The 72,089-nt window shown below is 37.6% G+C and overlaps 2 protein-coding genes across 4 annotated transcripts; both read left to right on the top strand.

The window, feature by feature from the left end:
* The first annotated feature begins 4,657 nt into the window (after positions 1-4,657).
* LOC145978647 (helix-loop-helix protein 1-like) lies at positions 4,658-14,360 on the top strand. The gene is made up of 4 exons (XM_083111406.1): positions 4,658-4,741; positions 7,892-7,938; positions 13,440-13,534; positions 14,108-14,360. The coding sequence occupies exons 2-4, from the start codon at positions 7,933-7,935 to the stop codon at positions 14,358-14,360; spliced, it is 354 nt and encodes a 117-aa protein (XP_082967532.1). The 5' UTR covers positions 4,658-4,741; positions 7,892-7,932.
* Positions 14,361-27,186: 12,826 nt separating this feature from the next.
* Nprl3 (GATOR complex protein Nprl3) lies at positions 27,187-66,398 on the top strand. 3 transcript variants are annotated; one of them, XM_083111187.1, is made up of 2 exons: positions 27,187-27,334; positions 59,501-66,398. In XM_083111187.1, the coding sequence occupies exon 2, from the start codon at positions 59,507-59,509 to the stop codon at positions 61,226-61,228; it is 1,722 nt and encodes a 573-aa protein (XP_082967313.1). In that variant the 5' UTR covers positions 27,187-27,334; positions 59,501-59,506; the 3' UTR covers positions 61,229-66,398. The 3 variants fall into 3 exon arrangements, with proteins under 3 accessions (XP_082967313.1, XP_082967314.1, XP_082967312.1); XM_083111188.1 differs by lacking the exon at positions 27,187-27,334 and adding an exon at positions 36,090-36,213; XM_083111186.1 differs by lacking the exon at positions 27,187-27,334 and adding an exon at positions 36,090-36,318.
* The last annotated feature ends 5,691 nt before the right edge of the window (positions 66,399-72,089 follow it).

Raw genomic sequence — 72,089 nt, 5'->3', positions numbered from 1 at the left:
CTAGACCTGCATTTGCCTCCATAGTAGGGTCATTGGATCATACATTGAGGTCGGCATTACAGTAATTTTCAGCTAAACACTGAAGATTATATATAACTAACTAACTAACTCTCTAGCCTTCTTAAACCCGAAGGTTCATGGCTGCAGCAACACAGGCCTTCCATCTGTCCCTATCTTGAGCAAGATCTATATACTCTTTTCCATCCCTACCGATTTCCTTTAGGTCCATCTCAACGTTGTCCCTCCATCTTCGTCTTGGCTCTCCTATAGGTCTCTTACCATCAGGTTTCCCAACAAGAATCCTGTGAACTCCTCTTTCCTCTCCCATTCGTGCCACATGGCCTGCCCATCTAAGTCTTCTTGATTTAATTATTCTAATAATTATAAGATTCTAAGATTATATATGATTTTCCTAATCCAAGGTTTTGCGTTTATTGATATTCTGAATTATTATTACTATTATTATTATTATTAGTAGTAGTAGTAGTAGTAGTAGTAGTAGTAGTATTAGCTACACGAAAACCTTAAAATATATTAAAAAACACTTGGGAGTCCTTAAAAGAACTGACAACATTATCGAAGGGATATGTGGTGGCCAGACGCTTCTTCACGCCATGAAGATAAGGTCCAACTTTCTTAAGATTGGAATGAATTGTTGTTTTAAGTTCACTTTATGCACAGATTGGCTAATCGGAATTGAACCTACAGTTTAAAGTGGGATCAGAACAACTTTGCATTGTGCCTCCACTGGGTATCGAACCCGGAACCCCTTGATTGGCTTTCTTAAGATTGTCCAGAGCTTTATAAGTACATAATGTGTAGGTATAAGTATACGTACTTTGTAAGTATATTTTTCGTGTACCTTCCACTGTTGGTAGTGTAACTTTTTCATTCTTTGTTATTGCATTTTGCAACAGGAAGGAAAGCAAGCAAGGCGAATCCAGTTTCAATTTAATGGACTTTGGAATTTGTCAAGAGTGCCAAGATATTTTTACTCAATTTTAATGTTATGATTTGTAAAATAATAATAATAGGTAAAATACAAGTTGTATGACTGAGGGGTAAGATATGAAATGTTACTCTGCCCACCTGAGAAAAATCTACTGGGCTCCCTTGGAGAACAATTTAAAAAATACGTTTTATAAAGTATTTCTCGGCAATCAACTGTGTAGCTATATACTGACAGTTAAACATTTTCCTTTAGTTCATATGTTATCAAGGATAACACTGATGATATCTGAAAACATGAAACTATCCATTTGCTTCATGAACAAGTTAACATTAAAGAATCTATTGGCAAGATCTAATTATTGTTGAGAGACGATGCAATAGTTGACTATAGAGCATTCACCGTCGTCACTCCTTACCCTGCATAGGCTGCAAGACAGCTTTTAAGGACCCAGTGCATTTTAACTTCGGGAGCAAGAATAGCACGCTACGCCACTTACGCCACTGCCACTCAAAGACTGCAGTTCGTGCGAAGCGAGGTGTCGAGGGCGCCCACCAAAGACCAAAGAAGAAAAGCGAAAGGACAGTAAAATCAGAGAACAGAATTCTTAAGAACATTGTATCTTGTTTTATTACGATCAAGAATCGGCCACCGTCAAATTTCCCACGTCGTAAGGATTAAATTTTCAGGTTTCCGCAAGAGGTCCTCTGTGTTCCCTTACCAAACTGTAAATCTTTTAGTTTCTTCTTTCTTCCTTTTACGCCCTTCATTGCGGTTTGCGAAACGGCTACCATTGGTTTCATGGGTCCTGCCGGTGTGTCGCTTACACAAGCACAGTTCACTTCCACACTCAATGGAGCATCAGACATGGTAGAAATATCTTTGAGGATGCATGACTTTATGCTTCCATCTTCGGTTGCAAATCCACATCTGTGGCTGCATACAAATCGTCCACAATGGAAAGCGAAAAGTAATCTTCATAAACCCTAATACCAGATTTAGTCATGAATTCTTCACGTTCGGAACTCTTGTAAATAATCCATGACGTTCTCCTGGCTAAAGTTTCATGAGTTTCGGCAGAGGGAGTGAAGCCGAAGCTCCTCGGAGGTTTTTTGGAGGTGCAGAGGAGTTCGGTGTAAAGATGATCGACCTTTATGTCATAGCAAGCCTTTGCAAATATATTTTCTTTCGGAAGACGCAATGGTTAATTTCTATAGAGCCTATGAAATATTATGGGTAAAAAAGTATTTTCACCAACACGTACCTGTAAGAAAAATCTTAGTATTTCATTGAAAGAATTATTTGAACTTGACTACATTAAACATTGAATATATTGGGACATGATTTAATGTATTTGTGAACACTGCAAGAACAAATCGTGTTTTCTTGGCATTCTCTATTGCCGTAGGCGCCGTGGAGAGAGGAAGCATTGAACAGAGTAACTTTTGACTACAGCGCCTTGAATAACTTGAGTGTGGAAAACGACCCAAGAAACTAGTTCCCCAGACGGATGACAAACATAGATGGCAGTGCGATCGAACCAGGTGCTAATTTTGTTATGAAAGTAATGCGGCTTAGTTAGTTTTTGGAATATATTGTGTAGATTTGTTTCTCTAGAAAGGCGGTAAGTGAATTGATGGAAACAGTTATATTTGTGGAGTGATTTGCAGTCACGAAATGACATTAATTTGGAAAGAAAAGTAAAATAAAATTAATAAATAAATAGCAAGCGTAACACAAGAAGAAACATCGCAAAGTGATTCCGGACGTCAGGTGTTGGATTGCGTACTAGAGTTTTATTTTTCTATGTTATTAGAATATAAATAGTATCCTGAGAGATATTTCATACCGAGGCGAAAAACCACAAGTGTCGCTTGGAAGCTAGCAGTCCGTAATCAATGCAGACTTTCGAACCGTAGGGACACAAGTTCTGACAGCACCGTTTCCTCAAGGAGATTTTACACCAAAGAGACTCGCGACAAATGATACGAGGATTTCACACCAAATCGACACGAGTCCTTCGGTCCAAGGCAACTTTCATACCGAAGCGACACATGTTACTTGGAAACGAGCCAATCAAGAGCAACATTTCACATCGTAGCGGCATGACGGGAAGCACAGGCCAGCGTTTGGTTGGTGAAATCCTCAAGCGATAAGTGTCGAGTGCCCCTTGTCGCTTTGGTGCGCAATCTCCCTAAAGCAAGACACTCATTGCATCGCGCATGCGCGAACAACAAACCACTGCAACATGTTGCAAGCTATTGAGGAAATGGCCCAGTTTGAGCGACGCACAAGCGACAAAGCGAAACGTGTGGCTTATCGTGTCGCCTAGATCTGTTGTTGTAATGTGCGGTTTATCGTGTCGCCTATCTGTTGTTCGCAAGCAACGCTTGCTAATAGACTGAAGGCACCATGTCGCTTGTCACTTAGTTGGGAACTCCCCCTGTAGCGCGTCGCTTCGGTCTCAGCACCCTTCCTTTAAGGAGCTTTCCGACCGAAGTAACAAGTAGCACGCGAATACGCCATATGAACGTGTCGTCTGCTGTTTGGACCCTCATGTGCAATGAATGCTATTTTACAGTCTGGAAGTGTGTGTTACTAGTGTGACAGTGTAAACATCCCGTGTCGCTTGTCCCATTGGTTTGAAAGTTTCCTTACACTCAGGTGGATGGCACTAAGAAAGTTTTGTGGGTTTCCCCTTGTCGTTTCATGCGATCATCATTATTATCATCGCCGCGATTAGTTTAAAGCGGAAGAAAAGAGGCAGTAAATATCCAAAATACAAATGCTTCAGTGTGTATATCTTTAAAAGAAATGATGATGATGATGATAATAATGAACCTAATTCATACACAAAAATTTAGTTGCCAAGAGCATTCCACGCGTATTTTTTCTCCCGTAGTATTAACGAAAGTATGACGATAACAGGACGTGGTCGACTGTCTAGAATGTTCGTTAACATCTTCGCGACTACTGTACCAAATATCATAGCAATTATCACATTCATAGAAATGCTTTATGTAAAAAAATCAGACGTTGCAGCGAAAACTCCATTTACTTCCATTATAAGCAGACGAATACCAAGCAGAACTGTGCCGTTTTCCACACTACGTTATTCAAGGCGCTGTACTTTTGACCCATCTCTATATCCACTCTCATACAAGAATTTTTATAGACAAGAATATATTGTCGAGAACGTTAGTAAACTTTCTATGTGCAGAACATCTATTCCTTTAGTAAATAACCTATGGCGCAGTGGTAGCGTCGTTGCCTTGAGATCAAGGTGTCCCGGGTTCGATACCCGGTGGAGGCACATAGTGGTTCGGAACCCACTTTAAACTGTAGGTCCAGTCCCGATTAGCCTTACTGTGCACAAAGTGGACTTAAAACACCAAATCAAACCAATCAAACCAAACCTTTAGTAAATAATCTCAATCTTAGTTGTAAGAGGTTGTTTAGAATAAACAACAACAGGAGGTTTTATATTCTGAACTACCCCTTTGCTATTTTTTTCCTTGCACCTTTCTTCTACTATTAAAATCATCCCATGCAATATTATACAATGACGAATTCTTGAAACCACGGTGATCCCGAATCATAGTACTAAAAGCCTTGGCAACGTAGTTGACGTGATACATAATAATTGGAGACAACATATTGCCTTTGTTGCACACTTATTATTGACAGAACCATAGTGAAGTGATGATCGTACTAACTCGTTTGGGTAAATCTACTCAATAAGACCAGCATTTTGAGGCAGGAAGACTGAAATAATTTTCCTCAAGAATGAAGGTTAGTAAAATGTTCGTGTGATGTAATACTTTAATGTTGTAACTTATTTCGTTGAACTCTATAGTATTCTGGGAGAGAATAGAACAACTATTGCACGATGGGTCACCTTTGTCTTTCCTGTTATAAGAACACATTATATTGTTTGGGAGATGAAACTACTCAGCAATCCAACACTTGTCAATATTATGTTGAAAATTTCTTCTCAATTTGTGTGCGAATCTCTGTGGGACAAGCATACAGGCTTGCAATTGATGACTACAGGATGAAGGAGGGTTCAAAATTAATCTCGCAGTTAAAGAATTAACAGCACATTGAAAAACTCAAAGTTGCATTAACTTACAGTTCTGTACTACAATGTTAGGAGTTACCGTAATGTGTATAATATTCTACCGTTAAAATTTAACAGCCTGCCTGTTAATTTACAAAAACCGGACGCAAACGTTTTTTTTTTCATTTAAATTTGAATATTTTGTCATGCATAAAGATAGATAATGATTATGAATTGCAGTTGCTTTCACGAGAAATACATTTTTACAAATTGAACCATTAAGATTACATTAGTTAGGTTAACTTTGTCATGACCGTTAATCCCTAAGTATCCAGTTGATTTTGACCATTTCTAAGGTCACCCTTCTCAGTACATTTCCATTGAACTCTTCCGACTATAGGGGCCTTGAATCAGCTGTAAGACTGTTAGTTCCGTTCACAGGGTTATAGAAACAATGCCCGGGTATATTTACCTAACGCGCGCTCACACGTTTCAGTTTTCAACAAGTTATTTTATTTATCAATTTATCAATTCTGTAATACAATAACAATGTTCAGTAGTAATAAAATTGGTTTATTCAACAGAGGTTTTGTTTTAAATCCTTTCAAACAATTATAATTTGAACTTAGGAAGTCTTGTTAGTAAAATTTTCCCAGTGCTCGTCCATGTGTCCTGCGAGCAAAATACTATAAAAACGGTTGTTTCTTTAGTAGTTGGATAGCATCGAAAATTGATGTTCTTAGGCCGTTATTTTTGCAGTCCACTTTTACAGTGGTGTACCTTGCACTTTAACTACACATTCAAAAACCGCAGACGAATTTCTGCAGCTCTTGACTGACAAAAAAGAATTAAAATGGTGACGAAGTCAATTGTGTAGAACAGATGGAAGGACTTCGAAGCCAAGCCTTGTGAAAATAATTAGCCGAAATAACGGAAGAAATAATTGAACAGTGATGAGTCCAAAGGAACACGTGTCGGCGCTCAGTTACCAAAGAACTTCAGCTGTGGGGGACCACGTGTGCTATTCCACAGGGGAGCTTTGAAAATTCAGTATGCAAATATTGAGAACATCTCTTGGGCTATGCGGCAGTAATTGTCACCATAACCTCCGCAGAGTTTGATGGATGGGAGGGAAAGATTAGAGTCGAACAGCTATTCGTTCCGCATCTGAGTGGAATGTGTCCCTCAGGAGAGCAGGGGAGAATTTGGAAGGGGCTGGGGGAGGATAACACTGACCTCCTGTTGCTCTTCTTTATCCCCTTCGATTCAGGATGAGACACGGGGGATGAAAACTGACAGGATTCAAGAATTCCCCGATCCAGACGATCGAACAGGAACAGCACAAAATACGAATTCCTATGTTCAATTCTTTTCACCTTGTTTGCATTTTTAGACCTTGTAGCTGGCAAAATGATGCATTTGCGAAGAACATACAAGGAGTAATGTGTAATTCAATGATAGCATTTTCCATCCGATAAGGGTTACCAGATTTAAATCTGGTGAGCGTGATGGCCAATGAATTAATCAACATATTCCAATGTATAAAGATTAAGGTACGGTGAATTTAAATGAATAACTTAGTTACTTATAATAACTTGAGATACCAATACCATCTTAAGAAATTCTGCAAATTGTTTCTATCTTCCGTTTACTGTCACATTCATTATACTAGAACAGAGGATGAAGAAATAAAGTTGAAGTTAATAGGAAAAGGTATTATTAATACTAACGAAGTTACATGTTTAAAAAATGAAATAAACAAATGCATACAGAGAAAGGTTTGATTTTGTCTCTTTTTTTCTTTACCGTCGCGCTTCTGCAACTTTTGGTTAATCGTAGCCATAAAGATGAATAATGAGATGATGAGATTGATGAAGAGATACTCACAAAGAACATCCATGGCGAGATTCGAACCCACGTTGTCCTAACCACTCCGCCACAGAGGTCGGCATACGTGTAGCGCCTATCTCCACTATTGACATCCAGTTTTAAAATTAAAAACAAGATTGATGAGATGCAATCTCTATTCATCTCTATTTGTCTCTTTCCATTTTGCACGTATTATATGTCGCAATAATACATAATTCGTATGTATAATTGCAGAAGTTTTATATGTAATGAACGAAGTACAGCTAACAAATTAATTCAAAATGAACCTGCAATGAATTTGTATAAGCCAGCTATTTAGATTCCTAATACAACATTTGTATGAACATCTGTCAACTTCTATTTAAAAATGGGGCTTTTAGCTTAATTTTTTAGCCAGAAGGCTTGGTTTTGAAGGAAAATCTCGGCAAATTTGAATTACATAACTACATATATGTACTGAAAGCATATTTGACAATAAACACTTAATCCAGTTATTTGAAAAGTATAACTCTAAGGTAATGAATCTCTACAACGCTTGCTTACAAATATTACAATCTAGGTAAAGTTATATTATTTGACCTTGCGGAATAAATATCATGTGAGATTCTCTTACTTACAACAAAGATGTTCACAAATATGAAACCAAAAATATTATTATATTTTATAAATATAAATAAATTATTATTAAGTGAAACCATCATTCAAGATTTTCTTCAAGTTTCACCGCGGAGAAACATACACAGTAGACATCTGGGCATAAAAAATTATATTCGGTCATTTTCCGTGCAATGAAACCAGATAGAAATGTGAAGTTGGGGAATCAAAAATATTTCAATTTTAAGTAGCACAATTTTCTTTAAATAATGAAAAAAGAAAAGCAATGGAAACCAATACTTCATGGGGTTCAATCTTATATTATGTCTTTTTTCTTTATTTTGTGATAAACAAAGGTAGACAATTGCCTCTTATTTTGTTGAAGGTAATAATGCCTTGAATTTTATTTCCTTTTCCAGGGTTGATTGCTACTAAGAGAGATATCAGCCGGTAAAAATTCATGAAAGTAAGTAATTATTGTACTCATTTCCTTACTCAATTTCTAAAAATTCGGTGCAGGTTAATTGTGGGAAATTGGATTTTAAAGAGAAAAAACTGTGAAAGGAGTTAAGATTAGAATTATGATAAGAAAGACGTTTGTGGGCATCTCTATGGAATCTTCATTAGATTAAATTCATCTCATGATCATGGGTTTCTATGACTTATTTGTTATATTACACCTGCCCGACATAGTAGTGATACCATAAGTGGGAAATGGTGCAGAAACGGGGCTAAAAGTTTGGCGGGAGGGTACAGTATTCCCTAAACTTTTCGATGCAAATTATATCTTAAATACCCGATTCAAATAATTTGACACGCAAGACACTGACGGTTGAAAGAAACTTGTTTTAAAGCCTTTTTTGTCTACGATATTGTTGAACAGCCGGTCTCCGTGGTGGAGTGGTTAGAACAGCGCGCTACGACGCCAGAGGTCCCGGGTTTGAGTCCCGGACATGGCTGCTGTTTGTGAGTGTCCCTTCCACAATTTCACTGTATCATCACTCATCCTCATCTTCTAGATTAGCCAAAAGTGGCAGAAAAGCGAAGTAAAATAAACAAAATCAATCAACCAATATTGTTGAACAAAAATTTCTCAGTGTGCCACTGAGATCCAAATGAAATCCCTTTATGCTTCGATAAGTCAACTTAATTTTTACATTAGGGTATTTGTGTGTTCCGATTTGTAAGGTGGTGACTAACGTCAAGCATTTCTTTAAGGTCTGTTCTGATCTAGCAGGTAAACTAAACTCTGGGTGTCAGGGTCTGCTAGCATATTTTCATCATTGGGCGTGGTCATTGCATCGAGTTCCATTGCCGCTGTTTTCTGTCTTTCGAGTCCTGGACCCGGGTAATTCTTATTTTCAAGCAACTCCTCAATTGTGCTTAAGAAATTTTTCGGTCTCCCACTGGGAATCGAACCCGGGAACGCTCGCACAAAGTGAAGAACTTGGGTAGACAGGAGTAACGATCTGACTACATTTTGAATTCTTCTTTTGCAGAGTGGGATGTGTTTGTTTTTTTAACGTGGTTGATTGAAATTAAAGTTTTTGGTGCATGAAAGCTTGTATTACTTAACTAATCACACCACTTGGGTACAAACCTTTGAACAGTAAAAAATAGGATAATTCTTGCGAAAAGCCGATCTCCGTGTCGTAGTGATTAGCACAGCGTGCTATAACTCCATGAATCCAGGAATCAAATCGCGCCCTGGGCATGGATGTTCTTTGTGAGTGTCACTTCATCAGCTTCATCACTCATCAACATGTTCGCGATTAGCCAAGTGGCAGAGAAAAGCGAAGTGAAAAAATCCAAATCAATCAATCAGCTTTCTCGAAAGCCTATCTTACGAATACATTTATTAACACTAAAGGCAAATATATGTATTCAATTACTAAAATTCAAATACATGTGATAAAAAACTGAGGACATAAAGTGCCACTCAGACACATAAGAATAAGGCATGAGACTAACAACACACAGTCCCACAATTGTTCTGGCTATGGGTTCTGGTTGAGGCAACAGCCGTTAACTTGCAAAATTGCAGTTTCCAGGATATACTTCTACAATACTTTACGAAATATAAGCCTTATATGAGAAATCAACAACATACACGCTGGTTACGTCTGAATAAATCGCATAGTAATATAAATATATTCTAAGTACATTCTTCAAATATGATACCAAAGTTTCGAACGAGATCGGGTGTCTCAGACATCAAGTATAGCCTCATTTTGAATTTACAAAGATTTATCTCTGTCTCGTCTCGAAGGGCCTGATCTCATTCTAGAATTTTAGAAGCCCCTAAAAAAAAGGTTGACATTTTTTTATAAATAGAGTGGACTGAAATTTATATGATAGAATTATATGACATTTTCAATACATTTATGTATGCATAAAATGGGAAAAAAAAATTCTGCTTTTAGTGATGGTATATGAAAAAGTTATAAAAGTTATATAATTTGCTAGGCAGTAATAATCTCCACAATTATTTCGATGACAATTGTGGAAGTATGCAGTTTCGGACAATTCCGTTTGAAAGATTTGAAAAGGAAGAAAGTCATTCGTATACTCTTCTGAAGTAGAGCAATACCTTACCTTCGAATCGACTACTACTTTACAAAAGTGTTAGTCCCTCTTGCACAAATGAGCATTAGCCCCTATTGTGGTTTCCTAAAACTAAACTTTATTTTATTCCATAGTTTCACAATTATTTTTAACAGTTTTCATCTCCTTAAAAATGATTCCAATAGCACATATCAAGTAAACTAACTAGAACCACGATGCAGTAAAATAGGTCTACTGTAGTTTAAATTCTTTTGGAAATGAACTTAATGTTTGTAAAAAAATATATAAACTTTTGGTGTTGAGCGATTAGAAAAATAGGTTCTTTTAACATCAGCACCTTGCATCTGTGAAATTAATTGAGGGAGTACAACAAGAGCTACAACTTGTATCCACGTATTTAGGGAGTACTGTTGTGTAGTGCAATCATTATTTCGCAATGGTTCAGTCAATAATAAATGCACAACAAACGTTCCTCGTACCGTCCCTCCTGTCGAGAAGAGGACATTTTTAACTCAGCTTCAAATTGGACAAAGCGTCTCACCCATGGTTATTTGCTGCAAGGGTTGGATCCTCCAATGTGTAATGTATATAATGTTGTTTTAAATATTAGGCATATTTTTATCGAATGTAATTACTGACTTCGTTTTGTTTTGATTTTGTTTTCCTCAAACAAACTTTTAACCTTCCATGTTGCGGGATGTTTTAACATGGGTTTTTACCTTTTGGAGAAGAGCCTGTTTCTGAGGAAGCTTTTCGCCTCACCTTTCCTTTTTAATGTGTTGTGTATGTCCTGTGCAGGTCCCTTTACAACCTTACGCCTTAAAACTTTCTCAAGGGGCTCTTTAAACATATTATTTATCTCTAAGCTAAGGGTTTTAGATAAGAGGATTTTCCTCGTACATTTTGAAGGGTGCTTAATGGACATATGGGCCGACGCACCCAAAAATGTTAATGCATTCAAGAAAATTAATCCCAAAGAATGTTTTTAGGCACCTGAATTGTCAAAAACTACAGGGTGTTCATAAAGTCCCGGTACCATTACAAAAAACATAGTTCGGAAACTACACGCAATAGAACAATGCTGTTGATTGCAAAATGAGCTACAACTTTCCACGTTTATATGTCATACGTCAATGTGCGGCCTCTAGTTGCTTTCAGAACATCAAGGCGGTAATCCACTTCTGCCCATACACGCCCCATCATATCACCAGTAACAGTTAGGATACTCTCCGTTATTCTTCTTCTAAGAGTAGCCACATCTGGAACAGGAATGCGGTAAACACAATCTTTGACATACCCCCAGAAGAAGAAATCCAAAGGTGTGATATCAGGAGAGCGCTGTGACTAGGGAATAGGTCCATCACGGCCTATCCACCTGCCAGGGAAATGCCTATCCAGTGCCCATCTTGTTGAAAAATTATGGTCATTTTTCAACCAACAGCGTTGTTTTATTGCATGTAGTTTCCGAGCTATGTTGTTTTTTGTAATGGTACCGGGACTTTATGAACACCCTGTATAACTATAGCAATAACAAGTGCTTTAGAATAAATGTTCTTACTTCATTGTTGCTTACCTTGCCTTTCATCCCTATCACACAGTTCAGAAACCGTGGAAATCTCAACTAACAATAGGTATTCCTCACCCCCTTGTTGGTTCATTATTTCCAGAGCAACGCATGGTTTTCATAGATTCAAATATTAGAATTGACTCAGATGTGGCCATTTCATCAACAAAATATTTTAGCGTACGTGAAGACAGATGAGAGGGAATCGTTTCCAGATAGAATGGTATAAAGGTTTAGTGATTTATTTGTTCTTATTGTATCAAATATTGCATTCATGTTGACTAGTATACAAATATACGTATAATGGAGATTGATCAGATGTTGTTAGCCTGTGTCAAGAATAACCTGTATAAGAAATTATATTTAGTTAAGTATAACTCAATTGAAGATTCTATTTAATGTAGATCAGATTGTTTGTGGTTGCTTAAGGAAAAATTGGGTCAGATTACGTACTTTAGGTTTGTGTTGATTGTATTACGCAGTCAGGTCAGCCACAGTAAAGTTGTATCAGAAAACTTACATCAGATTTGATTATGCGTCTTAGTTTGGTAGGTGCGGTAAAAGTAAATCGAGTGAATATTTTGCTTAAACTACGTTTTTTAGGTTTATTAAGGAAGTTAGCATGAGCTTGGTTAAGTGAGCTATCTAGATTGCATAGATAAGATCATCAACTTGTTAGTTGTTATAATATCAAGATTATTCAGGCAAGATAAAATTGAAGTTTACTTCTCACATTCATCCTACTTCATATGTGTTTAGCTTACCTATTTTGTATAAATTGTCTTCAGATATCTCGATAAGTGATAAGTATGAATTCAATTACTTGATTACAAAACAACTAATAAGAAAGATACTAATAAATATCTTCTCTTTTGTAATTTTGTTATTTTACATCACTTTTCTACCAATTTTCACTAAGAGCCAAGATGAAGATGAGTTATGATTGGATGAAATTGACGAAGGGAAACTTACAAAGAACACCTACGCCAAGGCTAACACTTGGACCCGGGAAGTTCAGTTGCAAGATCGAAAGTCAACCACAACATATTCATTGTATGTCTAGAAGACATTTATAACGCTCACCGAGTCGGATGTGAAAAGAATTGCCCGCTCTTTTATGTACCAAAAGGGCAGTCTATTCCTGCCTCAATCATTGATTGTGATCTAATAACACAAGTGAATTTTCTTGGTATTTTATTTATCAAATGTTAAAGTCCTAAATTCAATATGAGCCATTAAACAGCGTTTTGGGCTTTAAGTTATTTGCATTTTTTTTAGTACTTTTATTTCACAAATGCCAATTAAACACAGAAACGTAAACTCTGATCAGTTCGCGTATGGATGAATTGAAGTGTGCAAAATGATGTAAATTAGATATGTACAATATTAAGTAGAATCTAGATATATTCAAATATAAATCATTTAAATATTCAGGGGATCCAATATGTATCCAGGAAATCGGTATGGCGTAATAGGTGTGTATGGTGTAATGTAACTCGCTATCAAGGATTTATTACAGATTTTGATGTTGACATATTCCTTTTGACGTATGAATGATTATTCTATACCTTCCTACTTTTATTTATTTATTTAATTCCTCGTTTAGAATGGTGAAATTAATAAATAAATACTAACTTTTCCATTCAACGATTCCTACATTTCATAAGTTGTGCAAACATTGAAAGTAGGGGTAGTACTAACGTAATTAGTGCAGCACATTTTAAAACATGAGAATAGCAATACACAAAAATAATAATATAAAGACAATATAAAACATTACTGTACATATTCATACAGGAAGTGGTTTCTGTGGAATGATTTCCCTTTCTCTCCTACAGGACCGGGTGATGAGCAGCTCTGTTGACCTAGAGCGAGATTCCACCGACCGCGAGAACGACCCTGTGGTCGAGTTCGACTGTGCCCTTAGACGAAGGTAAGTAAGGCTATATAAAGTTCCTAAACGTTTCTTCTTTATTTTACACTTCTAAAAGTTACTGTTGTGTAATTTAAGTTCACTAAAAATCAATAATGTATTGTGCAACAATTTCAATATCATATTCCAAATATATTTAATACATCATATTTGGTAAGCTACAAATACAGAAAATGAACTCTGAATTGATCAAGAAGAATCCCAAATATCCATGTCTTACTCAGATTTCGAACCCAGAACTCATTATTTCGCAGTGCAGCTCCATCCCAAAGAGGTCTGCACTGCCTGGGGAGAAATTGCTTTGAAAAATATCACAAAATGAAATACAACATTATTTTTTAAATGCAGTAAAATTATAAAAGACACTATCAGTGACACAGGAATGTTTTTGATTGAATAATTTTATAAGAATATGTAGATACAGATTTAAATGAGACAGGTATGACACTAAACCAATATTTCCTGTTAGGTAAATATGTGAAACCAACTGATATGGTTGTAAAATCAAGGAACAATAAGACTTCAGTTGAAGAATAAGTTCCCTCCACGCTTAACACCCTGCCTTCATTTCAGAGATAGAGAAAGGGATCGAGAGATGTCGTCGCTGTCGAGGGAAGAGCGCAGGCGCAGAAGACGAGCGACGCAGAAGTACCGCACGGCTCACGCGACAAGAGAAAGGATCCGGGTGGAGGCGTTCAATGTGGCGTTTGCCGAACTCAGGAAGCTCCTACCCACTTTACCACCCGACAAGAAACTCTCCAAGATAGAAATCCTTCGCCTTGCAATCTGCTACATCGCATACCTCAACCACGTGCTGGACGTTTAGAGAATTTCGATCTTTTCTAGGTAACTCCTCAGGACAGTGCACGCACCGTTCAAGTTTATGTTAATTTGATCATAGTTCTGAATTATAAAGTTTTTTTTTTTCCACAAATCCAATTTTAAATCAGCCTCAGTCTTGGAAACTTAAGCAATTTTTTTAAAAAAAAATTGGACCTCGCAATGAAATAAAGGGACAATATCCTAAAAGATGTTGAAATGAAGATGAGCTACATCTTTTACCAATATCGCAATATGCATTCAGTAGAGTAGTAGTTACGGACACTTGTGGTTGTAATATTGGAATTCAATGGTATCCAAATGAGCCCGCGACTGTATATATCTATTTATCGTACTACAGACACAACTAGATGCCATTGAATTCAATAATTCCATGAATGTTAGTGACATTAGCATACAATGTTAATTGGACATTATTCATTGTCCAGTGCTTAGTGGGTTAGAGCACAGGATTTGTAGTAAGTCACAGGTCTGTCTTAGTTTCGATCCCCACCATCGGCAAGAGAAATTTAATCACTTGAAGACGAGAGAAGAGGTGTTCTCTAGAAACCTAGTGTTAGAATAGTATAGTTTAAAAAGCACTAGGCAATGGATAATATTCAATTAACATTGCATAATTGAATTTCATATTGAATCTTGATAATACCCATCATCTGTATTGAAAAAGATTCTTGTCTTCTGCCCTCTATAAGCTACAGTTACCATTCAGTCTACAAAATCTAGCAAAAATTTACGAGAAAATAGTTCTTTTTCTTTTTCTCATTTTTACAGTATCCCCAATTATAACACTATATCAATTTCCTAGTTTATATGCGTAAAGTGCTACTGAGGTGTTTTATAACGAACGCGAAAAAACTTGTTGTTTACTCGATTTTTGTCATAAAAATTACACTATTCGCTAACTGTTGTTTTGGTTGTGCAATGTTGGAAAGTTGTGAGGAAAACTACATGGAAACTATCAGGATAGCGTTATATAGTGAATATGGACGATAGTTTTTGCAACAATCATTTTGAAGAGAGTGTTTCAATGTGTTAGTTAAAGAACAGACGAGATTGTATTATAGTTGGAAAGTGATTGGTATCTTGTTCTTCTGCTTTAAGCCTACTTAAATTATAATGAAAAGAGAGAAGCGTAAAATTCTCTGCTATTGCTGCTATTAAAATAGTCTTTAAAGTTAGCATTACATGGGCGCCTTCAGGGGGAACATATGGCTTCATTTGACTTCAGAGGCTGATTGATGTCTTCCACAACACTTAACGAGTAATTGTCTGCGAGAATAATTATTTTCGTCACAGAAGAAAGAGACATTCCATAGCATTCAATGACCATTGAAAGAGAACTATGAAATATTGGTAGTATTCGTAGAACTCTGTTTCAATGATAGTAGTATCAAAAACACAACAAAAGGATGGGTGGGTGTTCAACTCATGGTCTCGGCAGCAAATGTTCCGGCCTGCGCAAGTGTTCTTACTAAGCTCCCCACCCCCTTTTCAATTTTATCTAATCACCATTCATTCTCCTCTGCCAAGGCATGGGTGTTCTTTGAGAGTGTCCGTTCATCAATTTCATCATATCATCACTCATCCACATCTTCGCGATGAGCCAAAAATGGCAGAAAAGCGAAGTAACATAAACCAAATCCATAAAGAAATAATCAACCATTCATTCTCATTGTCGCGATTAGCCTAATTAGGCAGATAAGCGACGTAAAATTAAAAAGTGTGTCTGTGTATGTATGTATAGACTACTCTATAATTCGTACAAATAATACAACATTCGTAAATTTGTGAACACATTACTTTGAAGATTTCGAAGTTGTGCAGATATATATAGAGTTGAGTTGTTGTTTTAAGGCCACGTTATGCACAGATAGGCTAATCGGGACTGAACCTACAGTTTTATGGACCATTTACACGAGGCCAATTGTGAAGATATTCCACTGAGCCAATCCAATGCCTACTGGAGCCGAAAACTGTGGAACGATTCTAATTTAGTGGAGTGTCTTGAGACAATGGCTGGATTGCCTCTATTCACACGATGCCAATGTTGGATTGGCTGAGTGGAATGTCTTTACAATTGGCCTCGTGTAAATGTTCCATAAAGTTGAATCCGAACCACTGTGCAATGTGCCTCCACCGGGTATCAAACCCGGGAACCCTTGATTACAAGGCAATGACTTTACCACTACGTCATCGGGGAAGCCTGTGTTCATATAGGAGTAGATATTTCAGATCCATTGCGGTATGTACATTAAATTTAGTAAGAGAAATCTAAAATGACACAATTCTGGAAATATAGTAAGAAATACACAAATGTATTTATCATCAGTTCTTTTTGCCTGGCGGTACGCAATGGTAAGCCGTACCGGCACCTTTTTATAGGTGATTATTTATAAACATACTACAATGCTTTGAGTACCCTTTCGATAACATAGGAACAAACCAATTTTAGAGAGTATCGGAACCTCTCTTCACAGAAAAAAGCACTGTTTATCCACATTTGTTGACCTCCCAGTAACGAAGAACTAATCCCCTGATCAAACTATAGCGATCATCAACTAAGAAATCACTTGAGAAATTAACTTCCTGTTCTATGAAACATCCCTGCTGGTGCCCATGTAAAATTTAAACGTTAAATAATGTAATATTTTTTGTGCAAAGCATTTCTGTATATTATTTATTGTTTCCTAAAGCACGAATGTTTCCAAATAAACATGGACTACATTGTTACTACAATATAAACTAATATGTTATGCTCAAAATACGTTAATAAAATTGATATTTGTTTGCTGTAAGTGTCGCTTTGTTATTTGTAATCTGGAATATGAACATTAGTTGACTTGTAACATATGTAAAGCAGTGGCGTGCCCAGGAGTTTCGAAAGAGAGGAGTTGTGTTTACTTTTTCTTGGTAGTCAGCCCTCATTTTGTCATATTTTCCTACCTTTGAGGATATTTTTTTTTAGGAAAGGTGGGGTTATAACCCCCGTCAAGCCCCCTTGGGCACGCCACTGATGTAAAGGGTTTATGAGAATTTTCTATCTGGAAGTGTAGAGTAGCTTTCAGAGTGTGAAAAACTTAAATTTGCACCAAAATGAGCATAAAGTGGATCTTGTTAAAATTAAGAAAAATGTGAGTGGTGTTTCGAAAACGACCAAATTACCAAATATCACCTAACACAAACTCGCCTAGTCTAATATTCAATTCAACCAATACCATATCTAAAGAAACTTAAGGTTACGTTAACCAAATATCAACTAACAGTTGCATAAACTAAGTATCACTTGACCCTACCAAATTTAACTTCCGTACCACTCTGTTAGAACACAAAGAAAATATCATGAAACAGCAACACAAAAGATGTAGAAATTCCTGTAGCTGGATGTCAAACTTTGGTTTACCTGTGGAGTTCTCAGTTCTGGTTCCTATATCCTTCCTGTGAAAAGAACAAAGGATCTTTCCTCATTAATTCTTCCAAATTAGAATCAACTTTAAAATTATATATATATATATATATATATATATATATATATATATATATATATATATATATATATATATATATTATATATATATATATATAGCTGTATACACACACATACACACACACACAGGATGTCCGAATTGAAACGCTCTAATGGCAACTGTCTGTAACTCCAACTTCGCATGTATTTGATATATCCAAATGAGTTATACATCAATGAATACACATAGTCATAAAGTTTCTGTGAGTAACTAGTACACTTCCACATGCGCTCCACGAGTATATCCAGCGGAGGATATCCAGTGTATTCAAATAAAGTGACAACTATGGAACAGCTTTGTGAAATGATTACAGTTGCTACTGGGACAGTCACACCACACATGCTACAGGCAACCTGGTGGGAAATTGAGGATCGGCTGGACGTCCTCCGTGCGACTCTTGGGGCGCATGTAGAAATGTACTAAATGTACTAAACAGTGTCGGTGATTAGGGGGGGGGGCAGTTGCCCCCCACCTTTTGCCACCTTTGCCACTTTCAGCACTATGCTAAACCTTATCTACCAAGGGCAAGTAAACTGTTCTTCCCCCCCCCTCAGTTCTGGAACCTTGCCCCCCGCCCAGTTTTTGAACACAATCGCCGCCACTGGTACTAAAAATGTGCTAAATGTACTAATTACTACTTTGCTCACAGAAACTTTATGACTACGTATTTTCATTTATGTGTAATTCATTTTGATACATAAAATTCATGTGGAGTTAGACAATTGCCATTAGGGCGTTTCAATTCGGACACCCTGTATGATGTGCTTGGTGAAACAAACATGATAAAACACACTTTTGGCGAAAATCGTTTTTCGGCGCAAGGGAAGAGTTAGTACTGTATTCAACTATTTCAAGTGATATTTCCATAAATTTCTAAGAGATTGCTGTACCATGCACACTTTCATATTGTTTCCGAAATGATTTCTCGTCTCCTTTTTTGAGAACATGCCACTGTATAAGATGACGTCATGCAGTGACATTTTTCTCATTTCCATCAAATAATTGTTTAATTTTGACACTTCTCGTGAAGATTTCGGTTCCCTTATAGACAATAGTGATGAGGACATTGACTATCGACCATCAGGCAAGGCAAGTAAAAAAACAATAAAATAATTTATGGCTTGTCATACTATTGTGTCTGCAATTTCTACAACTTCCTGGGGGGGGCAAAATATTTGGTGCAATTTTCAAAGTTAGATGTTGCACTCCTGGGGGGAGGTGCGGGATACACTAAAAATATTTCAAAATTACCATTTTTAACTTACGTCCAAAGACAAAGTGCAGAATCGAAGAGGCAGAAAATAAAGAGAAGCGTGTAGAGAAAGAAGAAAAAGTCACGTTTAGAGTGAGAAAAGAATGTACAAATGCCGGAAGAAGGCGAAGATAAGGAAAAGTACAAAAATAGAACAGAAGACTGTCTCATACCGGCTTCGGCATGGTTGTTCTTTGTGTGTCGCTTCATCAATTCCATCATATCATCACTTATCATCCTCGTCGCGATTAGCCAGAAGTGACAGAAAAGCAACGATAAATAACAAAAATTAAACAATGACGAAAGATAAACAAACGGAGGAAGAGATGGGGAACGAAATGCTGTGTCCAATTATCATTACATGAAAAGGACTGTCCTTCTTCCAGTATTCAATAAACTGTAAATACTTTTCAAATAGTTAATAATAACTTTCCGCAAATGTATTTTCGTAAAGTAAACCCCACGGATAATAATTATCTATTTACTGCCTGTTAAGGTCTAACATGTAGAGATATTCTAATTTAATAACACTGGAAAACTGACTGTTCTTGAGTATATAAATGATGTTATAAACCTCGCTCTTCTCGTTTTTTTTAAAAAATTGTATTTATTTTGTAGGTTTCGTCCAAGTCATACAAAATAACTATGAAATGAGGAAGCATCTTCATTTGTTTAGAGATAAAGTGTCAAAAACCCTGAAAAGTATCAAAGAAGCCAACTTTATGCACAAAGGCGTTAATCTCAAATTGACGTGTAGTTATGTGAGGATCTGAACCAACACAAAATGTGAGCCCATGATGGTGATAAATACCAAGATATCACACCACAAATACACTAATAAATAAGGCAAAGTATTTCGTATTCTTATTGTGTCGCTTTTTTTCTGCCTCTTTAAACTAATCGCAACATGAACGACCTTCGGTGGCGAGATCGTGATTCGAACACTAAATCCGTTAACCCGCAGAAGCATCTAAATGAGACAATGCTGATTGAATGATTTGGTTTATTTTACTTCCTTTTTCTTCCACTTTCGGAGACGACGATGTTTGTTTACTTGATGAAAATGATAACAAAGAACACCCACGCCCTAACCGGGATTCGAACCCGGGAACTCTGGCGTCGTAGCGCGCTGTGCTAACCATTCCTCCACGGAGGTAGGCTAAATGAGACAATGTCTTCGACTGCACAAAATGATTCCCAGATAAGAAAGAAGTGTGGGGTGTATTGTTCAGGACGAAATAAATTATGGTCACCCTACGCGAGAAAGTGGAATCTATTATCGGATAGGCAGTTACACACTCGAGTCGCAGCCCGACAAAGCGAGGAAGCGACTCTGCGATGCGTAAAAGTGGAGAAGAACCGCCGATTGAACACCTGTGTGTGTCAATCAATAGGGGGATTCCCCCATAAGAGCGCCAAGATGTCACTCGTTATGCGAGGGGAGGCGCAATTCTATTTTCGGAGCTTTCATCCGGTTGGTGCCTAATGAAGATCGATCCTAGGCAAAGCGCCGCCCCCGGTGTTCCGCCCCTGGTTAGCAGCCAAATTAAATTGTCCCGTGTGGAATGCAGCTGCGTTCCCCCACGGGAGTGGTCCAGATCGATCGTTGATGACCAAGTGAGAATCATTCTCCTTCTTCTGAGTCGAATTGGACCCATCTGGACTTCCAAATCTGCACGTGTTTGCTTGGTGGGAATTAAAAAGGCTCTTCCCCTGTTGGGAAATTGCAGCGCATTACTGGAATGACTACAAAGGCCCATCAAAATGTCCGCGGGATTGATAAAATGTCTTACAGACATCTTGTTGTCCTTACTGCATTAAACTGAGATCAGAGAAGGGGATTTTAACTAGTAATATTTGAGCTGTATTACATTCGAAGGGTACGGATTTTTAGGGACCAAAGTTGTTAGAAATTAGAATGACAAAATAATAAGATAATATGTAAGACTATGATTTTGATGCATTTGGGGGGGGGGGCTCAATACATTCCTTAGACGTTCATGGTTTTCACAACAAAAGAAGCTAAACAATTTTTGCATTTTGTCGAATTGCAACATATTGCGTTTTCATGGACTTTCATGGCATTTTTGTGCAATTATTTCAACATTTTCATGTTTTCATTAGGGAAGCGACATTTCTTCGTGTTTTTTGTTTATTTTCTGAAAAAACCTAATTGTTTCTTGCCAGTACGAAATTTTTATAACAACTACTTTAATTCCAGGAAATCTGGAAAATGTTTCCTTCTGGAACAAAAAGACCTAGAGAAAAAAAGTGGCAAACGACTTACTAAAAGTTCGTGGAAAAGTCAGAAAGGAAATAGCCAAGAAAGTGATTCTGGTTTTGAACCAAAATGAAGAGTTTAGTACGCTATGTTCTTTTGCTGATATTTTGTCTGCGGATTTTTTTTTTTTTTTTTTTTATTTATTGGAGAACTACCAGGTGATTTGCAAACTCGTGACATTTTACTTCAAGTATGCTCCGCTAGTGTCAGTAGAAGTGGAAAGGAGCATTTCAGTGTTGAAGTCTTCGTTCTAGACAATCGACAGTCACTTTAATTTGGCATCCTACGTATGTAGTTTGCAGTGCATTTCAGTACAGGACTGGTGAAATGAACACGTAAGTTTGTTGTAAAAGAGCATATTGGAAATTTATAGAGCATTCTTGCTGTTTTTAGAGCATTATTGCATTCTGATAGAGCATTTTCTGGTATTTTTTTACACCTTAAAATCCTATCCATATTAATATGTTATATACAGTGCTTTCTTTCTGACGGTACGCGAAGGTACATCGTGTGTGTGTGTGTGTGTGTGTGTGTGTTACATACAACTTCCTACAGTAAGAATCAATCCTTCGTCAAAATTTCTGGTTCGCTACCATTAAGAACGACATATTTATGAACAGGAACACTGCATGGAAATAAGTAAATTCAATGTACGTACAAACCATTGCAAAATGAATTTAAATATCATATAATGCAGAAAATATTGACCAAAGGAATAATTAGCTACAGGAATTAACAATGACTCAAATAAATTGTTTTCTACATAGTCAATAAGAGATTTATACAGGCTGCAGGATTTATACTTAAATTCCTTACCTGAATACAAATAGTCTGGTAGGAATAAACAGTGTGACTTAACATGAAATAGTCGTCCAATTCGTCTATGGAATTATGAAGAAAAGGTATCATGAAGAATATCAACTTTGGCTTGCAATGTTAGTTGCCGAGTTACTAAAACATTTATCTAACAACAGGTTTTAACAGAACATTGTTGTAGTATAATAATAATTGAGTGAAATTAGATGGCTTCAGCTATTGTGCATCAACAATGATAATTTAGGTCGTCAATAAATTACAAGCACCATTATGTTTAAATTACGTATTGTTCCACTATTATTCTTTATCTAGCTTGTGGGTCCTGTATTGATGGGGGTAGATGGGGAGAATATCGGATACCCACGAAGATGAAGTGCCCCTTAGCAAACCAAACTTAATTTCAATCCAATGACAGCGTAGTTGTAGGTGCCCGCCTCCCTTCCCGCAAGTAATATATTGGGGAAGCCTTAGTGAAAATAAAAATCGAGAATACTATAACGTGTATGCCATTGATGTCAGAGAGGTGGACGGTAGTTAGCTAGTCTTCCCCATACAGTCTTACAAGAAATTAACTTTTACCCCAAATACCCTGGCTTCCCATCTTTTGTTATCGACTTGCATTCCGGTGTAGTAGCTTCTACGGTGCCTTTATCGGTGGAGTCGCCTGCGGAACGGCTACTACCGTGCGTCCATTTCGATCTGCAGCCGAGAGATCGGGAGAAGCGTGGCGGGCGGTGCTGACGGAGATGCCGACATTTGCGGCCTGTAATGCCCGCTTATTTTTATGGACATATGCAGACATTTATATAAATATTGCAAAACGAGCACTAACCTGTGTTATAACACGCAAAACTTCTTCTGTAATTCATCCAAGTTCTGCTCTTATATACACAAATAAATACGCTATAGAAACGATGTTAAGAGCCACAGATAATAAAGCATTTTAATCATAGTTTTGACCAGTAACGTCCTGTATAAGTTTATATCCTTGAAAGAGTTTTGTGGCCATGGGAATCGTTTGGAGGTTTCGAATGTGTAACACTGTATCAGGATTACACTGCAGACGAAACCGATAAAAGTGAATGGTTTTCGTGAGCTTCCTTGCAATCCGAAATATCCGAGCTCGAGTTTTTTGTTCCTTCGCGACTAGATGAAGACAGAGTTGTAAATATAGTGGCGAGCAATGTAAACCAAGAGCGTGTTAATTTCGTACTGTGCGCAAGAGTGTTATTCTTGGTTACTTGCAGTTACTTGTTGTGTTATTGTAGTGTGTATGTGTGACTTGTCAGTGAGACGATTGGAATGCCAACCGCAAGATTCACGTTAGAACAAAGATTTTTTATGTATGACACGTATGTGAAAACAAACTCGTGTCGAGACGTGTGTAGGTAATTTGTACAGAAATTCCCATGCGTTTCAACTCCACACAGAGATACGGTTAGACATCTTGTCCTTAAATTACGAGAAACTGTATCGTTAAATTTTAAAACACCTAAGCAAAAACGACGGATTCTAACCGAAGCAAAACTCGATGATATTGGTGCAGCGTTAGAACGTTCTCCAAACAAACCTCTACGCCGTGTTTCACAAGAGGTGGGCGTGTCAAAATCATCGGCACATACAGTCACTAAGCTACTAAAATTAAAACCATACTCTTATAACACAGGTTAGTGCTCGTTTTGCAATATTTATATAAATGTCTGCATATGTCCATAAAAATAAGCGGGCATTTCAGGCCGCAAATGTCGGCATCTCCGTCAGCGCCGCCCGCCACGCTTCTCCCGATCTCTCGGCTGCAGATCGAAATGGACGCACGGTAGCTCGGCGGGAAGTAAGATCGCATCTGCCGGCATTTAGACTCATAGTTGTACGCTGACTTGCCACTGGACACGTCAGTGTTCCATTATCAGATAGCTGGTGTCCAGTTTGCACGTGTTTGTGAAGTGTTGAGGTGTTAACAGGCGTTTTAGATTGTTTTGTTTTAGCTTATGTATTACTGTTGCTTTTCCATCACCCATGAAGTTTGAGTAACAGGGTACATACAAAATATCAGGTACATACAAATCTCATATAGCCTCATAGTGATACTATGCAATATTATTTACAATGGCATATCTAGAATGTCTTCGAACTTGATTTCCGGCTGTACTTTGCTTGAGGAACATCTCTTTTTAGTGTCCAGCAATAATCTGCCAACATATTTGGAGTCCACTTTCCCGGGTTGCGCCTTTCTATTTCACCAATTTCCTGGTGGAAACGTTCTCCATGTCCCATTGTGCCAAGGTTTTGCGGGAAGAAATCGAGGTGGGAGTCTAAAAAGTGTATCTTCAGAGACATATTACACCCCACAGCATGATATAATAGTTCTGAATCAAATTACTGACAAGTTCTCTGTAATTTTCTGACTTGTAGTTTCCGAGGAAATTTATGCAAACTTCCTTGAAAGATTGCCAAGCAGCCAATTCCAGCTCATTTAGGTTCTTTCTAAAATCATTGTCTTTCATTAGTCTCCTGATTTGAGGGCCAACAAATATTCCCTCTTTTAGTTTCGCCTCAGTAATTCGCGGAAAATCGCCTCAGTAATTCGCGGAAACTTCTTTTTGAGGAACATATATCCACTATCCTCACGGTCCATTCCTTTTACAAAATTCTTCATCAGACCAAGCTTTATGTGGAGAGGAGGCAATAAGATTTTGTCTGAACTTACAAGTGGTGGATGAACAACATTCTCCTGTCCTGAGATGAGTGACTCTCTCTACGGCCAGTTCCTTTTAACATAATGATTTTTTCTATCTCTGCTGTCCCATTTACACAGGAAACAGCAAAATTTGGTGTAACCTAGTTGCAATCCTAAGAGGAAAGCAATAACTTTTAAATCTCCACATATCTGCCAAGAGTATTTACAGTACTGGATATTTGTTAATAATAGTTTCATGTTTTCATAACGTTCCTTCATGCCCCAGGAATATGCTACGGGAATGCTTGGATATTTATTTCCATTGTGCAGTAGCACTCCTTTGAAACTTGTTTTCGGAGAGTCTAAAAACAAACGCCATTCTTCACTTTTATGGACAACACCTAGTGACACTAATAGACCATCGATGTTACAACCGAAAACAAGGTCCTTATCTTCAGCATACATATCTACAAAGTATTTTTGGCGTTGCCGGAAAAAAGTAACTCTAGTGTCACTCTCCAACAAATGCCATCCTTTTAATCGCGATGCAAGCAGTTCTGCTTTACCCTTACTTAACTCTAGATCTCGAACTAAATCGTTAAGATCCTCTTGAGTAATTAAGTGAGGTACAGCTGTTGAAACACTCCCCTCAAAATCAGGATCATTATGAAATTCACTAAATTTAGAAACATTTTCACTTTCTTCCGTTACAATTATGTCATCTGGTGGAGCAGGTACTCCAGGCCCATGAGGCACCGGTCGAGTTGCTGATTCTAGTGATGGATATTTTACTGTATGCCTTGATTTCAAATTTATACCAGATATATTTGTCAAGCAAATATAGTAGTCTGTTATATGATCCTTAGGTTCCCTCAATATCATAGGAACTCCAAAAGGCATAATTATGACGAGATCCTTTCAGCCAACCACTCAACAGCGTTACATAGTTCGCACAACAGATGTCAGGGGCCCATTTCTTGTTTTCGTCTATCTTATTGCCGGATCCTGTGGCCGATATGTTAGGACATCGCGCTACGACACCAAGGGTCCCGGATTCAAATCCCGCTCAGGCTTGGTTGTTTGTGAATGTCCATTCATCAATTTCATCACTCATACCCATCTTCGCAAATTAGCCAAGAGGCACAAAACGTGAAGTAAAATAAACTAAATCAATCAATCAATCAAAAAACGTCTATCTTATTGTCAAAGTAACACTCATAAGCTCTTCCTACACGAGGAGTAAATGTTCTCCTATTTGCTTTTAAAGTCAACTCACCACAGATATAACAGAAATTGTTCATGTCGTTTACGCAACTTCTTGACATGATTCTGTCTTTGCTTCAAAACACTCACTGGAACTGAAGAACACTCATGAAAAGCTTCTTTCCTCCAGACAACTTGCTACTGATATGAGAAGTAGACATAACAGTTAAATCACAGCATTGTGTTGAAAAGTTAATTATTGTCAAATTTTTCAAGTTTAATTGTTGTCATTCATGCAGACATCAATGGCCTAAAGTTACTAGTGTATTGTTGGAGCACAGACATAAAAAAAAATATTACCAATCAGCTTATTATGGACTGCATGCTGCAATAATAATGCAGAATAATATTTTTATTGTTACAAAAAATGGTGGGTGATTGACAATTTCTGACTTCATTTTCGGAATCAGCAGGTGGCAAAACATAAAGAAACGTTGAAATTTTACTTTTAACAAAACCATTGTTGGACAGTGTAATCATTAATCACGTAGAAAAGTTGATGTGTTTCACTTTGTAAATCGCACAGAGCTCATCCACAGATCGGCCCGCACTTATCCCTCTCCAGAACACAGCCTCGATTACTAATGCAACCTCCTTCAATTCACAAGGATTATTTGTTTATTTATTATTATACATAACGAGAAGATTGCAGTAGCAATCAAACCGCACCCACTAGAAAAGAAAATACAAACTGATTTTTTGAGGAGCTTTGTGTAATTTATAAAGTGATAATAATAGTGGTTTAATAACGGCAACCAGTAAGGCCACTGATGTTCCAAGTGGATAATAATACAATCTGAAAATTGATATTTAAATATACTAATGTCCAAAATTAAAGCAACAAACGGAAATTCTTTCCCGTGTGTCCATTTGACCACATAATACGATCAGGTGATAGTAATATTTATGATGTCATAGACAACTGGTTTAAGATGGAAAATAAACTAACCTTAATGTGCCAGGATTTATCAACAAAAAAATCACGATAGCAACAGGTTAAACTTGGCAAATTTATAAAAAAAATCACACGAGGAAAGGATTTCTGTTTTTTGCTTTAATTTTGGACACTAGTATATATTTTAGCAACTCTCAGTGGTATCTCGAAACGTCATAACCGAACAGAAGTCATCTGCTTCCATAATATAATGTGAGTAAGAGTGAAGCATTTCATTGTTTCCTTATGCAGTCATATTAAGCCATAGTTTCAGTTTATTTTAGAATGAATCATTCTTTCGATTCTGAAGATTCCCGGTCATTCACGAATATTTACATGTTAAAAATGCGTGGATTGATCTCTTAACAATTGCTACACAAATGCTGAAATGAATTATTGTTTAGATATTTTGATTGAGTTGGTGTTTTAAGTCCATTTCATGCACAGTAAGTCTAATTTGGACTGGACCTACAGTTTAAAGTGGGATCCGAACCACTATGTGCCTCCACCGGATATCAAACCCAGGACACCTTGATTGCAAGGCGACGACGCTACCACTGCGCCATCGAGAAGGCCCTGAATTATTGTTTAGAAATCAATCCACTTTATGCACAGAAAGGCTCCTAGGGGTTGAAATCCGATCCACTGTGCTATGATCCGAACAACTAATTGTCTCCACCGAGTGCGTGCCTATTTGCTTTAAAAGAGTTGGATTTATTCTTGACAAGAATTTAAATTGAAATTGCTGCTCCATAACGTAATAAAATATTGCAATATGTCGTTATGTAGGTATTAATAAACACACAGATACCTACAATAAACGTGTTCTTTAACAGCGACACTTAAAATATTTTAGAAATAGGGATATTATTTTTCGCCATTAAAACCATAAAATGTTATTTATAGGAAGAAGGTGGAAAGATTGGGGGGAAGAGGGGGGAACATAGGGGGCGCCAAAAATCCACCTCGCTATTCACGAACCGGAACCAGACATTATAAAATATGTAAATAATATTGATAAAAGTAAAATCCAATCTTTACCGTTCTGCATAATGTACCTTTATTTTTCAAATTACCAATGAAAAAAGGCGATATAGATAAAATTTCATCCTACATTTGGAACTTACTGTAAGTTCGTAAAGAATTATGATTGTTAGTATATAATTGATATTAAACTGCTGTGGAATAAAAACTTACGGTCCAAGTTATGTATGCAAGATAATTTTGTAAATGTTTACGTACATAAGGTTGAGGAATGAGCTTGAAAGATTGGAATATCGTATTAAATAAGCTTTCCAACTTTGGAAACTCAATACCCGTGTCTAATTTGAATTAATGTTTCAATTTTCTAGAAATCTGGTAAATATTACATTACATTTTTTTAAAAAAAATAATTTTTCGCATTGAAATCTTAAACACAAGCAAAGAGAGAAAGTTTACAAATACTACAACAAACGTGCTAGCCTAACCTATTCGCAATACCTAGATGCTAAGAACAACCAATCTTAAATGATCCAACATCAATGCAAGCCTATGAAAAAGGATTTACGATCACACGGAAAATGAAACTCGTTGAGAATATTAATGCACCATGCAAGCGACTTACTTTAATTAAGAAGTCAAGCAAAAAGCAAGAGGGCACAATAAACATCATGATCTATCAGGAGTATTAACAGTATTAACATAATAGGAGTCTTTCAAGAATGACTTCCTACATTTGAACTTTTCTGAACATGAAAATGGACTGTTATTCTAGAGACATGACCTTTCGAAACCTGGTGGAGGCACATTGCACAGAGGTTCGGATCCCATTTTAAACTGTAGGTCCAGTCCCGATTAACTTATATGTGCTATATGTACTTAAAAAATAACAATAACAATTCATTGTAGAGACTTGAATAGAATAACAGTTTGATGGGGAAAAGGCGTCAGAACAAAAAAGTGAAGTTAGTTACTGTGGATCTGTATTGCGTACGGGTCATTTTAAAACGCACACTTGAATGCCGTGTGATGTAAATGCGTCGCGATCGCGTGCAATCACTTTATGAAATGATCGTTATAGTTCATTAGTGGATTCGCTACTTTCCAAGTCATTTGTGTACGTTGCGCCACGTCACGAATATGTATGCAGATGCGCGGGACTTGAATTTTCCATTGTGCGAGGGCGGAGCATTTGAAGTTGAAGGTTTTGTTCAACTCCCCTACTGACTGCTGAATTTTCTGGATCATTTCCAATGGTGTTGCTCTAGGAATCTAGGGTATCTCTTGGAGTCTCAGGTTAAATTCTTCTGAAGGTAAGAAGAAACTTGTTTGTTGTTTCAAGTATCCCACAGGAAGATTAGAATAGGTTTTCCATTGTGGTTAAATTAATAAAAACAATAGGCCTCGTACCAAGTGTGACTTTGAATCGGCAAAATATATGTACTGATATTATTTTAACAATAATCTCCTGGTAGAACATGAGGTTTATTGTGTCCTCTTGCTTTTTGCTTTGGACTTCTCAATTAAAGTAAGTCGCTTGCATGTTCCATTAATATTCTCGAGTTTCATTTTCCGTGTGATCGTAAATTCCTTTTCATAGGCTTGAATTACTGTTAGATCATTTAAGATTGGTGTTCTTATCATGTATGTATTTCGAATAGGTTAAGCTAGTACGTTTGTTGCATTAGTGGTTGTACACTTTCTCTCTTTGCTTACATGTAAGATTTTAATGCGAGAAATTATTTTTAAAAATTGTAATCTACAACCAAACCACGGGAACTTGTGCATCCAAATAATTACCAGATTTCTAGAAAATTAAACATTTATTCAAATTCGATAAGGGAATTGAGTTTCCAAAGTTGGAAAGCATATTTAATACGAAATTCCAATCTTACAAACTCATTCCTCAACCTTCTGTACATAAACATTTACAACATTATCTTGCATACATAACTTGGACCATAAGTTTTTATTCCACAGCAATTTAATATCAATTATATACTAACGATGATAATCCTTTATGAACTTACAGTAAGTTCCAAATGTAGGATGAAATTTTATATCACCTTTTTCCTTTGGTAATTTGAAAAATAAAGTTACATTATGCAGAACGGTAAAGATTGGATTTTACTTTTATCAATGTTATTTACATATTTTCTAATGTCATATAACATTTGAAATGTTCTTCAAGTGAAAGCAACGTTCAGAACAAATAAGAGGGGACTATTCACTCAGAAAACTAAATATCATACTTTTACAATGCACTTTGTTAGATGTTGAAAATGGACTATACTTGACTAATCCTGTGACGTCACGGAAGCTGGTCTGAGGCACGTATATAAGTATCTGGGAGGTGCCGTCCAGCCCCTTACCATAATAAATAACGTAACCGTAATGTCGTGTAACTAAATCTTAAAATATTTTGACTTCGGTGAAAATATGAGGCTGTAAAGGGGCACTCAGCACACCACACATAAGGACAAAAAACAGGATAAGAAACAGAATTATACTGGCCAGAGGGCCAGGCGCCAGAGCCTCGATAGTCTGCAAAAAGCTGTCTAGGGTGTACTAAGTAGAAGTGAGGTTGACAGTTCGGTGTACTACGTGAAAGGTCACCCCTTACACCCCTTGACTTCATAATTAAGAGAACCTTAAAAATAATTTTATTTGAAGTAGGTAATTGTTATTTTCTCGATTTCAAACTTCTAAGAATAACTTTTAATATCATAATTACATAATAAATAGTATAATGTTGAAAGATAGCTTTAGTTTAAATATTATTAAATGTAAATAAAAGCGTTATCCCTCTCTATAACGCATAAATTACTTTATTTTTGCCTTAAAAGAAAACAACCAGTCCGTCATTTTGAAATCCGTTTTGGGGGGTTTTCCCGTGGTCCGATTTTGTCTGATTTTGGATATGTTGTTCAGCAATGATTTCTGAGCTAGAAGCTCTTTAAAAACCATCTGAAGCAATTTTGCACAGATCAAAGTGTAAATTGCCTGGACTAGTGGGCATGTACTGAAATCGTGTCATGCAATATTTTCCCCTTGTACTTGTGATATTTAGAACAGTTTAGATCAGTGGCGAAGCGTAGAGTTCCTAGCAGGGTAGGCACAGAAGTGCGATAATTTCCATTAGTTGCTTAAATCTGTAAAAAGAAAGGGAGGGGGGGGCTATGTCATGGAGAGTGGTTCAATGTCTCTCCAGACCGCTTCTTTACTTGGCAGTGGCATGACGTTTTCAAAAGTGTTGTTACCGGCCATCAGCACGATAATTGTGTCTTAGACGTTCTCCCCCACCCACCAGATGTCATCGATCTAGATTTTTGTTCACTTCTGTTTTTTTTATTTGTTTGTATTTTTTCAACCCCTGATTTATGCACACACCTCCAGAAAGAACTACCAATCATGAGACATCGCGAAAATCCAACGAATAGTGCTCGAGCCCTGTTGTCAATTCTTCATCACTTTTTTCTAAATTTATTTATTTATTTTGCAATTGAGGTGAAAAGGGCTAGAAGAACCCCATAATTTTCGGGTTAGTCTGACGTTTGTGCCGTGAGCAGACGACAGAATTCCGCACTTTCAGCGACTGTCAGTTTGGTATGTTCTATTGCTGCCAACTTAGTTTTTGTAGCAAGACTTCCTCGCACCGAGGAAAACACCATTGTTATCTGTTGTCTAACTAAAGGAATGGTTGTAGTTAATTCCAGTCTTGGCTTTCTAGATAAATGAATTTCTGACACCTGTATGTGCAAGTAAACATAATTTAAATTTTGAATATTTTCGTCTCATTTGTTCTGATCTATGCTAATCGTGACGATGAGAATGTATGGAGAATGAATTAAAGATGACCAGGAAACATTGACATGACCACAATTAGGTCACCTGGCTTCGTAACGTGTTAGGATGACGACTACGGGGCTTTCAAGAAAAAAAACATAAGTAAAGGTGACCTCTCTCATTCAGTGTGTATAGGGGTTATCCACGAGTAAACAAAAACATATCGAACGGCACAATCGATTGTCGAACTGTAGCACAACAACTTCCGGTTCACGGCGGCTGGGTAATTCAAGCGCGTACTTGTGGCATTTCTTCTCGTTTTGTATACCGGATGAAATGGATGATATAAAAGCACTTAACGACGAGGAGAATAAGATATATCAGGGCAAAGTAGAGGCCTTTGCATAAGAGCGCTTAAATGCATACATTTATGTTTTAAGTGAAAAAGTGCGAGATGTACGCACATATAAAAAACGGAAAAAGGAGCTTCTTTTCTTCTTTCTTCAGTCAGGACGAGTCAGAGGGATGCGATAATGCACACTTCCTGGTTTCGTTCTCGTTTGAACGCAGAAATACAAAACGCTCATTGTTATTTTAAGTCAATTTTCTGCTATTTGTGTTAAACATGACGATGAAGATGAATAATAAACTGGAAAAATTAATGATGGGACAAATACAATGACACACCATTGCCTCACCATAGCGTTCAAACCTAGGACCTCTTCTCCATCAATGTTGATTTGATTGATTGAGTTGGTGTTTTAAGTCCACTTTGTGCACAGTAAGGCTAATCGGGACTGGATCTACAGTTTAAATTGGGATCCGAACCACAATATGCCTCCACCGGGAATCGAACCCGGAACTCCTTGATTACAAGGCGACGAGGCTACCACTGCGCCATCGGGGAGGCACTCTATCTATCAATGTTGAAAAGATTTCCATTGCAAAAGACGAAAATTAATAATAGTACCCGCACTTAATTTTCTGGCTACACAAAAAAAAAAAATATTTCCTCTGGTTACACACACAAAAAAAATCTGGTTACACAAAAATTTAATACAGTTCGTGTGTACTTCAAGAACTTAACGTGTAACCTATCTGGCCATGACCGAGCATCTTTTGAAAGGAAAAGTAATATTTTTGCTCATATCACTAAAACAGAGAGAAAATCGAGATTTGAATGATTTCTCTTCTACTTTTAATGAAGTGCAAGTGGTGCGGGACGCAAAATTTTTGGTTGGGAAGGAAACAGGAAGGGGTATTTTTAAAGTCCTGACGTTCAAAACGGGAAAAATAATGTTATTTCCGACTAATTTGGGAGATTATAGGAGCGGAAAATATTCAACATTACCAGATACTAAAAAAAAAAATATATATATATTATACACACAATCTCACCGTCGGGTGATGATTTATTTTGCATTTCTGGAATAAAAACTGCTAATTTCAATAAATTTCGGACATTTAGTACAAAAAAAATTCAGGGAATAAACTACTTTTAAACTATCATTTTTTCCGAAGTCTGGATCGGAATGTATTTTTTTTTCGTTCCGTTGTCATTACTGCGCAGTCTACTCCTGCTAATGGTCTTCCAATTTTCACGCCTGATAGCTTCAATGCAATAATTTGGCGCCTAGATCTCGAGGAAATGGATGAAGAGAGATCCATGAAAGATTATTTAGCCCTGATCGTAATTTACATCCTCCTTGTACACACTCATTCGTTCCTTTCATACATGACACAATCTCAGCTCCCTTTAGCGGCATGTTGTGAGCCTGCGAACCGGAAGTTGTTGTGCTACAAGCATGGCGTCCGTGCGAAGGCACTTCCTTCCGGTGGATAGCCCCTATACTTCGCATCCTAGTTTGTTCTACCCCTTGTGTTAGTAGACACCCTTACGTGATAACAGAACATAGGATCCTTGTTTGGGACCCGGCAACACGACAGGTTACTATGTAACATATAAACAGGTTATAATAAATGTAGTTGCTTGAGAGAATAGAATCCCAATTTTAGGCGCTATTTAGTTCTTTTCTGCCAATCCAATGTGACAACACTGGCATGTTCCGCCAGACCTGAAACAGACATGGCCCGCGCAATAACCCCATAACCCTCTTTGTCCTAAACCCAAAAAAGTCTTCCCTTGCATTGTACTTTATTTGGCCGCCCTCTTCTCTTGTTATCCCTTCAGGGTAAACGAAACTGCCTACCTCTTCGCTTGTGTCGGCTGCATAAAAAAAATATCTGCTTGTAATATTTATTCAACGACAGTGTTAACGCATTAAATAACGTTTCAACAACTTTGAATTTTTAAAAATATTTTGCTGTCACTTGCCACTGCTACTTGCAAAGGAAAATATACTTGAAAACATTTTAGAAATGATTGTTATAAGAAGGAAACATGAAAGACCAAAAGTGGGTGCTACCTTACCGATGATTACTTCTTCACTCAATTAAGAACTCGATTGTTCTTGTTCTTGCATTTCAGTCCAGCACTTCTTGCATAAATCTGATCGCTGCACACGACACCAATCAAAAACAAAGCTCTACCGCCACGAACCTCGCGCTCCGAGCCAAGCGCCAAGCTCCCTTCTAGCGTCGTGAGCAGGAGGCAAGTTTTCCCAGAGGGTGAACGAGAGGGGAATCCCCGTTTACGATAAAAATAAATTATTCTATTCCCAGTGAAAGTAAAACTACTTTGTAAATATAAAGCGTAACTATCATTTTAATTTACGTAATTTGGTATGAAGACTTACTTTACAAATATAAGTTCTTTGGACTTTCTGTTTACGCTACGGTGTTGGGTGAATCGACAAGACCATCAGCACTCTGAGCAGAAAACGAAGTCAGAACTACAGTACTCCGTAATTTTCAATTTCACTTACACTTGTCGATGAAAGGAAGGAAAACCTAAGTTTCGTACAAAATATGGAGAATGTACAATGAAATAGAAGTCTCTCTGCACGAACACAGGCTAATGTTTATAAAAAATGCCGGTACACCACAAATTTCCAACCCTGGCGGAAATGCAGTGTTGCTGATATGCTGTTCGTCCTAGTGGGTAACACCGGGAGGCCGGCCTCAGGAGCGCGTTATAAGCATACGTACAGTACTCGTAAGATTAGGCTTCCCGCATATACCACCGTAGGACGGAATGTGAAGAGAAGAGGCCCCAGCAAATGTGCCTCACTCCGTGGAAAGTTCGTATACTGACTGGACAGGGTTAGAATCTTTTTGTAATTATCATAAATGAAAATTCCAAACTTTTCCATTGCATTGCATGTGTTTTGACGAAATAAGTAAATACACATTTAAAAGAGTAATGGCGTGGGTAGGCCCGGCCTCCTGGCCTCATAGGACGCTTCGCCACTGGTTTAGATAATATCATTTCTCGCACTCTTACTTTTCCACAGAGCATAAATGTAAATAAAGAAAATATGTTACATGAAATCACAATAACTGACTATCCAAATGTACTAATCGTTATTCTTTACATAGTAAATTTTCACTTTAGCAACTTGTCTACATTTCCAAATGCCATAAATGTTGGTGACACAAGTACACGTTTTTATATAGTTCGCTAACTACATCCCAATAATCAAAAGATCTTCCTGTTTTTGACAGAAATAATCGACAAAGGGAAAATATAATACCCATTACTAAGTACAAAGGTACAAAATTATCCACAATGTATTTGTGAAATAGACTAATAGAATTGAACAAATTTAGTATTTTCCGACTGTTCCTGATCCCGAAAAGGCGGGAAATCATTTGCCGAAGTCGGGATCGGGACGGGAATACCAGTGCCGACTTATAGGGATCCCTCACACCCCTAATATAACTAATGTTGAAGTGTTGTGGTCGTGGATAAGATGAAAGGAAAATCGGATGAAAAGGAAATTTTTGCAGCCGGGAAAGGGAAGTTGTGGTTTTAGATTGTGGCAACGCTGTGGTGAATGCTTAGCAGCCGACAAAATGTACTGTATGCATGCCGCCGCTGTTGAAGTATTTCTTCTATAGGAATAAGATTGTGCCCTTACATACACAACCACCAATTGATTTATTTTTTACAGTGTTGTTACGAGTCCTTACGAAAAGTGCCACCTATTTTTTATGTGGGGTCACCAAAAAGACTCCATAATCACGTCACAAAAACAACCAACCAGCGCATGCTCACTATCTTTTGTTTTCAATCCTTTAACGGGAACACAGTAACAGAGTAATGAAAAACATTACTTCTTTATTGAACAAGGGACCGAATTGTACGACTTCGGCAGCTGGAAATTTAGGATGTGAATTGAATAACGTGAAGCAAGTAATTTAATGTGATTAGTGATTTTTATTATTTTAAATTGAAGCAGAAAATGTGTCTTTGTGTTCCACCTGTAGTAAATTGTGTAATTTCATTACTATGATGACTGCCAATCTAGGTAAGAATCGTACAGATGTGTTTGGGTGTATCGCTAACAAAGAGTTTTGTATTAATTAACCTAATAGAAACATCAAAGACTAATATTTTTCATGAGATGTCAGTTGTCATCGGTGAAATGCTTCATTTGAAAAATTTCTTTTTAATTTTGAAGCATTTCTGTGTTACGCTAATTTTTAAATTGTTTTTTTCAACATAAATAACTTTTTCGAAATCCAAACAGTGCTCATTACTTTAAGGAAGCTTCAAATTTCGTGTGACAATGATTGCCAAAATTCGACGATAATTAGTCTTCCTGCTAGAGGAATTTGAAAAAAAAATAATCATAAAACAAACGGAACCGTTGCCCATTTTTCTCATATTGGTACTTGTTTACTATCCTTCGGACACATTTATTTATTTTTACAGAACTAACTACTTACCGTAATAAGTTCCTGTAGCATTGTCGAACATCGGGAAGGTGTTTTGTGTGATGTGGGAATGTTTCATAGCTGAAATTCATGTTGTTCGTTGAAAAATAATTCTCCGACGGAGAATAGCTAGCCCCACGGACCATTGGCGCGTGGATAGGTTAGGAAACATAGTTAAAATTTGGTGTCATGTTAATATCAGGATCTAGAAATTGGAAATAATTGTGATCCATTGGCGCTAGCCCCACGAACCATTGGTGCGTGGTTAGGTTAGTTCTGTTAGGTTAGGAAACAGTTAATTTGGTGTTGTGTTAGTATCAGGATCTAGAAATTGGAAATAATTGCGAACCATTGGCGCTAGCCCCACGAACCATTGGGGCGTGGTTAGGTTAGTTCGTCTCAGGCAAGCGAAAAGGCCTATCAGAAAGACATACTGGTAATGTGAAAAATTGAAATTAATTTCATCAAAACAACGTTCATACACCTTCAGGAATGTTCCGTGAAGCAGATACGTAAGTTCGAATGTCAAAAATTGACTAAACGAAAAAATTAGAGGTGTCCGAAGGATAGTAAATTTTTACCGCTACAGAAAATTATTTCCGTAAGTACTTTCTCCTGTAAATTTGAAGAAATCCGTTTCCCTTATACTATAATGTTACCTTTTTTTCTTCTTTTTCACATTGGTACTTACGTATTCTGCATTCCTAAGGATTGTTGAAGGTGCCATTTCGTTTTTTTCACGCAAATAATCTCAATTTTCGATATGTCGAGTAATTCTTGTTTGTTCGTTTTCGCTGCGTTACACGCAATATGGCAGAGAAATCTTGACTAGCGTTGTTGATGATCAGTGGTTATGCAGTGTTGCAACCTTCTTCATCTAGAAATACTTACTTTCGTGTTACTGATTTTGTATTTTTTTCTAGGTTCGAAAACCCCATGAACCATGCACGGATAGCCCCACGAACACTTAAAACTGTATAGTAATTATTTATTACTAGTACAACATAAATGAGAAGATTACTTTTTCAAAAGGTCTTTCATACTTTTTTGGACTAACTTCTTCCCTCTCTTCGATGCTGCGATGTAACGCCAATGTTGTAGGAAGAGTAGATCAACAGGGTTGCTACGTGACTGGAAAACCTGGAAAACAGGGAAAAGTCAGGGAATTTGGTTGGTCAGGGAATTTTGCATATTTTCTGGAATTTACGCGCATTTTGGAGTTGCAGGAGAACCAGTTACAAAATGAACGAACGGTTCATTTCCACTTCCGAATTCGGTTCTTGTGATTCCAGTCCCCCCAAAAGATTCAGTTCAGAAACTTGTTCCTCTCGTCATTATGACTTCTAGTTTGTTACGTACAAAATTATGGTTCTTTCGCATTTCAATTCTATATTTATTCACTCTCGGATCTTGGATCCGATCATTTTGCGACTCGTTCTTGTGAACCTGTTCAAGACCGGAATTTGGAGAGGCGTGAGATTTTTCCTTAGAGAACAAGCTACTTAAGACGAAACCTACGCACCAGCCATCCTCAGAATTTCTTGCGCAAAAAATGTTGCTTTAGCTTTGTGTGTGGTGTGGAAATTTTCTTTCTTCAAAAACACACCCGTTCGGAACCCGTTCTCTTTTGATACGTGAAGCGGAGCAGGTTGGTGTTCGGACAGTTCATTGGTTTTGGATCTGCAATAAAGCTTGAAGAGCAAAATATCACGTAACTGGCTGTGGTTGACGTCACACTGGATGGGTGCGGACGCCGAGTAAAAACAAAGGGACAGACTACCAGTGGCGCAGGAACGTTTTTCATTTGGGGGGGTACAAAATTCAGCCTCCCATTATATATATATATCTCACACATACTACTTCACAGGTACCTATATCTAGCAGGCACTTATCTAGAAATACATTTCGGGAGTCCAACCAAGTGTCGCAATAATAATAATAATAAAATTATAAATAATAATTAGGATAATTGTATGTATTTATCTCAATTAAAGTATTAATTAAATATGTAAATTAAATAATTGAATATTATTGAATAACAAAAAAGGAGTTAGATCCAATTAACGAAAAGAAAAGTTCCTGATTAATATTTTATGAACATTATCATTAGCAGTATGCATAAACCTTTGGAACCCTTCAAAGCCGTATGAGCCAAATTCCTTGCCTTCCAGTAAGTTCAGCAGAAATAACCATCGATTATATAACAAATGCTAACAATATTTTGATTATTTACTTTTACTACTTGGTAAGTCTTTCGGGGAGAGGGATCAGGACCCCCTAAATACGTCCTTGATACTTAGGTATAATGTGAAATATTCTATTTTACAACAACATACACGAATGTCCTGTTATTTAATGCGAAATTTGCATAAATATTTTTTCTTTGTTTTTCTTAGATTTTTTTTTTTAAAAAAACAGATTTTAAAACCAGATAACATTTCTGAAACATATAAAGCTCTGGACCTCATTCTGGCCTAATTTGGATTTAACGGAACAAAAAATTAGGAGTTCGAAATGTGAAAATTGTGAACAAAGATACGTCTATTCATTTTAATGCATGTTGAGATTAAAGGGGGTGAGGAGGATCTTGAGCCACCCCACAGGAATAATCATCTCCCACCCACTGGATATAGAAACCACATTATTGAATATATCATACTTATAGAGTTCCACTTCAGTTCAGTTCATTCTAATTTTAAAGTCCCATAGCTACGCATAAAAATATCTTTCAACAATTTATGGCAGATGTGTATCACATCCAATGCCTCTTAGAAACCATGTATTTGGTATTTTCTCAGATATCTATATAGGGCGTTGTATTAAAAAAGGAAAAACAATTGAGCTGCGATGGTTCCCGACTCGAAATATGTCTAACTTTGAAATATATGTGAAACATTTGACAAAACATTTATTTGTTACATAATTAGCTGTAACTAATGACACTCTTCAAGCACTGAAAGTATTAATACTAGTCACTACATATACAAAACCGAAATCCTTCAGATCTCAGAGAAAGTAAGGAAAGCCATACGCTCAATTTTTTTAATTTTTTTTTTTATATATAATCTTTGGTGGTCAATGTGAAGAGCCGGCCAAGCTTTCTTTTCGTATGTAGTAGTATTGAATGCAGATATTCTACATGCGTGTGTTTTAGGGTGACATGTCAATTTCTCATTGCTGTGAAAAGGTAAACTTTAATGTAAGCAAAAGCATGTGCGCGTCTCAAAGATTTTCGCATCTGCAAAGAAAATCCAAAACAGATTCCCACCTCGCCGTTCTCCGTGGCGGAGGGGTTAGAATACCGTGCTATGACGCAGAAGTCCCGGGTTCAAATCCGGGCCTGGGCATGGGTGTTACTTGTGAGTGTCCATCAATTTCATCATACCATCACTCATCCTCATCTTCGCGATTAGCCAAAAGCGAAGTAAAATAAACCAAATAAATCATTCAAACATACCCATCTCACTGAAAGACCTTGTGAATCCAATCAAAAATCTACCAATAGAACCTGCAGTGAGTCTCATTTATCTCGTGCATTCATCTGACTAATGTAATTTTCTTACAGTTTGACTTTAGGGTTTAACTTAAAATAGCGTTGTGTTTGTGTTGTATTCGATATCAAAATTAGATTTTAAGCAATTAATGTCCAATTATAAGTATACCTAATACAAAGGTAAAAATAATTCTCCCTCTAATAAAATAGCAATTGCACCCTGTTAAAATGTCTAGAAAAAAAAAATCATCTAGGAATGATATCGCGATGGGATGAGTCGAGAATTGTCACAGCGTCATCTTGTCTCCTGTGTGTTGAGACCCTTTTCGTTTTTGTTTGGGCTTATTTTTGTTTCGGTTTCCACTCTGAAGTTTTTAAAACTTAATCTAGATTCACTTGATGCTCAGGAAGGCTAATCGGGGCTCTATTTTCAAAAAAATATCTTAATATATAGGTTTAAGAATAGTTTTCCGAACACCCTCTTACCAAGTTATGAAAAATATGGGTGAGGTACAGGAGTACATTGTTCAAGTTGGTCTGTCGTATCTCGTCTCGTTCGTGTAAGTACTTCATTTCGGAAAATTCCATTATAAATATGCAAACGAAAATGGGGTCAGTCATATACTCTTCCGATGAAGATTTGTATCTTATCTTCGAATCGACTTGACCACTTCTTTAGAAAAGTGTACCGCCCCCCTTCTGCAATTTAGCATTCGTCTGCAGCGTGATTTTCTGAGAGCAAATCTGATTCCATCGTTTCACACACATTTTAAACAATTTTCATCTCCTTAAAGAGGTTTCCAAGAACACAGGTCAATGAACTAACTGGTAGCAAGAGCAATGTAGTAGAATAAGTTTATAATGGTTTGAATTCTGTGGTAAGGAAGATAATGCTTCTAAGTTATAAACAATATACATTTTTTTATTGGGTGAACTGAATATGTTCTTTTAACAGTAGCACCTTGCGTCTGCTGTCAAATTGCCAAAGGAGAGGTACAGGGGTACAACTCGATTTACAGATTTAGGGGGTACAGTACCCCCCATCAAAAATTTGGGGAGGTACAATGTACCCCTGTACCCCCCCCCCCCCCCCCCCGTTCCTGCGCCACTGCTCACTACTTCGTTCCCCCTGTGAACCCGTTCTGTGAATTTGAGTCCTTCGTTTGCGACCCGTTGAGAAGCAACCTGATCAACTAGTTCATTTGCTCGTTGTCGTAGTTTTTACATTGCAGAGATGTGTTACTCCCGAGAAATTAGTGATTTTATGAGTGACGTCATTATGCGAATATGCATGTGTTTTGTGCATGTAGAACGAATTTATTTTTTAAAAATTGGTGCGAAATAGAGGAATTAATCGCACGCTGGTCACACATCGTTGTTAGGTTAGGAATGTTGGTTTTATGCCGATAGTAATTTTACGTATTGTTTGCGTGTAGAATGAAATTATGCTGAAAAGTGGTGAAAATGAGCCCAAGTTCCTTTTGTTATATTACGATTTCATCATGCTACAAATGCAACTTTTACATGGTTCGATTTTGATTTATGTCTGTTAACACATACTGCAGAGTTTTAGCGATTACTTAAGATTTTGTGAATATATGCTTTTGTGGTTAGGTTAGGAATTTCAGGTTTGGTTGTCTTAGAATTAAAATAAAGACCCTGAATGCACTCTACTAAGGTTCTGATTTATTTCTACATTCATTCCCACTAGTTTACGATACTTACTGTAGCTTGTCAACCGGAGAATACCTTGTCCGTGGGAAGCGTATATGATTGAGTAAGGTCATTTTGAAGTTTTTTTTTCAACATAAATAACTTTTTTGAATCCAAATAGTGCTCATGATTTTAAGGAAGGTTCAAATTTCGTGTCACAATGTTTGCCAAAATTCTATGATAATTAGTCTTCCTGCTAGGAAAATTTGAAAAAAAAAATCATAAAACATTCGGAACTGTTACCTTTTAAAAGACAGATTTCGATGTTTTCCGTAATATAAAATTGGTTCCAGCATGTGGAAAACTCAAATAATGGAGATATTTGATTCCAAAGTATGGCCCGCGTATATATTTTTTTTTAGGTGTATGGTTGGTCACCGCCCCCATTCAAGTTCTGAATTTCCGTAATATGTAGTCTATTATTTTCAATAAATTAAAAAATATAATCATTAAACTTATTGCATTCAAATGACGTGGAACCCGACGCCTCAAGACTGTCTTTGCCTTCCCTAACAATACGCTGCACAGTTCGCGTACTCACTCCAAAAGCTTCCAACACACTCTGTTGCACTTTGTGCACACTTACCAAGGGACCACTGTTTTCTGCTTCCTTTTGATAATATCCATGAACCCTACTGATTATTTTCCTGCCTTGGCTATAAACTACCCTCTTTCCTGTTCACCATCGTACGATACTTACTGCCAGGGCGCCGACTTGTGAAAATTATTAGGGGGGCTCTGATCACTGAAATAAATTAATCAATGACTCACTCTCTCCCTTTTTTAAGTTTTTCCCTCAGTGTTCGGAATCTCATAAAAGCCCATGAATTCCTCAAAAATATCAAAATTTTTATTCACAGTTCGAATGCAGAATATTGATTGTCAACGGATGGATATGTCACAAGTTTCGTCAACCATAATAGCAAAATATTCTCGACTTTTAATATCTGCTACCAAGGAGCGCAAAACAGATCTTCCTAATATATCAATGATCTCGTTCTGAATGTCATGTAGCCCGAACGTCCCATCCACTACCCTAGTTCATGCACATCGTCTTTTGAAACTTTTTTTTAGTAAAAATTTTAACAACACTCATAATTATATACTTAGTATATAGTAATAAGTCAAGTGTTTTGTTTTCTCTGGTCACAGCCCGCCCTAAGTTGATGGTTTAGCGGTCTCAGCCCTCCAAAGGTGATGGTCTAGTCTAGAACATTTGAAATGTGTATTTAAAGTTAAGTTCATGTGGCACAATTCAGAGTAAACTTGACAAGAGAAGCAAAATAATACATTAGAACTCTTAAGCAAAATTATTTGGGGGGCTCTGCCCCCCCCCCCCCATCGTTAACATTGGCGGGTCTCGAGCCCCCAAAGCCCCATGGAGTCGGCGCCTATGCTTACTGCGTTAATAAGCACAAAGCTCCCTATGGAACAACGAGAGTACAAATAAACATCACATCACATGCCACATACACGTTTATCGAAGAAACAATGCAGTTAAGTAACACACGACGTGACAACAATTACTCCGACGTATGTTATTCCTACATCCCGCTCATAACAAACAGGAATCAACACTGGGGCAAAATATCATCAGCAACGCGGTGAATTGGCAACACAGCAACGTGCAGAACGAAGTTAGCACTGCAGTTTCCTCCCGCAACTGCGTAACTCTCGGCTCCACCGCTAGGTGGTCTGTTCTCTGGTTGGTCAGCGGCACGTTCCCCGCTCCCCACTTCCCCTGCCAGCTTCTAGAGCGGACGACGTAAGAACTGAAAAGAGCTATAGTAAACAAACAGGGGATGCGTTATGAAGCGCTATGTTTTCCAACCACTCCCTCGATTACCCCGGAGCCTCGGTTCATCGGGACTCGGTTAATTGTGACTCTACTGTAGTTAAATTTGTCATCTTGAAAATTGTCATGTTCGTGAAGAACAATGGTGTGGTTGGCAACACTGACCGGGGGTTACATCATCGAACGCACGCAACATTTGATTCACATAGTGGAAGGACATAGAGGCAACTGATTTCGTGCATTGGAGAGACATTAATTTAAAAAATACATGATTTACCGGCGAAATTAATTAAATGATGGGAAAAAAAACACTTCCACGACTTTTCAAAAGTGTTTGGAAAGTCAGTTCACGTTTTGGGGATACTTAAATTTTACCGTGTTTTTTCCCATCGCTTAATTTATTTTGCCGGTAAATCATGTATTTTTTGAAGATTAATGTCTCTCCAATGCACGAAAGCTGTTGCCTCTATGTCCTTCTACTACGTGAACCAAATGTTGCGTGCATTAGATGATGTAACCCCCGGTCAGTGTTTCCAAACACACCGTTGTTTTGCAAGAATATGACAATTTTAACTATGTTTGCCTAACCTAACCTTGCCATGCATGGTTCGTGGGGCTATTTATGAATGGTTTGTGGGGCTACGTGCATGGTTCGTGGGTTTTTCAAACCTGGAAGAAAATACAAAATCAGTAACACGAAAGTAGGTATTTTTCAGTTAAGAAGTTTGGAAACACATCACACCCACTGATAATAGACAACGCTAGTCCAGATTTGGCCGCCATATTGTGTGTAACACAACCGAAAAACCAACAAACAATAAATACTCGATATGTGGAAAATTGAAATTATTGTCTTGAAAAAAATGAAATCCCACCTTCAACAATCCTTAGCAATGCAGAATACGTAACTACCAATGTGAAAAACAATAAAATAAAGGAATTTCAGACGTTTGGCAGATACTAAAATTTTAATGGGACTTAATTTCAATTCTAAGAGAACCAAATCTGGCCTGCCTAACCTAACTACGAAAGCATATATTGAACAAAGTCTTAAGTAATCGCAAACACTCCGCAGTATGTGTTTACAGAAGTAAATCGAAATTGAACCATGTTAAAATTGCATTTGTAACATGATGAAATCGCAATAAAACAAAAGAAACTTTTCCCGAAAAATGGATTGAACAATAGAAATCGTCCAAAATGAAGAGTAAAAAGAATATGTCTTGCCTTCTTTTTCCCCGAGAAAAGGCATAAGAGCTTAATACATGATACCAGATGTTTTGTACACCCAATGGCAAAAGAAATAGCAGGTGAATTGTCCATCAGTATTTTCGTTTAGTTTTTTTTTGGTAACGGTTACGATTATTTTATGATTTTTTTTTTTAAATTCTCTTAGCACAGATTAATTATCTTAGAATTTTGGAAATCATTGACACACAAAATTTGAACCTTCCTTAAAGTAATGAGCACTGTTTGGATTTGAAAAAAAATGGTTATGTTGAGAAAAGAAACAACTTAAAAATTACCTTCTGCAAGCTTTCCATGGGCAAGGTATTCTCCATTGACAAGCGACAGTAAGTATCGTAGAAGAGTGGGAATGAATGTAGAAGGAAATTGGAACCTTAGTAGAATGCGTTTAGGGACTTGATTTTAATGCTAAGAGAACCAAACCTGACCTGCCTAACCTAACCACGAGGCCAACTTGGGCCAATTTCCATACCTTAAATCTACACAGGACAGACAGTGACGTGCGGTGACGTCGACCCTTGGGATAGCAGTCAGTGGCGTGCTCAAAGGGGTGGGATTGGTTTGGGTCACCCCCCCCCCTCTTAGGGCCCAGTATTCCTAAAAAAAAAAAGAATGTCAATAAGAGGAAAAAATTGCAAAATGATGAATGAGTACTAAAAAATAGTACACGTAAACCCCACCCACATTCGAAAATAAAAGACGATTTGATTTCACCACTAAGCCAGAGATCCTGGGTTCGAATCTCGGCTTGGCCATGGGTTTTCTTTGTGTGTGTCCCTTCATCAATTGTATCATATCATCTTCGCGATTAGCCAAAAGGGGGGGGGGGAGGTGAAGTAAAATAAACCAAATCAAGCAATCAATCAATGATTTGATTTCATTTTTGTTACTTAGCGTCGCTTTTTTGTTACTTTTGGTTAATTGCGAAAATGATACGATAAAATTAATGAAGGGACAAACACAAAGAACACCCATGCCCGGGGCAGGGTTTGAACCCGGAACTCCTGGTGTCGTAGCACGCTGTGATAACCACTCCCCCATGGGTGGTTGATTTGGTGTTTTAAGTACACTTTATGCACAGAAACAAAACAGGTAACAAAACACACTTTTTTCTAGTTTCTTCAATAATATTCATTTGGCTTTTTGAGTTCTGAGATAACTAACTAACTAACTCTCTAGCCTTCTTAAACCCGAAGGTTCATGGCTGCAGCAACACAGGCCTTCCATCTGTCCCTATCTTGTGCAAGATCTATATACTCTTTTCCATCCCTACCGATTTCCTTTAGGTCCATCTCAACGTTGTCCCTCCATCTTCGTCTTGGCCTTCCTACTGGTCTCTTACCATCAGGTTTCCCAACAAGAATCCTGTAAACTCCTCTTTCCTCTCCCATTCGTGCCACATGGCCTGCCCACCTAAGTCTTCTTGATTTAATTATTCTAATAATGTCTGGACATGAATGCAAATTATGTAGTTCTAAATTATGTAACCTTCTCCACTCACCTGTCTCCTCATCCCTTTTAGGTCCAAATATTTTCCTAAGGATCCTATTTTCAAATACTCTCAATTTATGTTCCTCTTTCAATGTTAGGGACCAAGTTTCACACCCATATAATACTACAGGCAAAATTACGGTTTTGTATATTTTAACTTTTAGTTTCTTAGATATTAAACGAGAAGACAAAAGTTTATGAAGAGAGAAGTAACCTGCATTTCCTAAATTAAGCCTACTTTTTATTTCCTCTTTAATATAATTTTCATTTGTTAATATTACTCCTAAGTATTTGAATTTGGAAACTGGTTCAAACGAGTTGTTATCAATAATTAGATTTTGATTATTACCTAACACTTGGTTTCGGCCTGTAAGCATATATTTAGTTTTCTCTTTGTTAACTTCCAAACCTATCTCTTTAGCAGTTTTGAAAAATATTTTAGCATTATTCTTAATTGTATTCACATCATCCCCCAGTAAGTCTACATCATCTGCATATGCTAACAACTGAGTCACACCATTTAATTTTAGTCCTTCTTTAGTTTCGTTTACCTTCCTAACAGCATATTCTAAGGCAAAATTAAAGAGCAATGGAGATAATGCATCTCCTTGTTTTAACCCATCATGAATTGTAAATTTGTCAGACATATTAATACCCACACGAATTTTACTTTCTGTTTCACTGGTGCATATTTTTATCATACTAACAAGCTTCTTAGGTATTCCAAACTCTACTAATATATTATATAATTTATCTCTTTTGACCGAATCATATGCTATTTTGAAATCAACGAATAGCTGATGGACATTTTGATTATATTCCCACTTTTTTTCAAGTGTCTGTCTGATGTGAAAAATTTGATCTGTAGTTGATCTGTTGCGTTTAAATCCACATTGATAATCACCTATAATTTCATTAGCATATGCGGTTAGTCTTGTTAAAAGAATGTTGAAAGAGTAGAGAAATTCCACGGTAATTATTGCAGTTCATTTTATCACCTTTTTTAAACACAGGAACAATTATGGATTCTTTCCACTGTTGAGGGATTTCTTCTTTATTCCATATTAAACAAATTAATTTATGAATTTGACATATTAATGAATTTCCACCATATTTAATTAACTCAGCTGGTATTAAATCAATGCCAGGTGCTTTGTTATTCTTTAGCCTTTTAATAGCATCTTTAACTTCAGTCAAGTTAGGTTCTGGCACTAAAGGTTCTGCTGTGTGGACTTCATTTACTTCTGATTTATCTCCTACATGGACATTTAAAAGGTCATTAAAGTAGTTCTTCCATCTATTTAGAATATCGCTTGGGTCAGCTAGAAAATCACCGTCTTTATCTTTTATCAAGTTTACTTTAGGATGCGACCCCTTTCTAAACTCATTTACACCTTTATATAAATCTCTGATATTTTTATTTTTGCTGTTTGTTTCAATTTCGTTAATTTTGCTTTTCAAGTAATCTCTTTTTTTTACTTCTAAATGTGCGGTTAACTTCTCGCTTTATTCTATTATAATTGTTTAGATTTGTATCATCAGAGTTATTTAACCACCTAAGTCTAGCCTGATTTCTTATTTCTATTAGATTATGACATTCATTATCAAACCATGGCTTACTTTTTCTCGGTTTATGGTATCCTATACTTTCTTTAGCTGCTGATTCTATTGCATTACGTATGTGCTCCCAATTCTTATTTACGTCTGTTTCATTTATAATTTCATCATCATTTAAATCCTGCAAAACATCAAATCTATTTGACAGTTTAATTTGGTAATCTTTCTTAATTCTTTCATCAGTAAACTTTCCTGTATCAAATTTTATAACTTTTAGATTTTGTTGCTTATGATTTATCACTCAGAGTCTTTCTCTTAATTTAGCAATTACTAAATAATGGTCACTGGCACAGTCAGCACCTCTATGTGTACGAACGTCAATTATACTAGTATGCCTTCTCTTATCAATGAGAATATGATCTATCTGATTATGAGTTTTACCATCTGGAGAAGACCAGGTATATTTATGGATATCTTTATGTTTAAAAGTGGTACTTTTCACAATTAAATTCTTTGAGGTTGCAAAAGTAATCAATCTTATACCATTATCATTACTTATTTCATGAAGACTTTCTTTACCAATCGTGGGTTTAAATGTCTCTTCTTTGCCAATCTGTGCATTACAGTCACCTAACAGAATTTTCATATCATACTGAGAAAATTTATCAAAGACCTGTTCTAACTCTGTATAAAAATCATCTTTAGTATTATCATCTTTATCTTCCGTTGGTGCATGTATGTTTATTAAAATAATTTTACACCACCTACCCTGTAAAACTGCATATGATATCCTATCATTAATAAATTCTACTATTTTAAGAGCCGAGATAATTCTATTATTTATGAAAAAGCCTGTTCCAAAATTATGATTTTCAGTACCACCATAGAAAAAAGTATAATTTTTAGTTTTACAATTCCCTTCTCCTGGCCACCTAACTTCCTGGACAGCTACTACATCTAATTTATACTTAAGTATCTCATTAACTGTATACTGAAATGCCCCAGGCCGGTAAAGGCTCAGAACATTCCAGGTGCCTAATTTAATATCCTTATTCCTAACGTACATCTTATCCTTAGTCCAGGGACCTCCCAAAGTAGTCCCCACCCGGAGATCCGAACGGGGGACTATTTTACCTTGGGAACATCCATGGCCTTATATTGCTGATTCTTGACATGGCTTTTTACAGTGCAGAGTTGTCAGCTCTACGCCTAACCCCCCATATGAATGGAGGAACTATTACAGAAGACAAACACAAACACATTAGAGAGCACAACTACTACACAAGACATACACAAACACATCACAACTATAACACAATATAAACACAAACACACCACAACTACTACACAAGACAAACACAAACAAATTACTACTACGCAAAACAAACATACTAGACAGCTCAACTACTACACAAACATACTAGACAGCACAACTACTACACAAACATACTAGACAGCACAACTACTACACAAACATACTAGACAGCACAACTGCAACTAAATTCTTTTAGTTTTATTCTTTCTAAATTTTTTTTTTTCAAAATTTCAAAATATTTCAAAATTTTTCAAATTATCATACCACCAGGGACTACAGAATGGTAGTTCTGAGATGCATTTTTCATTCCAAATTATTTCATTATTCACTGCAGAGTACAACACAAAGGACAATAATGCACACTCATCACGATTTTGAATCCTGGCCTGGATTGTTCATATGAGGTCCCTTCATCATATCATCACCCTCATCCTCATTTTCGCGATAATCAAATGTGGCAGAAAAGCGAAGTAAAATAAACCAAACCAACAACAATATGAACACGCGTTCTCTTGCTCAAATAAATACATCCGTATTTATGACTGTTAGGCCAACAGTAGTATATTTAAATAAAACACTACTAAAACGAGAGTGAGAGAGAGCCCGAGCACATATTTGTAATTTAATCATTATATATTCCATACTTAAAAAGAAAAAAGCATAAAATTATTGTCTGCACATAACACGTTCCCATTTCATAAATAATAAAACTACGTCCCATATTATACATACATATTGTAAAACGTGTAAAAGGTTGTGTAAATACAGAGCACATAAGTACTGCGGAAAATTTTAACCTGAGTTCTTTAGAGGATTAACAAAAAAATCTATGAGAAACCAATCCCCTATCTGTCCTATAGGAGATAGACTAGGGGACCTGAAAGCCCGGGCTTTCAACCATTGCAGGGGGGGGGGGCAAAGGGACAAGAGCGGCCGATTCTACCTGGAAACTGGTCAGGCGGAGGGAGAGCAAGCTAGGGTATCCAGCCAGCTTTAACCCCAGATCGGACTGATCGACGAGAAGCGGGTGGAAAAGAAAGTGTTGCATATGAACTGCGGCTTTAACAAGACAATAAATATTGTGATTTGAATATAATTCAAAATGTGAGATTGATTGATCTATCTCTGGTAGACTAGCTCCTCCTCAGTGCACGTCACTGAGGACAAATATATACTAAGCTAAGAGAAAATTAAAATAGTGATGGACAATTTGCGTACTATTATATTTGCCATTGGTTGCATTATTAGTGAATAATAGATGGCACTCATTCGTGACTAAATGAGAAAAATATCATAAGGGCTTCGTGGAGAATCTTTTTGACTTAACCCTTGGAAAACTGGGAACGTTGAAGCTAAAGTGTAGTTGTTTCGATGACCTTACCCTTTCGTTTTATATGAAGAGTTTTAGTAGCAATTATAATTAGCTAATGATAAATTTGTTTCTTAAGCACAAGAGATTTGACATCATTTAGCATCCATAGTTTCCACATAGCAATTTTGCTTTGTGGTCTACATATTGCTTTGGAACAATGGCTGCCAAACACTTTTGTCGTCCTTCTTTTCTTGATTGGACAGAAGGCTCAGATCTTGTGTTTTCTTGTTCCCTGGGTCTCTCTTTCATCTTTAGGCATATTCACATGTAATATTTCCACAATGTACCAACATAGACAAGTTGCTCATTTCAAGACAGGGCCCAAGTTCCTTTTGTTTTGTTGCGATTTCATCATGCTACAAATGCAATTTTTACATGGTTCGATTTCGATTTACGTCTGTTAACACATACTGCAGAGTTTTAGCGATTACGTACGATTTTGTTCAATATATGCTTTTGTGGTTAGGTTAGGCAGGTCAAGTTTGGTTCTCTTAGCATTAAAATAAAGTCCCTAATTGCATTCCAGTAAGGTTCCGATTTACTTCTACATTCATTCCCACTAGTCTTAAGGTACTGTTGCTTGTCATAAATAAAACTCGTTTTTGAAGGTTATATTTTTCACAGATCTTGCGTATTGTTATAAATTCTTATGGGTCATATTAACAAGGTCCTCAACCTGACATTTTTTGATTCATTTGAAATTTGGCATAGTGAAAGGGCTATCTGAGGTAGAAAAATATACAAAGTTGCAGATCCATATCTTTTGTATTTCCAAAACTACAAGGGTGCAAAATGTGCAATTTTGACCATTTTTTTTCGACATCATGTTAATTTATCATGGCAAGTATGGAGGGCACTTGTGGAAGTGATTCTGATGGTGGAAAGGTCTTGAAGTAGTACTCTTTCACAGGAGATATGACATGCCTGTGTCGGGGGGGATTAAAGGTGGTTTAATGAAAATTTTTGTATCCATTTTCTCAAAGACTGTCTTTTGTTTTTGTCAAAAAATTATATATCATATGTACATAATTGCTTTTCTCAAATTTTTTTTATGTTTTCAGCTGTCCGCTAATTGGGCCTGTCACAGCATGTATCTGGGTGGTGGGGTTTGCACCAGTGGGTTCTAAGGTACTCCCTTGCTTTTCTGTTAGGATTTAAACTGCCTTAGCCTTTTGGTCATTCCGCATCAAATCAACCAATTTTAAAATAATTGGTCGCATGACCATTTTAGAAAAAAATAATTTTTAGTATATACGTTGGACATGTTTCTAGATATCAAAAACCATCGGTTTTTGATCATGTAGCAGTTTACAGATACCTTAATATGTGAAAAAAAAACATTGGAGTTAGACACCTGGAACAAAATTCATTTTGTAGTTAATGAAGTATACTTTCTATGATATTAAAATAAGTTTTGCTCAAAATTGCATCCTAAGTATGAAAATTATGGTGGAAATTTGGGTAACAATAATTAAAAAGTTGAATTTTTAATCCCAATTTTTTTAATGAAGGGGTTTGATTTTTTTAATGTGTAGATCTACCTGCAGGGTGTCTGCAAATAAAATATCAGTCGGGGGGGTGCTTGCGCACCCCTTAACTTTCTTCCACACCCCCTTCAGCACCCCCTACGTTCAACTGAAAACACTAACCCTTAGATTGTAGTTGTGTCATGTCGTCATATTGAGCACCGAATGTTAGATACTGAAGTATACCGTTATTATTGTATGCAACAGGCAAGCATTGAAAGATGCCGATATACATACTTTTCTGCACTGGCGGCAATCGCTACAAAGATTAGCGGCCATTTTTTTTTCTTTCGTCAGCATTGTTGATATGAATATTTCCTTCTTTGTCTCTTCATGTGGTCTGTTTGTGGTTTTTGATAATTGCCTATAGCTTAATGTGAGTTATGTTTTTTTCTTTTTTTTGCATTGTTGATAAACGGTTTATTTTCCGCCTGCTTGTTCTTCCTCGCACTGGAACATTTCCAGCTGCTTTCAAGGTATCTGGAAATTATTTGATGCGAGTTGTAACATGAAAGGTAGTTTTCTTGTTAATATTCTATGTATTCGTTCCATGTAACATGTCTAGTAAACGTACCATTTCAAGGTTTTTCAAAAACTGTTATGAAGAGGCCCAAACTTCACGAAGAAATTTTACAGTTCATTGTTTTCATTGTTGGGGATAGTGCAGCAGAAGGTATTATAACGAAGACGAATTTGCTGTGCACTTTGCATTTTGTCCTGTGGCAGATGGAAGGTATAATGTACTATGTATTTTGTACCCTCATTGGTTACATTGAAAAGGTTCAAAAATTGTGGTTTTAAAGGCAAGGATGATTTTATTTTGTATTTCATCACTGCATAGTTCAATAAGACTGCAACGTGTATCTCAATGTTTACACTGCATGACCAACCACTTTCTTGGAGTATAATTGACTTAATACATATCATCATGGATGTCCAGGGGGAGGACAAGGAGGAGGGGGCAGAGCTTCCCTGGAAAATGAATGTCAATCTAAAGTTATAGGTATATTTCACACATATATTTTAATTTCAGTCAGTAATTTGTTAATCAGTGGCAGCGATTAGGGGTGCAGTTGGCCCCCGCTTTTCACCACTTTTACCCCTGCACTATGCTAAACCTTATCTTCCAAGGGAAAATAAACTGTCTTGCTTTGTGGAATTCCTTTATTATATACATAATGTCAGGAGACACAAAGAGTCCACTTATGTACCGATTAGCAGTAGTTGAAACATAATGGAAAAATACCATTCTGCTAATATGAAGCCAAAACCGGGACAACCTAGTGCAATGCATGGCCACCACTTCCCAAAATACATCCCACCAACAGAGAAGAAGGCAAATGCTACAAGGCAATGTGCAACAGGGTTCGAGATGCAAATGGCAAAAAGAGTCGCCGGGAATCACGCTTCTATTGTCCAGAGTGTGATGTGGCACTTTGTGTAGTTCCATGTTTCCATATATATCACACAGTGACAGATATTCACACACAGTCATTGATTCAGTGGCAAACATTCAAATAAAGTGACTTAAAATAATTGTATCCCTTTTATTGTATTACAAAGTGCTAAAAACTTTTATAAAAGAAGGCATATTTTTTTCCAAATTTTCAGCACACATTACAATTATTGTATTATTGTAATGTATTATTGCATTGTATTATTGTATCCTTCTTATTGTATTACAAAGTGCTGAAAACCTTTAGAAAAGAAGTCATCATTTTATTCTTGCAATTATGTTCACGAGAAAACTCATGATAATCCAAGAGTTGCTTTTTATTGTATTACTGTATAAAGTTGTGTTATTCTTAAATTGTATTTTAGCTTTGTTTTTGTTCAATAACAAATAGCTACAGATTTTTACCAAAAGTAGCATATTTTTCAGCACATATTTCATTCTATTCTTGCAGTTATTGTATTTTTAACTGTGCCTGAAATAACTCTGGATAATCCAGAAGACGTTTTTTCAGCTGCTATAACTCTAAATTTAGCTCTAAATGCAAATTAGAATTGGTCATGAAGGGACACATTTATAATAGATTAAAAATATGAAATTAAAAAATATGACTCTTTCAGAAAGTTTTTCTGCACAAAAGTTGACCGCTAAGTGGTTAAAGTTGGGTTAAAAAAGCCTCAGAAAATATAGTAACATAGGATTTTAATACTTCAATTTCAATTTTCCTTTATTAAAGGGCGAGGTTCAGCCTGCGGCTGTTCTACCACCAAACCCCGTTGGATACATATACATACTAAATATATTCTACATACTAAATGTTTGTACAATAACAAACAAAGAAAGAGACCAAAAGAACAAATACAGAATTGAAGCAAAGGATCGTCTGCACACTAAAAAAGAAAAAAAGATTTTAAACAAATACATGAAGGATACACAAATTAATTGACACAGTTGTGCTTGGTGATATAGTTAATACAAATTAATATTGTGTGTAAAACATAAAAATGTTCTCAAAATACGAGAAAGGACAAAATATCGTCAAGGGTTGGCAACATGTAAACAAGCAAAATGAAAATGAAAATACTTGTTTTTAGAAAGTTGGTGCAGAAATGAGATCTATTATTCGTGAGTGCTGGAACACAGATATTGTTCATTTAACAATAGATTTTTTAGTTTGTCTTTGAAGTTGTTGCGATTAGAGAGGGACGTCATGGAAGGAGGAAGTTCATTCCATGCTCTTGTAGCAGAATATGTGAATGACTTACCAGACATTGAAATTACAATGTATGACAATTGACGATCTGCAAAAGGTTTGATTTATTTGGTACCTACCCACATCCAGTTGGCTTTCTGAAGCTTTTTTAACCCAACTTTAAAAAAGAAAAAAAGGCTTGGTTATTCTGGTTATGCATGTAGCTTAACCTTACTCCCCAATGTCACAAATTAGGTCTCATATGTTACCTCATACGAGTTGAGTCTAAAAGTTGAGATTTTTACTGAGAGTTAGGTTCACGCAGGTCTTTCTTTATGCCAAATTTCAGAATTTTTCATGCGGACCCATAAGAGATATTTAACCCCGAAAACTTTTCAAAATTCTATAAATGATCATGTTTGACAACATGCTGTTAAAAAAAGGGTTGCTTTTCTCCGCACTGATATTTTATTTACAGACACCCTGCAAGTAGATCTACACATAAAGAAAAATTCAAGCCTTAGACCAAACTCCTTCATTAAGAAATTTGGGCTTAAAAATCAATTTCTTTAAAACTATTGTTACCCCAATTTCCACCATAACTTTCATACTTGGGATGCAAATTTTGAGCAAAACTTATTTTAATATCATAGATAGTACAGGGTAAGTCAAAATGATGGACTTGATTTCACATTTATTCTGTGAAATATAATAAACAAATGTTATTGTGAGACATGTGCTAAGAAAGGTAAACTGTCAAAAGTTTTTTTTTTTTTTCAAACAAATCACAAGTGTTCTATGTGAGCACCTTGCGTAACACGGCACACATCAAGCTGATAGTCTATCTCCTGCCAAACCTTGTGTAACATGTTGCGGTCAATATCAGCAATGGCTGCTGTGATGCGGGCATGCAGGTCATCCAATGTTGTTGGTGGTACGTAAACGTTATCCTTGACAAAACCCCACATGAAGAAATCACATGGGGCAAGTCGGGGGAACGAGGTGGCCAATGAAGGAGAGGTCGATCCTCCGGAGATGCATGGCCTATCCAACGTTGTTCCAATGCCCCATTAATATGGTCCCGAACGCTGCCATGGTAATGCGCAGGGGCACCATCCAATTGGAGAATGAAATCTGTGCTATACTCTGCAAGCTGTGGAAAAATCCATAGTTGCAGTATATCAAGGAAAACAAGTCCTGTCACAGTACGTTCATGGAAGAAAAAGGGCCCATAAATCTTTTCATGGGAAATGGTACAAAAGGCATTCACTCTGGGAGAATCACGTTCGTGTTCTACAATTTCATGGGGGTTAGCAGTTCCCCAAATCCTTACGTTGTGTCTATTCACTTTCCCTGAAAGGTGAAAAGTTTCTTCATCACTGTAAAGCATAATCAGTGTATTTTAAGGCTTGAACTAGTTGCGAGCGGTAGGGTTTCATTTGTAAATGTTTCCGCAGAACCCGCCAGACAGTTTTCTGTGGAAGTTGAAGTTCTCTCGCTGCCCGGTAGGTAGACTTATGTGGACTTCGCATGAAACAGTGCGCACTCGTTCCACTGTCTCTTCCCCAGTCGACGGACGGCCAGTCGATTTTCGTTTACAGATGCAGCCCGCATCTCTGAAATGTTCATACCACTTACGAATGGGGTTCCCCGTAGGTGGTTCTCTGATATTTGGTACGGAAATGCCGTTGCACACTAATCACAGACTTGTTCACGTGATAATCAAGCACACAGAAAGATCTCTGTTCTCCAGTCAACACAATTTTCCTGCTCTCTGCTGACTCCTAGCGGTAGAAAGTGGAAACACTGCATGGAAACTAAACTTTGAAAGTTAGCCTTTCGAAGCGCATGTCTCACAATAACATATGTTTATTAGATTTCACAGAATAAATTTCTATAATCGGGTCCATCATTTTGACTTACCCTGTATACTTCATTAGCTACAAAATGAATTTTGCTCCAGGTCTCTATCTCTAATGGTTTTTGAGATATTAAGGTTTCTGTAAACTGCTACATGAAAAAAAAAAACAACAACAACAGCTATGCACCATGTTGGAAAAATTGCCACCCCACAAGAACTAAGGAAAGGGATCTTTTTAACATTGATTGATTGATTTGTTTTATTTTGCTTCGTGTTTTGTGCCTCTAGGCTAATTTGCCAAGATGGGCATGAGGGATGAAATGATGAAATTGATGAATGGACATTTACAAACAACCATGCCCAAGCGGGATTCGAACCCGGGGCCCCTAGTGTCACAGGGCGATGTGCTAACCACTCGGCCACGGGGTCCGGCTTTTTGAACATTGGTTTTGATATCTAGAAACATGTACAAACGTATGTAGTAAAAATGATTTTTTTCTAAAATGGTCATGCAACCACCATTGGATGATTTGGTATGGAATTACCTGCCTCTGGATCCCTCCAGGCCACAAGGCAGTGGGGCAAACACTTTTATGGCGGTGTTTATTAGCCATGACACAAGGCTATCAATGGGTATCTGTGGTATTTGCTGAGTAAGTCCATGCCACTGGTCACCCTCCCACACCCTGATTGCCTTGCCCCCTCGTTGCCCTTATTTGGGTTTTCCCTTATTCGCAGCTTCCCCTCATATCTGAGGAGGTTTTCACTATCTGGCACCTGTAACCTGTTCAGTAGCTGAGACTTGCACATACATTATTATGCCGACCTACTCAGAGGCAGGAAACTGCAAAGGATGATGATGACCAGGAAATGGATTTATATGTAGTAAAAATATTCTAAATATGTAAATACATATAAATAACAAAACGGGTGGCACCAGAAAATGTTGACCAGGTGGGCAGGAACCAAAAACTGATAAATAAGGGTGGGTAGATATAAAGTTTAAAAGAGTTTCACAAACATGTATTCTCTCCACCCTCTCTCCCGAATTCCTTTGTATTTCTATCGTCTTTTCTATTTGCTTATTCATCCTTTTTCACCATTTGTCTCTTCTTGCATTACCCCCTCCTCTCTCGTTTTCACACAAACATGAGCGAGTGGGTCAGATCTTCGGATCAAAATTCACCTCTATTCACTGCAATCTAGAAAAAAGTAGTCAAGGGACTCGATGGTGTAACCTTTGTAAAGCCTTTGGCTACCATTCCTATCCCAAACTCTGAAAATGTATATCATGAAAGCCGTAAGAGATGTTTAAACTGGGTTTTCTGCATTATAAAGCCTCATCCATTGAGATATTTTTCAGTGCTTAACATTATCAGTTATCATGCCGAATACTATCAAAAAGACATAGAATTCTTCGTCTTTTTTCAATTGTCATTATTGGCAGGTACAATGTATAAATTTCACTGTGCTAAAAACACTGAAGAAAAACAAAACAGATTTCAGCTCTATACAACAATTATTTCTTAAGCTACAATTTATTTCTTGCTTCGATGCAAGTTTGAAAAGTTCCCCATTCGTAGAGACTTACATGTGGGAGAGGCTCCCGTCCACTAAAAATTAAAAGTCAGCTATCATGTGTTGTGTTTTATTTTTGGTTATTTAATAGCACATGATGGTATTTGTAGCTTAAGTAGACTTGTTTCATAAATTAAAATACACAATAGAAAATTCACTAAATATTTATTTAAAACATGCTGCCTGTATACATCTACAAATGCCACATTTCCCATTTAAGTGAAGAGGAAACTGATTACTAGAGAAATTGCTGAAATTTAGGAAGGGGGATCCCTTGAGTAATGTTTTTTTTTGGGGGGGGATGTCAACCCTAATGGCAATAAAACCAAAATCTATCTGATAAATGTTACATTATAATATATTTTGTGCTACCCTCTGTGATGGAGTTGTTGTACATGATTTTCATTAATGGGTTCATGAATCGTAGCCATATTTTAAATTTCATTATATGAGGAGTTCAGAGCACAAGGGGTGTAACTCCATTTGAGACAGTGTTGACCAAACGTCACATGTGCAGCTGCAGTAGCTCAGTCGTTAGGGCGTCTGACTACCATGCAAGAGACCCAGGTTTGATCCCTGGCAGGGGAGAACTGGGATTTTTTCCATCTGTTCAAGCAGCTCCTGTGCCGACCCAGCGTCATATAAAGTGGGTACCTGGAGGAAACAGGGGGGTAAAGGCAGCCAGGGGCATGGTACTGATCACCTCACCCCCACCTTCAGCCGTGATCTGTGTGGAGCCCTAACGCCACACCCCTTCATGACATTGTGGTATGTGCAGGGGAGCACTTTACTTTTTTCTTTCTCTTTTTTACTAGGTTCAGCTGTTGGAGCACAAACATAGTGGTGTCTCTATGAGCAAGAATTTCAAACTTAGGAGACACTTACTTCTAGCACTGAAATGCTGATAGTACAATACTTCAAAGTTCCAAGTTGTACATGGAAAGTGGAGTTACACCACCTGTGCTCTGAACCCCTCATATCATTCTCCCTCATCCCCCATCCGCCAAGTTAAAATGGATGAGAGAATAACATTATTTACTTTCAGCCTTTGGTGGATTTATTTAATTCGAAGGTTTGGAATATTAGGTTCAAATTCAATCTTGTGAATTATGAACTATTGCTTTTTTTATTGATTGATTGCAAGTGATATTTCACAACGTCATGCACATATTTTTTCAGGTAACCATGGAAGTCAACCCATTAAGTGTTATTCTCGTTAAAAGTGACAGCAAAGGAGACCGGTTGTTGTTCAGATACCCCTATGCCACAGATGCGAGAACCGAGGGTGGTCACCACAGTTGGAGGAAAAACCCGTATGCTTTAACAGTCACTGAAGATCTGCTGCAGACACCACCTCCCCAAACGTCTAATATTCAAAATGGTCACCTTACTGGGTTTTTAGATAAAGTGCTTTCCACTTTGTTTGCTGTTAAGCAAGAGTTGTGTGGGAGAAAGTTTGAGCTCAAAGTGAATGATGTTCGATTTGTAGGACACCCAACCCAACTTCAGTCAGGTGTAAGTTCCACCACTGGTAAGCAAGACAGTCCATCTAGCATTTTAGTGAATATCGTATTTGCTCTCCAGGCCACGGCTAGTCATTCCATAGTGAAATGTTTCTATGACCTTAGTAAGAGACTAGGTATAGCTCTTCGGCATGAAGAACGAAGATGCGGTTACTTTAGTCAGCAAACAAAGATAATGGTGACAGCTCACGATGATAATGCAGCACAGACAGACGACGAAGATTTGGAATCCCCATTTGACTTGATACTGAAACGAAGCTCTCTAGCCCAAGACTTAAAAACAGTTTACGATGATTTAGGTCGCTCAGGGATGATTAGCGTAAAGATTAACAAGTGGATTGAGGTGAGTTTCTGCTTGCCTCAGAAAGTCCACAGGTTTCACAACAGAAATTTCATGGTGGAACCAGACACCATAAAGAAGTGTTTGCAATCCCTGCGACCCTATCATGGGCTTCTCTTGTTGGTTGACGAACATGAACTACTTGACAGTCTCCCAGCGGACGCATCACCTGCCTTGGTTCGTTTGATCAAGAAGTACAGTCCCCTGAAAAGCCTCCAGAGTTTGTCTGCTGATTCCGATTTAACGCTGTCTCAGGTTTTTCAGCTTACCGGTCACCTTGTGTACTGGGCAAAGGCAACTGTCATCTACCCCTTGTGTGAAAGTAACGTGTACGTGGTTGCTCCTGATGCCCCCACGCATGTGAATTCTCCGCTGGTGGAAAGGTTCTCGGAGCAGTTCCCTGGGATGTGTCTTTTGCAGGTGATGAGCGACTTTTCCCTCCCGATGTCGCTGAGTGATAAAGTAAACCCACTGACGCATCCACAACAGCAAGCACAATTAGTTCAAATGGTCGCGTGGATGTTAAAGCATCAGCTTCTCATGCAGCTACATAAATACGTGTATTTTATGCCAACGTCAAAAGGACCGAGACCCCACCAGTCGGACAGCCACACGAGAGACAGCTACCACAGCACCCCGGAAGACTTGAGCTTGAGTATCGGACGAGTTCCCAGTGAGAGTGACATAAGCTCCAACATCAGTGACGAAGTAGTCTCGAGTCCCAGCAATTCTAAGGTCAACGTGTCAACGGATGATAATTTTATAGAGAAGAGCATCCAAGAAGAACTGTTGGCAGACTTCAGTGACGAAGAAAAGGCAGCTATCGTAAGAATTCCAGCTGCAAGTAACCCTGAGGATCTTCGCCTTTTTGTACGGCTGTGCCCTCACTTCCATGGGATGCACCACTTGGAGGAGATCATGTACTTTGAAAACGTGAGGCGATCACAGTTACTTCAGCTTCTTGATAAATTTCGAGATGTGCTCATAGCTTGTGAAACAGAAGATCCAGCAATTGCCATGTTCTACTCATATTCTTGGACCTGATGTTTATTGTATGTAGAATATTTTTTATTTATATTCATTCTGTTTTATCACATGCCTCACATATATCTCAAATAGGATTCAGGATTTCTGGTAATGCATATAAATCTCCAAAAGTGTGAGTAAGTGAAGTATAAATTTTGAACTTCCAATTTTTTTTTTCAAATGTGAAATAGTATGTGTAGGTATACATGTCTTAGGCTTGAAGTACATTGCTCAGAAGAAAAAAGTAATTAGTAACATTGAGATCAAGGAGAATGAGATAAGAAGTAACTCAAAATAAATTCATTTCTACCTGCTCCATCTTTCCATCTGTTATTTCAAGAAATTTTTCACTTATAGTTCTTCATGTTCTATACTGAAGTGAATACTTTTTTGTCTTTTGAACATCGTATATTTCAAGAAAGAATGATTTTTTTGTCTGTTATGATAAAAATTGCTTCTTGCTTCTTTCCCTTGCTTACATGGCATAATTAGTGTTGGATACTGTCAAGATGTATATTAAATGAGATGATCACAAAAAGTCCCTATGCACTTGTGAACGACACAAATAGAAATTAACTAGTTTGTCATAAACAAGATACCTTAGTCAGAATCCTCTTCTTCCCATTTGACATCACTGGCTTCTTTCTATGTAACTTCCATTGCGTTCTTATGATCCAGCATTAAAGCATACTTAATTTTTCTCTGTTTTTACCTAAAGTTCTTCTGCTTTTTGTAGCTTCATAACTACTTTGCAGGTTTGGTACATATTCAGAGCAGCAGAGTGACTTTTTCTCATTATGTATACTACATACTGTTCTGAAAGTATTGCCACCATTTTATTTACAATAGATTAAGGGTATAGATATTTGTAATTATATGCATGTTTGAAAGCTAAGAAACTTGGCATATAATATGCATAATTTAAAACACTTACAAATTGCTCAGATTATTAAGTGCATAGGAAAAATATAATTGGCATGACCTGTGTTGACATCCTGATTTTCTCCCCATTCGTCGAACATACCTCTTGGATTGCTGTAGGTGAGTGTCACACAAATCAATTAATAATTAAATGTAGGGAGAAATTAAAAAGTATGTGCTGAATGCGATTTAACTATTCATTGATTTTTCTCGTGCATTTCCATATTTGTCTAGTTTTGCCATCTAATTTGATGCATTCATGCAAGACAAGATACATTTTGTGCTGTAAAAATAGTGTTTATACAACAAAAATTAATTCTTCAGACCAGTAGTAACAATAAATTAAGGGGGTATAGTAAAGTTTTAATTATCACTGTGAGCAGAATGATACGGAAAGTTAAACATGCTATGTTGAGCTTTAGTCTTCTCCACATAGTTGCCCTGTAGAACCATGCATTTCTGCCAGCGTTTCTTGACCTGCTGAACATAATTTTAAATGTCTTGCAATTGCCTCGAAAACCACTATTTCACTTTCATAATGACATCAAATTGTTGATTCCAAAGTGGCTTCTTCATCTCTAGGAAGAGCAAGAAGTCACTTAGTGTGAGATCAGGCAAGGAGAAGGGATGGAGCAAAATTTTGAAGCCACACTGTCAGCTTCTACAGTGGATGCTTGGGCAGAATGGGCAAGTGCATTGCTAGCTAGGGGATGAATGCCCTTGCTGATCATACCACAGTGTTTTTCTTCCACCTTATCTTGTGATTTCTGCAGAAGGGTGCAGTAATAAGCGCTGGTGCTAGTCTGATACATTGGAAAGTGATCTGCTAGGATTATGGCCACAACAATCCCAAAAAAACTGACAGCATGACCTTCCCTGCAGATTTCTGCACCTTACCTTCTTTGGGATGGGGAAGGAGGAGTGTTTTCTCATTTCTTTGGTCTCCGGGTCTTGCAGCTAGACCCAGCGTTCATCCATAGTTAAGAGAGGTGCAAAAAAATTATCTTCATCCTGCTCCAAAAGAGTGAGCATCTGCTGAAAAAGTTCACATCGAGTTTGCTGCCGACATGGGGTCAGCAAGTGGTGAACCCATCGTGATAACACATTAGACAACTACAGTTACTCGCCTCCCCGATAGCGCAGTGGTAATGTCGTCACATTGTAATCAAGGGATCCCGGTGGAGGCACATAGTTGTTCGGATCCCACTTTAAACTGTAGGTCCAGTCCCGATTAGCCTTACTGTGCATAAAGTGGACTTAAAACACCAACTCAATCAATGTACACTTGCTCATGCATAATTTTCCATACACTCCTATAACTAAAACCAACTTCATTCATGACAACTACAATGGTAATTCATCTGTCTTCAAGGACAAGAGTCTCCAGTTTAATCACCATCTGTGATTGATGGTCTCCTAGATCGAGACTAATCTGTGAGGGACATGTGTTCAGTTTAAAGGTTCCTTTTCCACCTCAGTATAGTGTCAGATGATGGAAACTACCTTAAACAGCAACATTTTCACCATGGAAATAGCACGTGCTGTTACCCTTCAAATAGAGTAACTTAATAACACTGTGCACTTCAAATTAGTCCATCATGCTATTTGCTGACATCTGCTGGCTGTTGGAATGAAACTAGCTGTATTCTACATCATGCACATAAGAATCAGTAGCTCGAATTACGTTCGGAGAGCTCAATAACTTCATGGTGATAATTTAAAACTTTATGATTCCCCCACCATGTGTATATATAAATTATGATGAATGTTTTTTTTAATGAAATTTTGTATAAAAATTAAGATTGATCATGCCAGTGTCCAAATTTCTAATTATAAATGTATTATACTCTGGTATGTTCGTGTGTAATTGTCTGGGATTTCATGGCACTTAGCAACACTTCATTCCTTTTACAGAGTAACTGATACACATAGCTTCCCATAAGCAATACTTCATTCCTTTCACAGAGTAACTGATACACATAGCTTCCCATATGCAATCCATAGTCAACATCAACCGTGATCTTCACTAAAGAGCAGAAAGCGACATTTTTAGTTCAATGTGCACAATGACATAATGGCGGTAAAGTAATGAATCACTAAAATGTGAAACAATGAAATGTCAATTTTAAAATGCACATATTAAACACTGAGCAAAAATTATTTCTAAATGTGTAAGCACCATATCTTCAAGCGAATATAGAATTCACTAATACCTTAAAATGGTTTGACGGCAACTTTGTCACAAAAGTATGAACAAATCATATGCTGTATCCTGAAAAAGTCTTTTGTGATTAGTGCATGACTGATGTCATAAAATGATTTACAAAATTTCATCAATTTACATTGTATTATGTAGGGTCTACCAATTTGAATGTCAGATCTTTAAAATTAGATAGAATAAGAACCACAAGTGATAATGACATATATCTTTTATTATTTTGAAGAGCAAACAATGGCATTATGTTTTGAACAATATATCGTTCAAATGTCCTCCTCTGCTTTGGTGGGTGGAATGGATTCTGAATGTCCAATTTTCCAGTACGTCTGCACACATATTGAGTGGTATAGCCTCAGTGTTCCGTTTCAGGTCACGAACTGTTCATGCTTAGTCTCATAGACCTTAGCTTTGACATAACCCATAGAAAATAATCCAGGGGGGTTAGGCCACATGATCTTGGTGGCCATCACCTTTTCTGGACAGAACTCGTCCGGGGAACTTTTCCTGCAATAATTCCATTGTTTGGTAGGCTGTGTGGCAAGTTGCACCGTCCTATTAGAAAAACACCTTGTTGATGTCCAGATTTGCCAGTTTAGGCCACAAAAACTGTACCACCATATTTCTGTATCGCTCCTCATTGACAGTCACGTGATTTCCATGTTGGTCATAAAAAAAAATAAGGCCCAATCACGCCCTTGGCCCAAAAACCACACCACACAGTCACTTTCTTAGGATGAAGGGGTACGTCCAGAATCACTTGCAGATTTTCATCTGTCCAAATCCTACAGTTTTGTTTGTTCTGTCGGTCGATTATGTTGACCATAAATTCCTCTCAATGCACGAAATGTCTGTCGAACTGAACACGATTTTTGATAATAAATTCAAATAATTTCTATGTGTTGTTGCATTGTGTATATCTCCATGATAACTTGCCACAGACTACTGCACACAGATGTCACAGTTCCATCTCGTCATTCCAGTCATTGTTGCCACAACACTCTTTCAAAGTTCTGACTTTCAAATTGGTAGACCCTTTACTTTGTGCAATACTGTATATTTTAATTTAGATTCAATCTTCTCTCCAAAAAGAGAATTAAAAACCCCATGGTGCAACAGCTCTAAGAGCCACTTGAATTCAACATATTCAATACTGTATACGACAACAAGCTTCTAGTATGTTTTGACGAGCCCCCATTCTGTTGACAAAAATAACGTCTCACGGAGATCTCTCTTTATGTACAACATTTATTTACACTTCTACCCTTCGCCGTATATACATATTTTCATAAATCCAATATCAACTGCTCCCGGTTGCCTTTTACCCCATAACACAGAGATTTGCACTTATAAAGACTTCACCCTACGAGCGCACTATTTACCATAGTGCTAACCTGCCCCTGCAGTTTATCACGCAGAGGTCCCTACGCATAGTTACAGCGCTTACGCTCTGTGTGTATCGCTGCATCCAAAAAACTGTCAATCCATTGAGAGATGGCCACTTTCTGGGATATGTGAGCCTGAAAATCTGAGAGCATAAGAGAGACCGTAACAAGTCGGAACCGGTATTTATACCTCCGACAAACGACCCTCCCCAAACCACCGAGGCAAGGTCCTATTGTTACCTTTAAAACAGGGAAGCCGTTGAGGGAAACCAACCATTGGCTTCCCCGACTACCGGGCAACAAAGCAACCTAGGCCAGAGCATGTACAAAGAAATACACTTTTACATACATACTTTCCAATTTCCAGCTGTGTGCGTAAAAACCACACAGCAAAGTTCAATCCCTACAGTTTTCTGGCTTTCAAGACCAGAGCTGCTACTTCTTCTTTCAAGTAGCTCCCCAATTTTCTGCACGTCGCTGGATCAATGACAAACTGACTCTACATGGGAATCAAACCCAGTGGCCCCTCACACCAAAGACGAGAGTGCTAACCATTTGGCTACGCATATCATTTCTTCAAAAGGTTATTTATAATTTAAAATCTTAGCACAGTAGGATTCCATCTTTATTACCTTCAGCCCTCTCCGATGGCATAGTACTGTGCATCCATTTCTATCTTCAGCCGAGAGATCGGGAGAAGCGTGGCGGGCGGTGCTGACGGAGATGCCGACGTTTGCGGCCTGTAATGCCCGCTTATTTTTATGGACATATGCAGACATTTATATAAATATTGCAAAACGAGCACTAACTTGTGTTATAAGAGTTGTTCAAACTGATATCCACCAAGTGCCAAGTGTGTAGACTTTCGGGGAGAATATGTTTAATAGCCTGAAACTTTCGTGCCTGTAGCTAAAGACCTTCTGGGTCAGGCCGAGAATTTATCAGCCCCCCCCCCCCCCCCCCCCGTAACGTGAATCTTGCAGCTGGCATTCCAATCCTCTCACTGACACAACACACATACACACTGCAATTACACAAACAAGTAACGGCAAGTAACCAAGAATAACACTCTTACGCACAGTACGAAATTAACACGCTCTTGGTTTACATCTGCTCGCCACTATATTCACAGCTCTGTTGCAAAGGAACAAAAAACTCGAGCTCGGAGATTTCGGATTGCAAGGAAGCTCACGAACACCATTGACTTTTAACGGTTTCGTCTACAGCGTAATCTTGATACAGTGTTGCACATTCGAAACCTCCAAACGATCCCCATCGGCACAAAACTCTTTCAAGGATATAAACTTAAGCAGGACGTTAATGGTCAAAACTATGATTAAAATGTTTTATTATCTGTGGCTTTTAACATCGTTTCTAAAGCGTATTTTTTGTGTATGTAAGGGCAGAACTTGGATGAATTACAGATGATAAATTATAACACAGGTTAGTGCTCGTTTTGCAATATTTATATAAATGTCTGCATATGTCCATAAAAATAAGCGGGCTTTACAGACCGCAAATGTCGGCATCTCCGCCAGCGCCGCCCGCCACGCTTCTCCCGATCTCTCGGCTGAAGATCAAAATGGACGCACTGTAGTAATGTTGTTGCCTTGTATCAAGGGGTCCTGCGTTTGATACCCAGTGGGGACACATGGTGGTTCGGATCCCACTTTAAACTGTAGGTCCAGTCCAATTAGCCTATCTGTGCATAGCATGGACTTAAAGCATAAACTTGTATAAACTTTTATTACCTTCAATTTACAAAGCAAAAATTGAACCATTAACTAAATTGTTACAGCTGTGGATGAACATTGTGATTGTATATCTTGTGTTGATTTAAAACGTTAACTAGAAATTAAAATATAATTTAGTTTCAAACTATAATTTGTGTACTTTTTGTGTTGATATTGTAAAGTAGTGAAACAAAATTATTGATATTGCACATTTGAGACATAGGCCAAAGTTTATATTTCATCTTACGTATAATGAGTTTACATCAGTAGTTTCATTTACCTGAAGACAGAAACTGTAAATGAATTTTATTATTTATGAAGGAGAATGCATTTGACATCACAAAATGTGCATTTGTGTGTGTGATTTCATGTGTTCAGTAGTTGTCTAATCCTCTTTTCGCATATGGATAGTGCAACACTGGTGCATAGATTTATTTCTGTATTAATTTCTTGGAAAATTTCATTTTCTACTGTCATTGCATCATCACAAGAAAACAAGTAATTGACCGAACCTCTATACTTGTGAAAATCTTTGTGAACATCAGTGGCGTAGCGTTATAGTATGCCCGTACGCCCGGCGTTCCCAGATTTAAAATTTCAAAAATGCTTAATTGCTGTGATTATAAAGTAAAACGTGACTAATTTCATATATGTTTGACCTTCATGGCATTATAATGGCTATTTTTCGCGATCCGCTTGCAACGCTCCACTCTCAACGCTCGTTCTAGCATCTCTTTTCAATGCCTTTCCCGGCCGGACGCCGAGCAGGTTCGGCGTACAGGACTCTATATTCCTTGCTGCCTTTCTGGAGGGAAAGCTTCGATTTCTACAGCACGCGCGTAAATGGTCTCTCTTACGCCAGCGTACGAGAGGTCTACCGTGATCTACTCGTGCCTTCTGAAGCAGACGACAGCGGCAGAATTCCTACCTGGTTCTTCGCTCTTCGCGCTCATGCCACTCGTGTTATGTGATGCTACAATACGCAATATTGACTGACGTAACTTTACCAATCTCAAATATACTGCTTCTTAATGGCCACTGCATTGTACAATTTATCGCACGAACAGCGATGTGCAATAGAAACTAAAAGATCAACACAGTTTTTGTCAAATAAGTTGGTGAAGTCCTCGTGATAGAAATTGAGCCTGTGGCTGCTCTACCACTTAACCCGCAAAACTATTTTTTTTATTGTATTTTTTCGTTATTATCTAACTACTTAATATTGTGTGAATGGAAATGTTTAGCATTGATTTGAAAACTCTTAACATCGAATGGTCTCTGGGGAAAATTATTTTAAAATGTTTATCAGCATTCTCAAGATGTAATAAACAGTGGTCTGAATTACCAATCGGCACTGTTACGTCAGTAGAGTGTACGATATTTGGATCATCTGCTCTGCTTTTCACAGTGCGCCGAGACGACAGAGGTCCCTGGTTCGAATCCCGGCGTGAGCACGGGTGTTCTTTGTCAGTGTCCCTTCATCAATATCATCACTCATATTCATATTCGCAATTAACCAAAAGTGGTAGAAAAGCGAAGTAAAATAAACCAAATCAATCAGTAGTTGGATCGCCCACAACAATGACGTCTACTGTTGTGCAGAGGCGCTTGTGATTCAGGTAGGTTTTTAATGACTTGCGTCATGCAGAAAGGTATTAAAAAAGGTATAGAACACCAGAGTTCAAAACATCTGTGGCATAGTGAAGCATCTAATTTTCTAGCTAAAACATGCAATGATGATGTTTTATTGAAAACCCAGCTTACTTCAGGCAAATAATACCTGTGGCGACTAATACCATAAGTAAATTATTAAGCAAGAAAGGGCCGACTCTTCCTTCGGACTTGGCGTTCCCACCTGAAATGTCCATGCTACGCCACTGGTGAACATTGCATAGAATTCTGTATTAGTACAGTATAACAGACAGAAAAATAAAATAAATTTTGGGATGTACCTAGTAAGGATGAGTCTATCATTGTGGTCACTATAGTAAGTAATGAATGCATGGTGTTTCTCACAATTTCCTCCACTGTGAAAGTTTAATAGGAAAACAAATTGTGTGCCATCAGTCTAACTGAACTATTTCAACGATTGCAAGTAGAGCACTTTTAACAAAAATCTAGTTGGTTGAATGTTGGATAATTTTAACTTTTAACAGTGCAATAAAGCATAATTTCAATAGATAAGGCCTAAGGGTACATGATAGCAACATTAAAATTGGTATTTAAAAAAGTAATTCCTGTGAAATATGTTTGCTTTTATAAAGTGAGCATTCATATACTTCAAAAAATAACTTCAAATTGCAATCCCAGATAAAATGCAATCAACGAGGATAGATCTAATGAAATAAGAATGAGAAGTTTATAATGAGGACAAACCTTGCAGTAAGATGTAACCTATCTGCCCATGTATTTTACTCCACAAGGATCAGGATGTTTGTGGAAAAAACAGAGTTTCTGTTTTGCTAGTGCTTTAATTATAGTAGAAAGAGATTAAGTGATTACGGCTTCCCCAATATTATAGTGGTGAATCACCTTGTAATCCAGGGGCCCTAGGATCTGTTGAAGGCACGTAGTGGATTGCATCCCACTTCAAACTGTTGGCCCAGTACCTATCTGTGCACAAGGTAAAGGTCCCCGTGCACTTTGCACCATGCCACGGGGCAATAATAGAGGGGGATGTGGGGGTAGGGTCCCACACATTCGTAATCTCTGTTATTTTGGAAGTGATGTGATCAGCACCATGCTCTGGACACCTTTACTCCCAGGTACCCATTTATTTGAGGCTGGGTGAGCCGAAGAGCCACTTTATGCAGGGACAAGGCTGGAAATATTCAGACATTAGATCACTTGTCGTGGGAATTGAACTTGGGTCTCCCGCGTAGCAGTCAAACACCCAACCAACTAGATGTGCATAAAGCGGACTGAAAACTCAAACTAAAGAGCTTGTACCGTATTTACATTATAAAGGGTGATCCATAAAGAACGCCGTATTTGAAGTTGCTATAAATGAAATTTATTTTTGGAAAGAAAGCACAAAACACATACCATTCTCTTCAGGAGATATTAAGGTTTAAACATGGAAAACAATATCAGGCATATGACCCCCCCCCCCCCTACTAGCCCTACAAGCAATCACTCGGTCCATGAAATTCACCATGAGCCGATCACACATTTCCCCATCAAGTGTGTTGAGGACACGTCGAATTTCTTGCTTAAGTTCCAACAAATTTCGGGGTTTATTCTGGTAAACTTGTGACTTGGTGTACCGCCACAAGAAAAAGTCACATTGTGTCAAGTCACAAGATCGAGGTGGGAAGGTTTGGTCTCCCCGCAACGAGATTATTCTGTCCGGGAACTTCTCACGCAGCAGATTATTGTTTCTTCTGGAGTGTGGCAAGTTGTTGGAACCATACATTTTCGATGTTCATTTGATCCAAACGAGGCCAAAGAAAATCAGTTAGCATTGCACGGTAACGAATTCCATTCACTGTCAGAGCATTTCCTTCTTCGTCTTCAAAAAAGTAAGGACCGACCAAACCCCCACTCCAAATCCCACATCAAACCGTAACTCTCTGAGGATGCATTTCCTTTTCCTGAATCACTCTTGGGTTCTCAGATCCCCATATTCGGCAATTCATCTTGTTTACGAACCCGTTTAAATGAAAATGAGCTTCATCGCTGAAAATGATGCGCTTTGCGAAACCCTCGTTCTCTCGTTCCCTTTCAAGAATCCAGTCAACAAATTGCCGTCGTTTTCCATGGTCCGCTGGTTTCAGCTCCTGCGTTAACTGCACTTTGTACGCGTGCAAGTGATCTTTCGTCAAGAATCTTTGCATTGTTGTTGGTGCCATATGCAGTTCTTGAGCACGATGGCGATACGATTTTCCAGGACTCACAGCAACAGAATCACACACAACAGCAACGTTTGCTTCACTCCGGCGACTTCGAGGGCGTCCAGGGCTTTTGATGTCTTCTGTTGATCCAGTTTCTTCAAATTTCTTGATCAACCTACGAACAGTTGATTCGTTCGGTGCATGAAGATGGCCAAGTATCGTACGGAGTTTCCAAACAGTCACCGCGAAACTTTCACCATTCTTGTAGTGCGTTTTGACAATCAAAACTCGCTGTTTCTTGCTGTACCTTTCCATGGCATTAGCAACACACACAAACAGTAGAACAACTGAAACGCTTCTCAACACAAAACCTCAATGATAACTGATAACAACAATCGCACCAACAATGCTGCCAACCAAACAAAAAAAATATGGCATCCTTTTCAAATCCGGCGTTCTTTATGGATCACCCTTTACTATCTGTAGGAGATATTGCAACTGTTTACCGAGCTGTGAATGTGGCAAATGCAAGTAAATGCAGTGTGCTAAATGCTTATATTTTTTGGAGTAAAATAACTGGATACATAAGATGGATGTATAACACTAAAAGAAATAATTATCACAAAGGTGCACGTGCAGCTTTAATCATTGCTGCTTACATGAATCGACTGATTTTCAGTTCCAAGTAATGCTGCCCCCTGCTGCATGACGATACACACACAGACGTGGATGTCAGATATAGATGCCACTGAAGGATAGGAACCAGCTTAAATATAATTCCATTCAGTTCCT

Source organism: Lepisma saccharinum, chromosome 25, assembly GCF_977018435.1.
Source record: "Lepisma saccharinum chromosome 25, izLepSacc3.1, whole genome shotgun sequence".
Lineage (NCBI taxonomy): Eukaryota > Metazoa > Arthropoda > Insecta > Zygentoma > Lepismatidae > Lepisma > Lepisma saccharinum.
The sequence above is the reverse complement of the archived record's forward strand: the minus strand, read 5'-3'. Positions and strand labels throughout refer to the sequence as shown.

Bases quoted from the DNA above. Each gene is read 5' to 3' on its own strand.
- Nprl3 (XM_083111187.1), top strand. From the start codon at position 59,507: ATGGAAGTCAACCCATTAAGTGTTATTCTCGTTAAAAGTGACAGCAAA.
- LOC145978647 (XM_083111406.1), top strand. The intron at 13,535-14,107 runs GTAAGTAAGGCT...CCTTCATTTCAG, and splicing joins GACTGTGCCCTTAGACGAAG to AGATAGAGAAAGGGATCGAG.